The sequence below is a fragment of the Eschrichtius robustus genome, chromosome X (assembly GCF_028021215.1).
Source record: "Eschrichtius robustus isolate mEscRob2 chromosome X, mEscRob2.pri, whole genome shotgun sequence".
NCBI lineage: Eukaryota > Metazoa > Chordata > Mammalia > Artiodactyla > Eschrichtiidae > Eschrichtius > Eschrichtius robustus.
The window spans coordinates 23,276,797-23,348,885 of NC_090845.1; the positions used below are offsets into that span (position 1 = coordinate 23,276,797).

The following is a 72,089-nucleotide window of genomic DNA, read 5'->3' on the forward strand; positions in this document are numbered from 1 at the left end:
AGTACGCTTCACTGCCCATTTTTAAAGTGTTGGGTTGCCTACATATTTTTTTTTTTTTAATGGTAAATGTTATGTGTTTTTAATCACGATGGAAAAAATGAATGAAATAATGATCAATGTTACAATGTGGATAAACACTGAAAACATCCTAAGTGAAAGAAGCCATACAGAAAAACCACCCAGATCATGCTCATCTTGTACACTTTAAATCCAGCAAGGTTTTTAAAGTGAGGAAAAGCCCCAGTGATGGTTCCAGGAAAAGAAAACTGTATTCAAATGGGAAAATACATTTCCACAAAGCTGGGGCAGCTGGTGAAAGTTGAAGCAGGTCTGTGGATAGGATTATAATGTGGAAACCATAATTATTCCTCACTTTGGGGTTATGTGCTGGTTCCCTGGGAGAGTGGCCCTCCCACTCTCACAGGGTAAAACAAACTGGAGTATTCTGTGAATGTGGAAAACTTGATACTGCTATTTAAAAGTTTTTTATACACTGGAAATTTACTAGAAAATAAAGTACTTATCAAACAACCATGTCGTACCACGCCAGAAATACAGACATCAAACTCTGTTATAGAGGCCAAGCCCTACCCAGATCCAGCTCACCCGCAGTGGGGACGCCAATCACCCTCGTAGGAGTCCACATACTATGAGAGGCACCGTGGGAAGATTACATTGGGAGCCACTATGTCTTGGGTGCTGTGGGTGACGTGGATGTAGCTGAAACAGTGGGATTTCTGAATTCTAGTTTTCCACATTCAACCACCAAAAAACTGTTACAACCAAAAAATGAATTCAGTAAAGCTGCAGGATACAAAAAAAGAAAAATCAATGCACAAAAATCATTTGTGATTCCACACACCGATAATGAACCATCAGAAAAAGAATTTAAAAAAAAAAATCCCACTTACAATTGCATCCAAAAAGATAACCAGGAGTAAATTTAACCAAGGACGTGAAGGACCTGCACACTGAAAACTGGAAGACACTGATAAAGGAAACTGAACAGACAAAAATAAATGGAAAGATACCCCGTGCTCATGGGTAAAAAGAATAGTGTGAAAATATGCATTCTAAGGTGGTGCCTACATATTTTTTATTTCACTCTGTACGCTCTTCCTTGCCAATCTCATTCATGTTCATTGCTTCCATTTTCAAATACCTGCTCATGATTTCAGATGTGCATCTTAAGCCCAGGCCTCTCCTCTAATATTCAGCTTCATATATATTTCTGCTTACCTGATATCTTCACCTGCATATTTATTAAAAGTGCTTCAAACACAACCCTCTTTAAATTGAACTCACAACCATACCTCCAAATTACATCCATTCTTATCAATCCTACTCTTGGTAAATTGTACACCTGCAGAATTCCCAATCTCAGTAGGTGATGCAACTGTGAATGCAGTTGCACAGGCCATGGATATAAGCAGGCATTTTTGACACTATGTTCTCCTACACCATCCATGTGCAAACTAGCACATGAGTCTTGCAAATTCTATCTATACACAACTTTCTAATCTGTCCAAATTTCTCCATCTCTGATGTCACAATCCTGGAATACTGTACAAGTATCTGGAATTCTTTTTCCTATGTGTTGTTTGTTTTGCTTTGTTTCCCTTTTTTTTTTTTACACTGCAGCCACAGTGATCTTTACAAAATGCATATCTGAGCAGGTCATTCGCCTGCTTTAAAACTTTTAGTTGTTTCATTTTGCATCTAAGAAGACACCCAAACTCTTTTACTACACTCTACCCATTGACTTTCACACTCAAGCTAAAGTGGTCTTCCTTCCAGTCCACTGAGTGGTCTTCTTCCAGTCCGCCAACTTTATTATTCAATCAGACCTCTGTACAGGCGGTTCCCATAAGGAACACTTTCCAAACCTCACCCCACCCTTGTTAACCTAACTCACATTCATCCTTTTTTCTAGGTTAAGATACTAATTCTTCAGGACAGCCTTCCCAAACTTATTGAATCAGATAGTATCCCACTATTTTATCTCTCTGTCCTTTTCCTTTGTAATGTTTAACAGTTTGTAATAAATGTATATACGTATCTATTGGATTTACATCTGTCATTCCCACTAGACGATAAGTTCTAGGAAGGCAGGGTCTGCTCACATTTTGCTCACCATTTTCTCCTCAGCTCCCAGCACAGTGCATGGTTGAATTACTTATCAATAACTTACTGCTGCATTAAGGATGATAATGTTTTACATTCAGAAAAATATTAAAGTGGGAACAAAATATATGAGGTCAACTTGGTATTCAAAGTGCATAGAATCAGAACACGTTCACCTGCTTGGTTAAGAATCTGCCTGCCAATGCAGGGGACATGACACGGGTTCCATCCCTGATCTGGGAGGATCCTACATGCTGTGAAGCAACTAAGCCCGTGTGCCACAACTACTGAGCCTGCATTCTAGAGCCTGCGAGCCACAACTACTGAGCCCATGTGCCGCAACTACTGAGCCCACGCACTGCAACTACTGAAGCCTGCACGCTCTAGGGTCTGCATGCCACAACTACTGAAGCCCGTGCGCTCTAGGGCCCACATGGCACAACTACTGAAACCCGCACGCCTCGAGCCTGTGCTCCGCAACGAGAGAAGCCACCGCAATGAGAAGCCTGCACTCTAGAGCCCGCGAGACACAACTACTGAAGCCCGTGCGCCACAACTACTGAAGCCCACTCTCCTAGAGCTTGTGCTCCACAACAAGAGAAGCCACTGCAATGAGAAGCCTGTGCACCACAATGAAGAGTAGCCCCCGCTTGCTGCAACTAGAGAAAGCCCACGTGCAGCAACAAAGACCCAACGCAGCCAAAAATAAATAAACAAACAAATAAATAAATAAATTTTAAAACAACATAGTTTCTCTTAAATAAAAGAGCTAAACTAAGAGCATATTTCCTTAAAGCTCTTTTCAACTGAATGCTTAAGATGATTCTATAGTGAACAATGTCCTTATAATAAATACGATGTTAATTTTTTCCTTATAATGACTTTAATACTCGTTTATAGTTGAGACCAATTTTTAACCATCATTTTGCTTATCAAAATTATGAGTAATATTACAAAGAAAAAAACAAAGAAAAGGCTAAGACAGAAAGTAATGAACAGGGTTGAATGCAACACATAAAACTAAATAAAGTTGCTTATCTACTGTCAAGGAATCTTTGCCACTTCTGACCAGGAAAAAAAAAAAAAACTTCGCTGACACCCCTTTTCTCTATCTCTTGTTTAGTCTAAGCCTTTGGTATCTTCATGACTGTGGTCAAGTTCCTGGTTTAGTAAATAAAAACTAAATGGATGAATGAAAGCTTCTTAATCTTAAAAGCCTCAGTTCCTTTGCCTGTATAATCCAATAAATAAAACCTACACCACAGGTGAAGTACTATAATGGACATAGCACACTTCCTTGAACATAATGGGTCCTCAACAAATAAGTAGTTATTATTATTTTTACTTTAAAATATTTGTCCTCCCTCCTTACTATTTCCCCTCATATCTCTGTGGCTCAATAACAGATGTTTTAGAGAATGGGGTGGGGGAATCCATGTGCCCCATTCCATAATTCAGTCACACTTTAGATTTAAAACAGTGTAGGACACTAGGCTAATTAAAGTTTTCCAGTCACAACCACTTCTTTCTTAGGGTACTTCTCACTTATCTTGTAGTAGTTGATAACTTGTCTTCCCATGCCTTCTTGCCTGCCCCATGAGTGCACATACATTGATATATACTGAGAGGGTTAGTTCTAACATTCCACTAAGAGTGAAAATAATAAGAAAACAAATGAACAAAAAACCAAAACCTCTTAAATGATCAGATTTTAAATGTTCCAAATACCCCAGTATTTGGTATTTGCTAACGCCATCAGGAACAAGTGTTTAAAAAAAAAAAAAAAAGCAAAAACACAACCCATAGCATTAGAGACTTTAAAACCCTTCATTCTAAATTTAGTATAGCATATGCAACTTGGGAGTTCCAGCTACCACTGTGGTCAGAAATTCTGCAATCATTTATTTTTTTCTAGTTGTGACAGGCAGAATTTTAAGCTTACCCTACATGGCTCAAACTCCTGTTTAATCCCCTCCCACTGAGTGCAGGAGGGACCTGTGAATATGATGGAATATTGCTTCCATGATTAGGTTATGTTACATGGCACAGCTGACTTTAAGAAAGGGAGATTATCCTTGGTGGACCTGACCTAATCAAGTGAGCCCTTAAAAGGGGCAAGACTCCGTCTTCCTGGTGAAATGGATTCAAAGTTCTGGGGATTCTACATGAAGGAGATTCTTCACTGTGGGCTTTGAAAATGGAGAGGGCCATGCGGCAAGGAATGCAATCAACTTCTAGGAGCTAAGAATGGCCCCTGTCTGACAGCAAGCAAGGAAATGGAGACCTCAGTTCCACAATCACAAGGAACTTCATTCTGCCAACAACCTGAATCCTTGAAGTGGATCCTTGCCCAGAGCCTCCTGATAAGAACACAGCTCAGCCAATAAGATACCTTGAGAGTGAGGACCTGAGCAGAGAACACAAATGAACTGCATCTAGACTACTCACCAACAGAACTGGGAGATAATAAGTGGGTGTTATCTTAAGCCACTGAGTCTGTGATAACTTGCTATGCAGCAATGGAAAATTAATCCACTGGGTATCTCAAAGGATGGATCAAGACTGATTTTTAGGACTTTCTCAAAGTTTCAACCCAATAAATATTTCTAAACAACTAATAATTTGTAAAGTTTACAAAGTATTTTCTCATATATACTTTTATTTAATCATCCCACCAACTCAGTAAAAAGAATATCTTTATTATCTACTCTAAACCTTTTTTTTTTTTAATGGAGTCTCATATAGGGTAGTTTTACTGCTCAAGATCACAAAAGCAGACAGTGAAATGATGCCTAAAATTTAAAACAAGGCAAGGTATAATTAAGTAATGATGCTTTTAAAAGTGTGAGGCCAGGATTAATATTAAACACTAAAGACCTACCAGGACTGGGGCTAGGGTGAGACAAGTCAGGCCTTCACCTTGAGTTCAAAATTTAAGGTAGGGCTTCCCTGGTGGTGCAGTGGTTGAGAGTCCGCCTGCCAATGCAGGGGACACGGGTTCGAGGCCGGGTCTGGGAGGATCCCACATACCGCAGAGCAACTGGGCCCGTGAGCCACAGCTACTGAGCCTGGGCGTCGGGAGCCTGTGCTCCGCAACAAGAGAGGCCGCGATAGTGAGAGGCCCGCGCACCGCGATGAAGAGTGGTCCCCGCTTGCCACAACTAGAGAAAGCTCTCGCACAGAAACGAAGACCCAACACAGCCAAAAATAAAATAAATAAATAAATAAATAAATTTATTAAAAAAAAAAAATTTTAAGGTAAGGCGGGAACCAAAAAAATCTCAGTAATCAAAATAAATTATGTCTCAATTCAATATTTTAAAAAGTCAAAATAAATGCCAAAATCCATGATAAGAAAATATCACACTTTTAAATAAAAACACCATCCACTGGCTAAAAATAGGGTTAAACAAGTGAGGCACTCACTCTCAGCATCATACAAGTGCAGCGTCAGATCCTGTCTTTATTTAAAACTTTGTATTTATTTGCATTTATTTATTTCATTATTTAAAATAAAGAAAATTTATTTATTTTATCACTCACCTCACCTTAGTCCTGGCCCTAACTCAGTAACATGTACCCTTGGACACTTCCTTATCTTCCATTTAGTAGGCCATATTAACATTTTCTATTTCTTAAATAAACTCTCTACTCAGTTATTTTGGTTGCCTGGCAAGGGGCGAAGTTATGTATTCAAAAGCAGAGTTCTCTTAAGCTGACAAAGTGACTCCTGGCTATGTCAGTCTAAGCATGGTGTCACAGGTATTGGGCTCATTGAAGACAGTGCACCCATTCCTCTAAAATGGCCTTGATCACTAACATGTCTTGTTCCTCTTTAATATCATTATCCTGGCTGGAGCTGATGTTTTAGAGAATGAGGCGTGGGGATGAGGAAGCCTTCAGAAATTCAGTCCTTCATTGGCAGTGTGGCCACTGAAAGGGTTGAAATGGTACTGGACACAGCAGATTTAAGTGTGGACAATTTGTTCAAGTCGAACTGAAACAGAAAGTAAAGGGGAACAAAGTCTTCAGCCATTGAAAGGCTCAAGTTATTATTAGGGGCTGAATCACTCTAAATGACTTCTGCTTGAGAAGGCATTATTATACCATTCAGGGGGAAGCAGGATGGGCGGAAGCACAGGGCGAGAAGGAGGTTATAATAGATAAAGAACTCAAATAGTTGTAACAGTTAGTTTATAACCTAAGACTCCTTACCCACAGTTTGAGTGTCTTTGCTCTATAACATTCTATATTTCCAGGCTTATTAACTTAGAAACAACCAACAATGTTACCTACTCAAGAAGTAAATATTCATTCAAAAATCTAAACATTTAATTTACTAACAAGTGAAATGAGAAGTTGGAAAAATTATTTTAATAAACTGAGGCAACATATTAGCATATTTATTCAAACAAATCAGATATTTTTGCATTGACCACATTAATGGAGTCCTTATATGAAGTCCATTAGGACAGCCCTATATTATATAAATTTGTGAACCCAGAGGACAGAGTGCCACAATTTGTTTTTATGTGTACATGTGCATAAACTAAAATAGTAATAACACTTACACTACTTGCCATATCCACATTGGAATTTATAAAGAAAAAAGTAAAACTCAACTAGCATAACGACTGGATAGCTATATAGAAAGAAGAGAGAAACTATATCCCTTCAAAGAAAGCTGGCTTTGAATAAATCATAGGAAAATTTTCTATGTCTTCCAAAATTATAACCATCTGTAGGCACAAATAATATGTCATGTGATAAATTCTAGGGCCTGAACATTGATTATTCCAATGCTGCTCATTAATAGTAATTAATGACAGATGAATTATTCAACCAGTTATTAACTGGTTTTGTTCTCAAGCAAGATTTTTTTGTTATTTAAAATTATAAAAAATATGAAACAATTTTGGGCTAAAGACTGTTCTGATATTGATTAGACAAAGAGAGACTTAGCTTTCTTTATCTATCTATCTATCTTTCTAGGCAGTAAAATAGGGCCTTGTAAGGCTCACCTCAAGAAAACAAAAGGGAGGATAACAGAAGGTTCTACCTATAGATATATTTCAGCTAATAATCTTGAGAAGGAATGATAGAATTAGAGAATTACAACTCAGCAGCCCTAATGGATTAATGGATGACAGTGATGATCCTCGATGACTGACAACATCACCACAAAGGAAACTACAGACATTATGTATCTCCTAATAGAATTGCAGCGTCACCTCTGGAATGGTTTTGCTAACAAAGAGTAGTATTGGAATTCACTATGTTAACAGACAGACAGAGAAGAGAAAGCATTTGATCATGTGTGGGAGTAAAGAAATTGATAAAAACTCAACACCTGTTCATGGTAATAACTTTTAGAAAACTTACATTAGAATGGAATTTCCATATTGTTAAATCAACAGCAAACATATATAAGTGTGAAATATTAGAAACATTCCCAATAAAGTCCAGAAGAGGACACGGAGGTATGGTACCAACTTTGCTGTTCAAACCTGGACTGGATTGCATAGCCAGTATACAGCCATACACAGCAATACCAAAATAAATGTCATGAATAATGAAAAGAGGTAATACAATACTCTAATTAAAAACTCCAAAGAAATTGGCTGCCAAATATTCAAATGTATAAGGAACTTCAGAAAGCAGGTGTAGAAGATCACTATACCAAAAGGAGGACTCTTATCACACAAAATAAGTAACTAATTAGAATATGTAATGGAAAATACACCATTCAAAACAGCAGCGATATCCAAAATATACCTAAAAAGAGAACTAACAAAAATGCACATGATCTTTATGGAAGCAAATATAAAAAATTACTGATCGATTTAGGTAAAAGAAGTCTCAAATACAGCAACATATTATGTTTATTCATGGTGAGTAGAATATTGTACAGATGTCAATTCTCCTTAAACTATTTACAGATGTATGCCTTACCTGATGGGTTTGGTGCCGTGTCAGCAGAAAAGTAGCCCAGCACCTACAAGGCATCAAGGTAAGACACTGAAGGGTGACAGAGGGGAGAACCCACTCCAAAATAAGAGGCCACAAAGAGCCCCCCTACTGTCAGTCTTGGGAGACCCCAGACACGGCTGCTAGGCTCAGGTTCCCCCTTACTTCCAACTGGGGGTTCTGAGGGAAATGAGAACTTGGTCTGAGGCCAGCTGACTCATCTCAGCAGAGGAAGAAGCCCCGGGCCCTGTCAGGACTCAGGTAAGACCCCAGTGTGAGTTCTGCATGACTCCTCCGCCTCCCAGAAGAGAGAGGGAGGCCCCCAGAACACCACCTCTGCTATAACGCTGGGAAGCCCAGGTGGGCGTGGCCGGAAGCGCTCTCCCTAACTTCTGTCACACCAGCTATAGAGCCTGAGGCTTCGGTCTGAGAGGTGTGGCCTCGTATCAGCAGACGGAGGAGTCCCAGGATTGAAGAGGTGTCGAGGTGAGTAATCTTTGTTAGAACTGAAGGGATACACTCCTCCCAGAAGTGAAGCGGCCCCACAGAGCCCCGCCCTGTACCGACATGACCCAACCCCACTGTCGGCCCCGAGGGGCTCAAGCGTGGCTGTTATGCCCAACCCCTCCTCCACTTCCGCCTGCAGAATTTGTGGGATGGGAGTCCTTGGTCTGAAGGGGTAGCCTCAAATCAGCAGAGGGAGGAGTCAAAGGACTGGTCAGGAGTCAAGTTTAGTATCCTGGGTTAGAACTGAGGTGACAAGCTCCCGCAGAATAGAGGCGCTCCACAGAGTCCTGCCGGCCGCTGTCTCGTGGGTTCCTAAAACAGTACCCTTAAGGGGAAAAGCAGAGGCAGCTTTTCTTGGAGCCAAGGTAGAAGAATCTCCCTATCGAGGCTATACACACCATCTCTTCCTCTGTCTTCTTCGGTGACCTCTCATCAACCTTGGAAGATTGAACAACTGCCTGCAGTCCCTGACCAGAGTCATCATGCCTCGAGGTCAGAAGAGTAAGCTCCGTGCCCGTGAGAAACGCCGCCAGGCCCGTGCTGAGACCCAGGGTCTGGAGGATGCTCAGGCCACTGGGGCAGCAGCAGCAGCAGCAGGAGAGTCCCCTTCCTCTGTCTATCCTCTCTTTGAGGACAGGCCTCAGAATATGCCTGCTGCTGGGACATCTAGCACTCCTGAGGAACCTCAGGGAACCACCAATGCTAGTGCAGCTGTTTCATGCACCAATTCAGATGAAGGTACCAACAGCCAAAAGAAGGAAAGCTCAAAATCCTCCAAGGGCACTGAGGACTCACGCAGAGATCCTTTACACAAGAAGGTGGTTTTGTTGGTGCAGTTCCTGCTGCAGAAGTATCAAAAAAAAGAGCCAATTACTAAGGCAGACATGCTGAAGTTTGTTATCAAAAAGTACAAGTGTCATTTCAATGAGATCCTCAAGAGAGCCTCTAAGCACATGGAGCTGGCCTTTGGTCTTGATTTGAAGGAAGTGGATCCTACCAGGCACTGCTATGCCCTTGTCAGCAAACTAGACCTCACCTTCAATGGAACGATGAATGAAGAAGAGAACATGCCCAAGACTGGGCTCCTGATGATTGTGCTGGGTGTGATCTTCATGAAGGGCAACTGTGCCCCTGAAGAGGAGATCTGGGGAGTGCTGAATATGATGGGTGTACATGCTGAAAGGAAGCACTTCATCTATGGGGATCCCAAGAAGGTCATCACTGAAGATTTGGTGCAGCTAAAGTACCTGGAGTACCGCCAGGTGGCCAACAGCGATCCTCCACGCTATGAGTTCCTATGGGGTCCAAGAGCCCACGCTGAAACCAGCAAGATGAAAATCCTGGAGTTTTTAGCCAAGGTTTATGATACAGTGCCCAGTGCCTTCCCATCCTGGTATGAAGAAGCTTTGAGAGACGAGGAAGAGAGAGCCCAAGCAAGAATGGCAGCCAGGGCTCGTACTGCTGCCATGGCCAGTGCACGCTCCAGGGCCACGGCCAGCAACTTCTCCCAGGCTAAGTGAAGTTCAAGGCTGGTTCTTCACTTTTTGGTTGAAAAGGTGTGTCAGTGTTCTAATAGTGGAGGGCCAGGGTGGGACTGGAGAAGGGTATATCCCTGAGTTCCTGTTGTGTGTTGCTAACTTGGAATTTTACCTTTTTTTCTTTTTTATTTAGGTTATAGTTCAAATGATGAAGTCTGAGAAGATTGTTTTCCTTGTGGAAAAAGAGCAGTAACATTCTAAGTTGTGGATGGCCAGGGTGGGTCTATAGGGAACACAGTGTAATATCCTCTTTGTGTTCCTATTCTATATGGTAAACTTAGAGTTTAATCTTTTCTCTTCCTTTTCTTTTCTTTTCCTTTTTCTTCTCTTTTCTTTTCTTTCCCCCTTCCCTCCCTCCCTTCCTTTCTTTCTTTCCTTTCGTTATATTTTAAATGTTGTTTCTTTAATAGAAGGTATAATAATTTCAGAATCTAAATTTATTAGTGACCTCCGTTACATATTTATTAGATTTAACTTAATAGAGTTAAGATTAAGAGTTTTATTATTTTGTAACACAAATTGGGAGACCTTTCGTATTTATAGAACTAGAACAATAAAACATGGCATGGTAATTGGCATTTCTTTGGAAATGTGAAAAATTTTATCAGTAAAATTACTGGGATCAAAAAAATACAGGACACTTCCAATAAAAATGTTAAAAAAAAATACAGGAGAAAAAAAGTTTAAAAAATGTGCAGTTCTTGGTTTCCCTTATCCATTTTAGTCTGTTATTATGTAAAAATAAAAGATACATACCTGGATTTGCTTAGCTTATTAAAGAATGTAGGAGAAATAAAATATTTATAAACTAGAACTCATGCTCACTGGCTCATTCATTCTCCAAATATTGAGCATCTGCTCTTTGAACATTATTGTGTTATAAATGGTGAAACTAGGATACAAAACACCCTGCCTTTAGAATTGTACAGTCAAGGAGCAGTAATTATACAGAGAAGATGGTGAAATACCCTCTAAGACCTAAAGGACAAGTAAGAAGGAGTAAGGAGGTAATGGGACAGGGATGGGGTTGGGAGAAGTGGGAGGGGGAGGGTGAAAACAATAAGGTACAAATTCCCTGGGCAACAGAAGTTTGGGGTTTGGGGAAAATACAAGTCTCTCAGTGGGATATCCTGTTAATTTAAGCTGGGTGGTAGACTAGATGAGGCTGTGGGACTGGTGAGCAGAGGCCAGGTATACAAACGGTGTTTCTCAGAGTTGGAGGACAAAACCCTGGAATGCAAACCTGTTCATAAGAGTTACTTTAGTATCATAGGCTTCCCTGGTGGCACAGTGGTTGAGAGTCTGCCTGCCGATGCAGGGGACACGGGTTCGAGCCCTGGTCTGGGAAGATCCCACATGCCGCGGAGCAACTAAGCCCGTGCACCACAACTACTGAGCCTGCGCGTCTGGAGCTGTGCTCCGCAACGAGAGGCCGCGACAGTGAGAGGCCCGCACACTGCGATGAGGAGTGGCCCCTCCTCGCCACAACTGGAGAAAGCCCTCGCACAGAAACGAAGACCCAACACAGCCATAAATAAATAAATAAATAAAAATTAAAAAAAAAAAAAAAAAAAAAAGAGTTACTTTAGTATCATCAATAAACCAGAGGAAAAGCTCCTCCTCCGGCAGAAACGGAAGGTATCCTGTGCTCTTGTTCAAGTGCAGCTGAACACAGAGCACAATCTAGTTGTTTTATGCATAGCATCTCCAAGGAATTTATGAGAAGTAAAGGTGATACTCCCTTGAGGTGGAATTCTGAGAACCATATCTCAGGCATTAAAAAGGCATTTTAATTAGGTTATCTTGAGTATAATTTTGCAAACTCTAAGGGAGGGTTCCATATTAGGTGGTGAAGAAATGAATAAAAATACAGGTGATTTGGATAGAAAGGCACCCAGGGGGGACATTGTTGGTCCCTGACACAAATTCTACGACCTCTGAGTTGCATCCATCTGGGGTGGACAACCCCACATACAAATTAAGTAACATCCTCAAATGGGGGAATTTATTTTGTTTTACCTGCTAAGCAGCTTTATGCGATCACTTGGTGGAAACCGCATATCCTGTGATATCTCTTGGATTAATGTAACATAAATCTTCCCAGAGTGGAGGGTGGTATCATCTGCAGTAAAAAAAAAAAAAAAAAAAAAAATCATATGATAACTGCCATTCATTAAAGACCTTACTCTGTCAAGTGCTTCATATCCATTACATATATCCCAACAGTCCTACAAGATAGGGCTTATTAGACATACTTTGCAGATGAAGAACTTGTAATTTTCTCGAGTTCACATGGCTGATAAGTGAAAGAGCTGGGACTAGACCCCTGGCCCAAATTTTTCTAGAGCCCACACTATTCCGCTCCTCCAACCTGAGGCAGACCTTCTGTCTTTTCATTCTCTATTATTCTCACTACTCCAAATGTATCACATACAATTAAAAAACAAGACACTCTAGTCAAAGTACAAAAAGCGATCCTGATGAAGGAAGGTGAATATGAGAATAAAGCACAATTTGGGGATTGTCTGTGGGTTTCATATGCGGAGGATCCCCCTGTCACTAGCCCCAGGGTTCCCTGACAGGTGACTCTGCTCACATACTGGCACAGTCCTGTACCAGCACTTTCCTGAATTACAGCATGTTTCCTCTGTGTCTTCCCCAGTGTGCCCTCCTGCCCAGATCTGAACCTCATGCACTGACCAGCTCTTCACTGTGACCTCTGGAGCTGCACCCTGTTTCCTGTGATACAGGCAGTCCAGAGTCATATGCCCTCCCCTTGATTAGAGCATTCCAACTCTCTGCACGTGTACAGTGAAGGTCCCATCCCTCCCAGTGGAACCACTGACAGTGAAGTCTAGATACCTGGTCACCACAGCCCCATCCCCAGCCCACAAGTCTCAGAGTATATTCCAAATGAGCTGGTGATCACAGTCTTATTTCTTACAGAAGATACTGGTTCTTGGGATATAACTGAAGTTAGATGGGGGGTTTTGTAAATGACCCAGATATTGTCAGTAGGATTTTGAAGGAATGTGTTATTTGAGACTGGCCACTGAACACATACACCAATGACTGAGCTTACAAAAGCCTCCCTCATAAGTTGAAGATGAGAAAAGACCATGGAAATCACTGTCTAACAAACATCGACTGAGGCTGAATTCCTCAGAACCCACAGTCGTTCTAGGAGGAAAAAAAATGTCAGGGGTTTCCTGACAGATACCCTGTCTTTGAACAACAAAGATCAAAATAATTCACCATCCTTCATACGCCTCTTATCTCAGTTCTTGCCCCAGAGGAAAATCCTGGTTTTCCCTTGTGCCTAATGTCACCTGTAAACGTGTCCTACACGTTCAGTCCAATCCGCTTGTACTTAGGAAGGCTCATGTGACTACGTAGACACTGAAATATGAACAATGTTTGTCACCTCCAGGCCAAGGAATTTGAAAGCCAGTATGCCACTTCCATGCTTTCTGTTCCATTCAGCAGCAAACATGGAGATCGCTTGTTGAGAAGCGGAACTGCCAATGGGAGCAGACTGGATCACTGGGTCATCTGACAGTGGAGGCCCCTGCCTACCCACATTGGACGTTATGTGTATAAGAAATAAATTTCTGTTGCTTTAAGCCATTGTGGGTCTGCAGGTTTTATCTGTTGCATCAGTTACTTTATCTGATTAATGCATACCTACTATTTAAAAAAAATTTTTTTTTTAATTTATTTTTTGGTTGCATTGGGTCTTCGTTGCTGCGTGTGGGCTTTCCCTAGTTGTGGTGAGCGGGGACTACTCTTCGTTGTGGTGCGCGGGCTTCTCATTGCGGTGGCTTCTCTTGTTGCGGAGCATGGGCTCTAGGCTGGCAGGCTTCAGTAGTTGCGGGGCGTGGGCTCAGTAGCTGTGGCTCGCGGGCTCTAGAGCGCAGGCTCAGCAGTTGTGGCACACGAGCTTAGTTGCTCCGCGGCATGTGGGATCTTCCCGGACCAGAGCTCGAACCCGTGTCCCCTGCGTTGGCAGGCAGATTCTTAACCACTGCGCCACCAGGGAAGTCCCACATACCTACTATTTTTGTGGTTAGATGTATTTAAATATTGTAATTACAAAGGTAACAGTACATATATTCTTGCTGCAAAAAATTCTTACAGATAGATTACAATCTCCCCCTTTCCTCAAAATCCAGCCCCCTCCTCAGAGGCAACCACAATTAACAAACTGATGTGTGTCATTTTAAAGCTGACCTGAGGCTTTTTCATATGTAGATGTGCTATAAAAATATATTGAACTTAACATGTATGATTAACAACGTACATATTGTTCTGCCTCTTCCCCCTGTCACTTAACAAAATGAATGCAGAATATTTCCATGATAGCACACATAGATCCACCACACTCATTTAACAACTAAGATCCTTTTTCTTTAAAAAAAAAAACATGTTTATTGAGATACATTTGATATAAAAAACTGCACATATTTAATATGTACAATTTGATGAGTTTGGACATATGTATACACCTGAGAAATCATCACCACAGTCAACGTAACAGACATATCCATCACCTCCAAAAGTTTCCTCGTGTCCCTTTGGTTTTTTCTTTCATGGTGAAAACACTTAACATGAGATCTATGCTCTTTCAAAAATTTTCAGTATTGTTAACTATAGGCACCGTGTTGTACAGCAGATCTTGAGAACTAATTCATCTTGCATATCTGAACCTTTATACCAATTGAACAACTCCTCATTTCCCCCTCACCCCAGCCCCTGGTAACTCAGTTGATTCTCTCCTTCTATGAGTTTGATGATTTTAGGTACCTCACTTAAGCAGAACCATACAGTATTTGTCCTTCTGTGACTGGCTTATTTCACTTAGCATAATGTCCTTCAAGTCCATCATATTGTTGCAAATGGCAGGATTTCCTCTTTTAAGGCTGAATAATATTCCACTGTGTGTGTGCGTCCGTGTGTGTGTGTGTTTGTGTATGAATCACATTTTCTTTCTTCACTTATCTTTGATGGACATTTGAGTTGTTTCCATATCTTGGCTGTTGTGAGTAGTGCTGCAAGAAACATGAGAATGCAGACATCTCTTAGAGATCCTGATTTCCATTCTTTTGAATACATAAGAATGTATTCATTTTGAATACAGGTCATGGAAGCAACCTAAATGCCCATCAACAGATGAATGGATAAAGAAGTTGTGGTACATATATACAATGGAATATTACTCAGCCATAAGAAGGAACGAAATTGAGTCATTTGTTGAGACGTGGATGGATCTAGAGACTGTCATACAGAGTGAAGTAAGTCAGAAAGAGAAAAACAAATATCGTATATTAACGCATGTATGTGGAACCTAGAAAAATGGTACAGATGAACCAGGTTGCAGGGCAGAAGCTGAGACACAGATGTAGAGAACAAACGTATGGACACCAAGGGGGAAAAACTGCGGTGGGGGGGGGATGGTGGTGTGCTGAATTGGGCGATTGGGATTGACATGTATAAAGTGATGTGTATAAAATTGATGACTGATTAAAAAAAAAAAAAGGTGCTGGGAAAACTGGATAACTACATGCAGAGGAATGAGGGTGGACCCCTATTTTATACCACTCACAAAAATGAACTCAAAATGGAATAAAAACTTAAATTTAAAACCTGAAACTGTAAAACTCCTGGAGGAAAACAGGGCTCCTTGACATTGATCTAGGCAGTGATTTCCTGGATATGACAGCAAAGCACAAGCAACAAAAGCAAAAATGAATGAGTCTGCCATGTTTGAAGAGCAAATTTTACAGCTCTATCAGCAAAATTATTACCTTTAGAAACTTCATCCTTCTGCCCTGTGTGAGTTCTACCATGAATTACTGATATCTGAGCAGGCAGTTGTAAAGCCTTTAACCAATCAGTTATAACTTTTCCATGAGAAAACTTAGTTCTTATCAAAGTAATAAATCCCCTATTTTTCCAAATTTACCCTGTGGCATGGCAGAACCAAACATTTATTAGTAGCATATGTACCCATTTTAAGTCTAGGACCAAGAATTGTAGCTCTAGGAACTGTTATTATCTCGTCTGCTTGTGCAGACCTAACTCTGGACAAAACATGGGCTTCCAAGATTTCATTTCACCACCCCACAGGAAGCCTTAAGTCAGCCACTTTTATCTCAAGTACATGACCCAGCAGTAAACATTATCAAATCTGCATTTTAAACAGAAATGTCAAATAAATCATGCCAGGTTTTTCAAAATTTAGACTCCAAAGCTGTGGGGAGAGAGAGGCTGTAGCCAATTTCAATTATTCAAAAGCCTCTTCAGACTCCAGGGACAAAAACCAGAGGATCTAGAGAACAACGTGCAATTGCTCTGCCAGAAGTTATGACTGCCCTGTAAAAACCTAGAATCCACTGTCTACAATATCCTACTAGTTCCCTAATTATCTAAGATAATTTTTTATTTGCAAAATTGGCTGGCTCCTCGATTGTAACACTTTGCCACTTTCAGCTGACAACAGATGCTGTATTTTCCCTCAGTTTGGTAATACTGCACTTTGCCTAGGGCAGCCTTATGGCCCTGTGAAGAGAGGAATTGTAACAAAGTTTCAGCTTTGCATTGCTCTTTAGTTTCTGAATCTACCAGCAAATCATCTACATACTGCATGACTGTCCCTCTGTTAGTGGCACAAATTTCTCTACATTTTCCTGTAAATGACTAGAGAAAACAGTAGGAGAGTCCCCAGAGCTCTGAGGAATCCTTTGCCATAAATACTGTACTCTTTTGAAAGCAAACGCAAACAAGAATATAGATTTGTGTGCTAGAGGAACAGAGAGGGAGGAAAAAAAAATCAGAAGGCAGATCAACTACAGAGAAAAAAACACTGCAGATACTGGTACTTAAGTCACAAGTGAGACTAGTTGGAGGCTTAGGGACTATAGGGGTTAATGGAACAACAGATTTACTTACTTCTCTAAGATCTTGTACAAAATGATGTAGTGGTCAAAGATCTTCATAAAATATACCTTCCTTCTTTACTGTAAGTATGGGGGTATAACAGGGCAAGTACTGTTTTCATTTTTTATTATCTCCCTTTTTCTCTAATTCTTTTATAACCAGTTTTATTCCTTACAAGTGAGCTCTCAACAAAGGATATTGTTTTATGCGTAGCCATGACATCCCTTTGGTGAGCTATTTTTATTGGTTCTATATCTCAAATTAAACCAGTATCATTATTCCCTAGGGCCCAAAGTGATGCATAGATTTGTTTTAGCTTGGGGTGCTTTTCCAGCATGGTATGACACTGCCACTTTCTGCCATACCCCATTTCATTCAGAAGGCACAATGAACCCAATCAGGTGCTTTTCTCCCCCTAGGGTACTCCACAGACACTCTGTCCAGTGTATAGAATGTGGTAACCTTTCATTTCCAAGGCATGTCTCTCTCCAGTGGGTTTACAGGAGGATCAAGAGAAAGTAAGAAAGGATTCTCCTTAGTCATAGGCCCTATCTGTATGGGAACCATGGATGAAAAGGGACAAGAAGAAGGCTGACCCAAAATACCAGAAACCTGTATTGATCTATCACCAAATGAAAAGCGAAAAAATCCCTGAGGAAATTTCAGAATAAGTAGCACCAGTATCACCAATTCCCACCCCCAAGATTCCAATATCTGTCCATTTTTAGCCATTTTGCCAATTATTCCCTAGTCTTCCTGCGCTTTCCTGATTCCCTGCTTCCTGCAACTTCTGCATTTGGAGTTTCTTTACAGTTCCTTTTCCAATGTCCCAGCTTCTTGTAAGAATGACATAGAGTCTCCCTTCTTTACTCCCTTCACAAGTTGTCCAGAGTAGGGGTTATTCCTCTACTAAATAGTTTTAACTAAGCAGCTAACACAACAATTTTTAATTTCTTCTTTCCTCTTTGTCTTTCTTTCGATTGTCAGAAAACAACATAGCTGCTGCTAAGATTTGAGTAACAATCTGTCCTTGTCATCCTACCTCCTTCTGCCTAACTTGAATGTGGATAGTCATCAAGAGAGCCCAGACAAGTGTGCTTAGGGCCAGAGAGTGATTTTGATCTGCCTTTGGCCCTGAGCCAATAAATTTTGAGACCGCCTTAGCAAACAGCCAACTGAAATCAGTTGGGGGGACTCACTGGTTTTCTGGTTACACCTCTGCAACTTCTCTCAGCTCACCTTTAGCAGAAAGGCTTCAAGCATGGCTATCAGCAACCCTTCTTGCAGGTCTTTAAAGCCCTTGGTTCTTCCATACTTGTGGTGGTGGGGGGCAGTGGCTTCCTTTGGCCACCATACACCTTGATGCGGTAATTTTCTGGACCCTGACATGCTTGTTCCATCAAACTCGCCAAGCCAGCTAGTTGCAAAATTCCACACAGCAGGCAGTGCACATCCCCATGTGTGGGGCTGTAAACTGAAAACACACTGCAAAGTATTTCTAGGGTACAGTGAAAAAAGCCTTTAAATGAGTCACATCAGCTCATTGGAAAGGCAAGTGAATTACCTTGGAGGCCTGGGCAGCTCCTGAATGCTGTCATCGGCATTGCTGGTGATCCGAATAGGAAGAGCTTGTTGTTCTCATACTGAAACAAGAAAAATGTAATTTATATGGTCTTTTGGCTAATCTTCCCATGTTGACCTTTATCAGCTTAACATCTTTTTTTGTTTGCTTTGTTTCAAGTGCCTAGTGGAATTACTCTCCATCCTGTTGCCTTCATACGGGGACAGAATCTTTTATCCACATTCTCAATTATTCCATGATCATGTTGCTTTATCATTTCTGCTTTCCTTCCTACGTACCTGGTGTGGGGATGATATGGGAATCTTGTAGGTGAACCTGGGCATGAAGACATGAAGTGGACTCAGGCTAGGGCATGAGGTACACAAACCTGTGTCCTCAAACAGGGCAGGTAATTCATTAGCAGTTAACAAACTTATGCCTTAGTCCCTCTGTGCAGGGAAATCACTAATGAAGGGAGCCACACATCCAAAAGATCACTGCCTCCTCCTCTCCAGAAACTGATTTGAGTTAGGGAAAGATAAAGGAGAAGCAGGGGAGGGACTTCCCTGGTGGTCCGGTGGTTAAGAATCCACCTGCCAATGCAGGGGACACAGGTTAAATCCCTGATCGGAGAACTAAGATCCCACATGCCACTAAGATCCCATGCGCTGCAACTACTGAGCCCGCGTGCTCTGGAGCCTGTGCGCCACAACTAGAGAAAAGCCCGCAGGCTGCAACTAGAGAAGCCCACGCACCACAACGAAGATCCTGTGAACTGCAACGAAAGATCCTGCGTGCTGCAACTAAGACCTGACGCAGCCAAATAATAAAAAAAAAAAAAAGAGAGAGAGAGAAGCAGGGGAGCAGAGAGAGTTGGGACATCAGGGAAAGGAGGAGGGTTCTGTGACAGAGACAGTGCCTATAATTCTCTAATTTCCTCTTCCATTTTTCTCAGGTTTTCCTCCTGGCTATCCAACTTATATTTAATTTTTATTAAAAAAAATTATATTATATTTTATTTTTTTGATATTAATCCCATAAATACTAATAATTCATTTGGTTGAGATGAGGCCCTTCTGAGAACCTCTGAAAATATGTTACTTTATCCAAATTAAAGGAAGCATCCTCAGGCCACTGCAAGACTAGATTCTTACAGGTATATCATGTCTAATGTGACGGAGCTAGTACCTAGTAAATACTGAGAAAGAAGTGGCTTCCCGTATTTTTCCATCATCAAAGCTGATGGTGATCCTGATGGGATTTTAGAGCCCATATTACCATGCATATTTTATAGTAAAATCTTGAATTTGACGGGGTTGGTTCTTCTGACAAATAATCCAAAAGGGCACAGAGCTAGAAGGAAGACTTTATAATTTAAATCTCTTACCTGACTGTTGTGTGTCCACAGAACTTCTGCTGATTCACTTGATTCAGGAACTTACAGAAGTCTTGTCCTCATTGCCAGATTTCTTGGGGTAATTTATTAGAAACAAACTCTCCTGCCAACTAACAAATGCCTTTCTGCAAAATATAGGAAAGAGAGAAAACAGTTTTATTATTTAATAAGAATTAAACCAGAATGTGACACTCATCACAGGCAATCTGCTAAAAAGATTGCGAAGACAGAAAGAGAGCTCACCCTTTTATACCACCAAACAAATACAACCCATTACACCCATGTTCTCAAGATAAGGATAACTGTTCCTCAAGTAAGAGGACGTGACAGCTCCATGTATTACACATACTTCATCCTAAATTCATCTGGTAATTGGGGCTGCCCTCTTTGTTAGATAATTGCCTTTATCCAAAGGAAAAATAAACTTGTCATAACTTTGTGAAAGGAGGCAGTTTTTTACAACTTGGAGACAGGTCAAAGTTAAACTCTTATGGAGTCTAGGAGATGGGGTGCTAACTTCCTTGATATTTATATTTCAAAGAGGTGGCTCCCAGTTACTTGAGAAAAACATTCCTGGGTTGTAAAACTGGTGAGAGGCTTATTTAGCTTTTAAAAGATTTACATAGATCTCAATGAGGCAGAGAAAGAATTTACAAGTTTTTTAAAGTAAATGCTCTAAAAAACGGGGGAGGGGGAGGGGAGTTTCGTTTCTTTTTTGCCCTGGGAAAAATAAAATTTTCTTATTTTATTTTATTTTTATTGAGGTATAATTGACATATAACATTTTATTAGTTTCAGGTGTACAACATAATGATTTAATATTTCTACTTCTTCCTTATTTTAAATTTGTACTTGCTCTCATGTATGTCAAAGGGGAGACGGTACTTTCCTGATTATGGACATTATATAAGACTCCATTTTGCTAGCAGAAATGCTCTTGCTATGCTGGTGACCTTGAAGAAAAGATCTGTCATGTTGGACAGGTCTTTGGAGACCTATGGAAATGGCCAGTATGGAATGAGCCATGTGTCATGGAATTGCAAGCTGTGTTTAGGAACTGAGGCTGGCCTCTAACCAACAGCCAGCAACAACAACAACAAACCCCAAATTTCTTAGCACCATTGCCAACAAAGTGAGTCAACTGGGATTTTTCTCTAGTTGAGCCTTTAGATAAGAACATAGTTCAACTGACATGTTGATTGCAGCTAGGTGAGACTCTAAAGCAGAGACCACAGTTGAGTTCTACCTGGACTTCTTACACATAGAAACTGAGATATTAAATTTGTGTTCATTTATCCTGTTAATTTGGCACTAATTTGCTATGTAGCAGCAGTAGAAAATGGATACAAGAAGAATACTCTACTATACTGACCTAGCTATTAACCCTTTCTTTTGGCCTTTCTTCATTCCTTACATACCAAGTTTCCCTGCCTAAAGTGGTTACCTGGTAACAGTTAGAAAAAGGTTCATGAAACATTTGAGTGAGTAGGAGTTGTTCACTCCTGTCAGAGTTGAGGGTAGCTGGAAGGAAGTATGTGGAGCTGAAGTGAAGGCAGGCCTTGTTCTGGGCTGAGATGTACCTATGAGATAACCAAGTTAGTCCCCATCCTCCTCCAGTTCCCCTCAGCTTATGACCCTGTGGATTTATTTCTGGGTGACTTATTCCACATTTCGGGATAGACTGTCAACCTAAAGTCTTTCCCACTGGAGCTCCAAATACCAGTCAGATAATGGAAAGTCCTCATTTACACATTTCCAGGGCACAACCTGCCCTGAGTGGTGTTAGTTCACTTGCTAGAGGAGCAGGCTCTCACAATGAGATTGTGCAAAGCTGCCTGCCCATTGTGGAATCAGGGTCACTCCCTGCTTCCCGACCTCTCTCCACTCAGAGTAGCCCTGACAACAACAAGGGAAAGAAATGTCTCCCTTGTACCATTAAGTACTCTAAACCCCAGTGTAAGCCTCTACAAAAGAGTCTCCCTGATAAAGAGCAGAATCTGCAGGATACCTCCACATGGGCAAAAGAAAAAAAAAAAAAGGGAGCGGTGGAGAGGCCCTGGCTCCCAATTTCCTCACCCCACAGCAGGAGCACTCATTCTGGTGGAGAAGAAGGTGAGACACTGCCCCCATCACAGGTGGACAAGCTGGGACTGCCTCTAAGTCACTAATGTCTTCTTGGTTCTCTTCAGTGTGTCTATAATCAGCACTATATCCCCTGGTCACTATGTCTATAACACTATTGTCCAGGTTATGCTTCCTCAAAGTCTAGCGATTGACAGGTCAGTGGAGAGACTGGTGTAGAGGTAGATGGAATGAACAGATCATTGGCCCAGGTAGCTTTCTCCCAAGCCTGTGCGAAATCCCCATGCACTTTTCTTTGAAAGTGAAAGCCCGAGATGGTATCCAGGCCAACTAAGCTGGGGACAAGGGGACTGAAGGAGCTGCCATTTCTCAGAAGGAGCTGACATTTCTTCTTCCTCTTCAGCTCACATCATTCCCAGTCCTTCTGTTACTCAGTTGACTGATGTCCCCTTTTCCTTTCAGCCCTTTCCTTCCAGATGCCCTACTTGAACAATGCTGGTATCTCTCTAGTTCATAGAAAATACAAAGTTTTTTTGCTCTCCTCAACTGGATGTAACTTTGAAAATTACCATAATATATATAAAAGAAGGTTTTTAGTAGCCCCCAAAATTGAATTTTGTGTCTAGTGTGAGGGAGTGTTCCAGTTGCATTATTTTTCAATTTGGATATACAGTTGTTCCATTATCACACCTTAATAAAAAGAGTGTTCTTTCTCCGCTTCTCTGCAATGGCAGTTTTAATAATCAAAGGTCCACGTATAAGTGGGTGTTTTAGGACATTCTATTCAGTTCTATTGGTCTATTTGCTTATATCGGCACTTATAACACAAATTTTTAATTACTGTAGTGTTTTATAAAAAAGTAATTCTTAACATCTAGTAGAGTAAGTCCACATATTTGTTTTCTTTATCAAGAGCATATTGACTCTTCTTGGCCATTTGCAAATAAATTTAAAGTTTAGAATAAGCTATCAAGTTTCACATACAAAACCTCTTGAGTTTCTCTTGGGAGGACTGGGTATTACCATACACGACAGATTAAAATTGGGGAGAATTAACATGTTTACAATATTGAATGCTCCTCTCCATGAATACATGATAATTCCCTATTTAAGTTTTTGTTAATTTCTCTATTAATAGCTGTATATTTTAAATTTTTATTATATATATTTTTATATGAGGCATGGGTATTTTATTTAGTAATTTACAAGTTATATTTTGTTTAATTTCATGGTCACATGTTTGTTGCTGCAGAAACAAAACGCATGTTTACATATTGACTTTATACCCACCAACTTTTAAAAATAACTGTATTGATTTCACAGGTTGTTTTTATTTATTGTTCTTGTTTTCATAGATATCCTTTACTTTCAAAGATATCCTTTGCCTGGTAGCATAATTTCCTTTATCATGAATGAATAAGTTTTATAAAACACTATTCTGTATCAATTTAAATATGATTTTTCTCTCATTTAATCTGTCCACAAGGTATGCCAGCTGTGGATTTATTCTCCCTCAGATCGATTCCTCACTCTTCTGCTCTGCTCTTTAGTATAAAATCTCTGACTCTCATTTCTCATGCTCTGTGCTCTCCAACACCTGGATGCCAGCTCAGTTAAACCAAGGAGTGACAGCTGCAGAGTAGAGCCCAGGAGGATCCAAGTGCCCAGAATCCTTCACCTTCTTCCCCTCTGAAGCAGGTGGTTTCCCTTCAATGGCCACATTATCTCCATGGCTCCAACTTACCTCAGTAACAATACTTTTTCTCTTTGTTCCTCTAGCCTAGAGGCGGGAATGCCTTTTTAAGTTGCGAAGTATTGTTTTGCTCAATTCTCCCCAGTTGGCTTCTCAAGTAACCAATCTCCTACACTAAATTCTCCAAATTGTATAGAGTGATTTCTGTTTCCTGGATAACAGTTGACCAATTACAGATAACCAATTTTATTGATTTATTTTTTCATTTGAAAGCCTCCTTTCAGTCCTAAGAAAAACTTAACTCTGTCACGTATGTGTGTATACACAAACACACACATATATATTCAAAAACTCTAACAGTATAATGGAGAGATTTATTCAACTTTTAAAAATTTCAAGCACTACACATAAAGCTCTACAGTATAACCTGTGAGAAATAGTCCAAGTGGTACTCGAATATTATAGCCTTAAATACATTTACCAGAAAAAAAATTTAAAACATTCAAATGATTCAAGAGCTATAGAAACAATAGCACATTACATTCAAATAATTAGAAGGTAGGAAATAATGAAGATAAATGCAGAAATGATGAATTAGAAGGTAGTAGAGCCAACTAATGAAAGCCAGCTCTTTGAAAATATTTCTATAATGCTTTCTGTAGGTATTATCAATTACAAAAGAAAGAAGCATAAATAAGTGATATTAGTTCAATAAAATTCTGTAAGATATACCTACAGAAGAGATTTAAAGGCTATAATAGAACACTATAAATACTTTTACCCTTACAACAGGATAACAAATGGTGGATAAGGAAAAAATTCTACCTAGAGAATTTTTTAGCTAGTAATCACAAAGGAATGCTAGAGTTACCATTCTGCAGCCCCTAATGGATTAATGGCTGAGGGTGATGAACCTCAATGACTGGCAACATCACCACAAAGGAGATAACAGACATCATGTATCTCCTAATGGAAATGCACAGTGTCATCTTTGGAGTAATGTTACCAATAAATAAACCTTCATCTTCAAGGGTCTTTCTATTATTATTGGGGACTGTTGATGTTGAGTATCAGGTATATTGGGTTCATTATTCTATTCTCTGTGCCACTGTATGTTTGAGAATTTCAATAACATGATTTTATTATAAATAGTATGCCTCTAAATTTAAAAATCCAACTGACATGGAAGATTTTTTAGCAAAATATAAATGACTAAATAGGTCCATAAAGAAACAAAAAACTTAATCTAACAATAAAAACTAAAACTGTAGTTAAAACCCATGGAACCCTCAAAATGTTCCTGGAAGCTTCTTATACCAAATGAAGGAGGAATTAATCAAAATTTTATATAAACTCTTCCAAACCATACAAAAGATAGGAAATGACTCATCCACTCTAATGGGGTAGCGCTCCTTGATACAAAGACGAGGTAAGGATACCCTGAAAAAAGAACATGAGTCAAGCTCACTCATATAGAGACAAGTCTTAAATAACTTCATAGCACATGCAATGTAGTGGTGAATTAATAAGAAAAAATAGGCTGTGTCAGAGGAATGCAAAGAAGAAATCACATTAGAAAACATGAATCAGAATTCACTATACTAACAGATAAGGGAGAAAAAGCACTTGATCATGTGCAGGGGTAAAGAAAAAGCTTTGATAAAAATTCAACATAAATTAATGGTAATAACTTTTAGCAAACTTATAAGAATGGAATTCCCATATCATAGTCATCAGCAAATATACATAAATGTGAAATATTAGAAGCATTCCCAATAAAGTCTGGAAAAACACACAGATGTATGATACCACAAACCTGTATGTGAATGTATAGCAGGACACAGCCAAGAGCAAGAATAATAAAATAAATATATGAACAATGAAAAAAACAATAATAGTACCAATATGATTTTATAATTAAAATACCTAAAGTAATAGGCAAACACAATATTCAAATGTATAAGGAACATCAAAAACCTAGTATATTGAAAATCACTACAGCAAAATCAGAAACCTGGTCACACAAAATCGATAACTAATTAGAACACGTAAAGGACAATCCCATTCACAACAGCAACAATATCTAAAACGTACCTAAAATGAAACCTTACAAAACTGTACAAGATCTTTATGAAGACAACTATAAAAATTTACTGATAGAGTTAGAAAAAAAATGTCCCAAATAGAGCAGTATAATATGTTTATTCAGGGGAACAGAATATTGTAAAGAAGTCAATTCTCCTTAACTTATTTAGTTTTAGTGCTGTACCTGTAACTTCCAAGATGACAACCAAACTCCAGGTGCTGTCTCCTGTGCCCCAGATCAACCCTGGAAAAACTAAAGAAGGAATAAACAAAATGATATCAACATTAACAGTATAGCAATAATAAGAAAACCCTGAGGGTACTAAGTCTGTACTGAACAAGTGCTTGTGTGAGGGCAGTTGAGATAGGTCTAGGGAAGACAGGATCATTTGAAGCAAAGGTTTTAAAGTTTAGCCCTTATTTCTCCCAGTGTGCCCTGGGTGGATGAATTTCCACTGCCTCACTGAACTTGAGGGAACTTGAGGCAGCTCCTCAGAGCCCACACGCCAGGACTATTGGGTTATGCCAGGACTATGGGATAATATCAGAACAGCACCAAAATTTGGTTGGTTGAGGTAATATGAGTCCAGAGATTGTCCTAATAACCACCTGAAACTTCTTCTGCTGGTGAAGACAGGGCTTTTTTTAATGGTCATCTTAACAGACTATAAGGCATGAATGGAAATAAAATAGTGAGAACACTTGAGATCTCTTCTTTCAGCAAATTTCAAGTATATAACACATTATAATTAACAGGAGTCATCATGCTGTACAGTAAGTTTCCAGAACTTATTCATCTTATAACTGAAAGTTGTACCCTTTGATCAGTATCTCTGCTTCTCTCTAACCCCCCAGGCTCTGGTAATCACGATTCTGCTCTCTGTTACTAGGAGTTCAACTTTTGTTTTTTTAGATACCACATATAAGTTAGATCACGTGATAACCACATATAAGTTAGATCACGTGATATTTGTCTTCCGGTGTCTGGCTTATTTCACTTAGCATAATGTCCTCCTAGGTTCATCCATGTTGTTCAAAATGATGGGATTTCTCACCACACACACAAAAACGGTAACTATGGGAGGAGATACGATAAATAGTTTCGCTCTGGCAATCATTTCACAATGTACCCATATATCCAAACATCACATTTGATAAAGTATACATAAAAAGCAACTTTTATTTGTCAAAATATAAAGAAAATATTGAAATAGAAATAGCAAGTATCACAGTAATTTCACATAAGAAAAAAATTCATTCCAGAAAATTAGATTAATAACACTGATATCACGCAAGAGAGGTCCCAGGGCTAAAGTTAGGAAAGGGAAGAAACCAGTTAGAATGGGCATCATCAGAAAATCTACAAACAACAAAAGCTAGAGAGGGTGTGGAGAAAAGGGAACCCTCTTGCACTTGTTGGTGGGAAGGTAAACTGATACAGCCACTATGGAGAACAGTATGGAGGTTCCTTAAAAAACTAAAAATAGAATTACCATAGGACCCAGGAAACCCACTACTGGGCATATACCCAGAGAAAACCATAATTCTAAAAGACACATGCACCCCAATGTTCACTGCAACACTATTTACAATAGCCAGGTAATGGAAGCAACCTAAATGCCCATTGACAGACGAATGGATAAAGAAGATGTGGTACATACATACAATGGAATATTACTCAGCCATAAAGAGGAACGAAATTGGATCATTTGTAAAGACATGGATGGATCTAGACACTGTCCTACAGAGTGCAGTAAGTCAGAAAAAGAAAAACAAATACTGTATAATAACGCATATATATGGAACCTAGAAAAATGGTACAGATGAACCCGTTTGCAGGGCACAAATAAGGACACAGATGTAGAGAACAAACGTATGGACACCAAGGGGGGAAATGGTGAGGGGTGGTGTGGTGGTCGTATGAATTGGGAGATTTTGATTGACATATATACACCAATATATACAAAATGGATAACTAATAAGAACCTGCTGTAAAAAAAATAAATTAAATAAAATTCCAAAAAAAAAGAGGAATTCCAAGACTCAGAACTCAATGCAACTTCCCTAACCCAAGACATTGAAACCCACAGGATTCTCACCTCCTACAGCCATTTCCAGGAAGCCTGAGGCAGAACTGTCCATATGAGACGAGCCTGCACTTCACACCAGCAGTCTCAGGGAGCTGATGTCTTTGATGCGAGGCCTTGGCCTCAGGTCAGCAGACGGGAGGTAGCCCAGCACCTACAGGGAGTCAAGAGAAGACACTGAGAGGGGATTGAGAGCAGCATCCACCATAGAACAGGGGGCCCCAAAGAGGCCTCACTGTCAGTCTCGGGGGACCCAGGCATGGCTGTGAGGCTCAGGCCCCCAGATACTTCCAGCTGGGGGCGCCGACAGAAATGAGAGCCAAGGTGTGACGCCTGCTGACTCAGCTCAGCGGAGGGAAAAGTCCCAGGACCTGCCAAGAGTCAATGAAAGGCCCACGTGCCAGTCCTGCGGGAAGCTCCGCCTGCACCACCCCACACCTCCCATCCCGTCCCGCCTCACCTTGCCGCGCCTCGCCGCGCCACACCGCGCCGCGCCGCGCCGCGCCGCGCCCCGCCCCGCCCCGCCCCGCCCCGCCCCACCCCACCCCACCCCACCCCACCCCACGCCACCCCGGCCGGGGTCCGCCCCGCCCCGGCCGGCCCGGACCCGCTCCGCCCCTGCTGTCCTCCTGGAGCCCAGATGCGCATGACCGGAAGTGACGTCCTCCTAACCACGCTGTGGGGGCGAGGCCATTTTTGAGAGCTGCCGCCGTCCCGGGAGGGTGAGCCGCGGAAGGAGTCCCACGTCTCGTCAGGTGTTAAAGTGTGAGGTAACCCCAGTTAGAAGTGCGGGGACGCCCCCGACACCCCCAATCCCCTTTCCCTCCCCAAAGAGGCGGCCACGCAGGCCCCGCTCACCCCGCCCCTGCTCTCGGCCCGAGAGGCTCGGGCCTGGCTGTTAGGCCCCAAGTCCATCCGCTTCCCCCGCGGGGTCTCGGGCAAGTAAGGCCTCGCTCTGAGGCTGGTGGACCCTGGCGCAGCTCAGTAGAGGGAGCGCCCCAGGCCCTGTGCAGTGAAGGACGGGACCCTCGTGGGGACCGAGGGGCTCCACACCCCAGAATGGCGGCCACGCGGACCCCGCCCCTGACGTCAGCCTGGGAGCTTCCGGGCAGGTCTCAAGATGGAGGGGCTCCCTCAGTGCGAACGCGGGCGGGCGGACGGACGCGGGAGACTCAGGGAGGAGGGGGCCTTGTTCTGAGGGGCTGGCCGCAGGTCAGCAGAGGGAGGATTTCCAGGGCACGGGAGGAGTCAGGGTGAGGACCGTCCTCCCCGTCGCAAGGGCACCTCAGAACCCCTCCCCTGTTGTCAGCCGCTTCCTTCCGGCCACACACGGAGAAGGGAGGGCTGCTGTCTGAGAGGGGAGGTGCAGGCCAGCAGAAGGCGCGTCCCTGAGCACTCCCCAAGAGTCAGCCCAAGCCCTTGAGTGAGGACCAGTGGGGCCGCCAACCACAGGGCCTCGACCTGTCTGCCGCACGCCGCAGGCTTGGTAAAACTCTGCCACGTGCGGCCGCGTGGTCACCCTCACTGCCTCCTAATGAGACTCAAGGAGGTGCCGGCACTGGTGCGAGCAGATGGCCTTCGGGGCAAGAGGGGAGCTCCAGGCTGCACCGGCCGCCCAGGGAGGACCCCGAGTGAGGACTAAGGGAGCCACCCACCCCGAAGAGAAGGGACGAGAGAGAATATGGCCTGTCCCCTCCTGCCAACCCGTAAACTCCCAAGGAAGGACTGTCAGGCTGAGACTGCCCGTACTTTCCTCTGCCAGGTCCAAGGGAGGTTAGAGCTTTGTTCTGAAGGGGCCATCACCAGGCAGCAGAAGGGAGGGTCCCAGGACCCTTCGGTGGTGGGCTGAACGCTCCCTCCTTTCCTCCTCCTGGGTGTCATGGAAGATGGTGGTGTCAACTTCAGAGCAGCAGACGGGATGGGATGGGATGGGGTGGGGGTGGGGGGGGTGGGGGAGTCTTGCCAGCAACTGTCATCCTGACTCTGAATGGGAACCGCGAGGACCTACCTCCCCTGCCAGCCCCCACTGTCACCCCCGTACCGCCCAGGCAGGGCTGGCTGGCTGTGCCCCAAGGCTCACTCTGCCGTCCTCCACAGGGGTCTCAGGGGACAGGCGGAGCAGGAGAACGGGAGCCCTGTGGGTCCTCGAGCAGTGCCCTCAAGGACCCTGCAGAGGCGGCCTTGGTTAAAGCCAGGGAGGAATCTCCCCGCTGAAGGTGCTCACAGCATCTCCTTGTCCCTCCCCCAGGTGCCCTCATTGCCTGCCTTCCTGCCCACACTCCCGCCTGCTGGCCCTGACCTGTGTCATCATGCCTCGAGGCCAGAAGAGCAAGCGCCGTGCCCGCGAGAGACGCCACCAGGCCCGGGCGGAGACTCAGAGTCTCAAGGGTGCCCAGGCCACTGAGGCGGCGGCAGCGGCAGCAGAGATAGAAGAGTTGCCCTCCTCCCCTGCTTCTGTTTCTCGGGGTACTCCCCCAAGCTCCCGTGCTGCTGGCGCTCGCCGGGAGCATCGGGGAGCCCCAGCCACTAGCTGTCGTGATGCAGGGGTTTCCTGCCCAGGATATGAAGAGGGTGCCCGGGCGAGCCAAGATGAGGAAAGTGCAAGTACCTTCCAGGCAGCACCTTCCACTCACAGCACTTGCATAGATCCTGTGACCAGGAATTCCGGCATGTTGGTGCAGTTCCTGCTGGAGAAGTACAAGTTGAAGGAGCCCATCCGGCAGGCAGAAATGCTGAAGAGTGTCGACAGGCAGTACAAGAAGCACTTCCCTGAGATCCTCAGGAGAGCCTCTGAGAGCATGGAGCTGGTCTTTGGCCTCGAGCTGAAGGAAGTCGACCCCACCCGTCACTACTACGCCCTCATCAGCAAGCTGGCCCTCCCCAGCGAGGAAAGTCTGAGTGATGAGTCGGCGCTGCCCACGTCCGGTCTCCTGATGATTCTCCTGGGCATGATCTTAATGAAGGGCAACCGTGCCACCGAGGAGGAGATCTGGGAATTCCTCAATGCGGTGGGTTTGTATGCTGGGAGGAGGCACTCGATCTTTGGGGAGCCCAGGAGGCTCATCAGCGAAGAGTTCGTGCAGCAGAAGTACCTGACGTACCGCCAGGTGCCCAACAGCGATCCTCCGTGCTATGAGTTCCTGTGGGGCCCGAGAGCCCTGGCTGAAACCAGCAAGATGAAAGTGCTGGAGTTTGTGGCGAAGGTCAATGCTGACGTCCCCAGTGCCTTCCCAGATCTCTATGAGGAGGCTCTGAAAGATGAGGAAGAGAGAGCAGGAGCGAGAGCCGCGGCCAGGGCCGCAGCTCTCGCTCAGCGCAGTGCACGTTCCAGGGCCAAGGCCCGCAGCTCCTCCCACATCTAGGGAGGGAGGCCACGGGCAGTTTGTTCACTTTGTTTTAGAAGAGAGCAGTCAAGCTCCTAAATAGTGCAGAATAGTATTGGTAGAGGGAAGAAAACATGTATGTTCTTACAGTTTTAAGTAGTATGGTAGTTTAGGTGCAGTTAGTTTTAATAAAATATGTATCTTTTTTTCTTTTTTCCATATGAAGAATACCTAGTTAAAGATAGACAGATGATAGGTAGGTAAGTAGGTAGAGAGATGCTAGATAGATAGATAGATTTATGATAGAGATGTTTAGTATCTTTTCAAGTGTTATTACTTCATTGAAGGTTTATTTTGCTTCAGAATCTAAGTGTATTAATGTCATGGATGTCATGTTTATTGCTGTTCAGTTTTAAGATTAAGAGTTTGCTATTTGTAAAAAAAACTGAAAAGCCTTCAATATTTTCCTTTTGCTACAGAACAGGGTAACATGGCATTGGAATAGGATTTTTCGTGGAAGTGAGAAAGAATCCCACAGGAAAATATTTGGGATCTCAAAATGGTGATACAAAAGTAAAGGCTGGTTAATTCTTAGTTTGTCTTCTTCTCTGTCTCTTTGCCTGTAAAATTAAATAATATATACCTAGATTTGCTTAGGTTATTCAAACTGTTTGAAAATTAAATGATAAATAAGACTTCTTGGTCATTCCTTCTTTTTTCTCTCAAATTAATTGACCATCTTCTCTTTGGAAGCCTCTCCAATACTACTATGGTTGGTAAGAAAATGAAGACCAAGCCACTGCCCATAGAATTTTTAGAGTCTAGCATCAGCTATCATGTAAGGAAGATGGTGAGATACACTCTAAGAAATAAACAAATGAAAATTTTTTTTAAAAGGGTGTGGAAGAGGAGGTTCCAAATGAGAGCAAGGAAGTGTAAGTTACCTGATGAAGGCAGCGTTGGGTCTTGGGCAACTTCTAGTCCCTCGGCGGGAAGTAATTATCAGTCAGGATGCATGGTGGGCTAGATGAAGCTGTGGGAGTGATGGAAAGGGCCACTCAGATGGTGTTTCTCAGAGTTGAGAGACTAAACCTGGAATGGAAAACATATCTTCACAGTTAACTTTGGGATGTGGAAAAACCAGAGAGAATCCCCACCTAGGGAATGGAAGGGGTCCTATGCACTTGCCCCAGGGCAAGTGAACATTCAAACTAGGTGTTTTAGGCATGAGCTGTCCAGAGAGTTTCTGAGAAAGGTGATACTCATTGAAGTGAGATGCCAAGAAGCCACTGGACTATCTCTCTTTTTGTGGGATGGGATTGCCAGAGCTTGCTCCGTTAAAAGGGCATTTTAATTAGGTTATTTTGAGTGTAATTTGGCAAACTCTAAGGGAGGGCTCAAATTTTAGTGGCAATGGTATGAATGAAATTAGGGGTGGTTTGGATGAAAAGGCACCTGGGAGGGAAGTTGTTGGTCCTTGAAACAAATGAACTCCTAGTTGCATCCATCTGCAGAAGATGACCCCATACCAATATTAAAACAAATGCTCTAATAGGGAAATACTACTTAGTTTTACTTGCTTGGCATTTTGGCTGATGTGGATTTCTATATTGTTTGGAGTTGCATATTCTCTAATGTAGGCTGGAAATAAAATTCTGTGAAGGAAGTTTGTTATCATTTGGGGTCAAAATCATCTTAGTAATAACTGCCATTCATTGAAAGTACCAAACTTTGTCTCAAACTGCCGGGTGGTTTACATACATCATGCATGCCTGTGGTCCTGCACTATAGACCTTTTCAGACTCATTTTGCAGATAAAGAAGTTGGAATATTCTCAAATTCAAGGCTGGTAACTGACAGGAGCTGGACTGAACCCTGGCTCTGAATCCCTCTAGAGCCCACACTGTGCCACTCCTCCCAGGCTGAGGCCGACCTTGGGTCACTTCATTTTTCTGCTCACTAGTCCAAAATGTATTTCAGGTGTTAAAAAGCAGGACTTCATACCCCAAACATGGTTTTGGAATAAAAAGCTCCAGGAATAAGTAATAAAAATATGAAAATAAAAGTGAGGTACAAATAAAGAAAGAGATAGCATTTGGTGACAATATAACTATCTATGAAGGAAATGTCAGTAAACCTCAGAAGATCAGGGGCTCACAAAGTCATTTAATTCAGCCCTTTCCCTGTAGAAAGTAAATCTATTAGAATTGAGGTTATATAAGGCTATATCTGGCCAGTGAAGAGAAGGAAGAGATCAGCGTGTTTTCTCTGATAGCACAACACCTGTACTGGGGCCCTTGCTTGGCTGCAGCTTCCCATCTCACATCACTCCTAGGGCTCAACCTATTCTCTGCAAGATTTGTTGTAGGGAGATCAATTAAGAGTTTTCAAGGATGTGTCATTTCCCAAGAAGCCTTTCATAGAAGAGATAGGAGTCAAGGTGAATACTGATGAATGAGGACTGAGGAGACAAAAGCCACATAATAACTTAAGTCACAGAGAGACTGGCCTGTGTCTGCTCTCAGACTGAGAAGGCCAAGGCAGGGCTGCCAGGCTGAGCATCCCCTCACTTATTTTCAGGGTTTAGAGGAACATAAGAGCTTTGGTCTACATGGGTGACTTTAAGTTGAAAGAAAGAGGAAACTTAGGGCCCTTCAGAAGTCAAGGTGAGGAACCTGAATGAGGACTGAGGGCACACCCCTACCCTGAACAGAGAGAGCCCCAAGGAGCCTGAATCCTGATGTCAACCCTGGAAGGGCACAGGTAGGAGTAGCCTTATGTGGCATTCCCAGACTTTGCCTCTCTGGCACCTCAGGGAGTGAGGACCTTAGTCTGAGGAGAGGGTCCTTAGGTAAACAAAGGAAGGAGTCCCAAGCCCTGCCAGGAGTCGAGGTGAGAACCCCGAGTGAGGACTTAAGGAAACCTCTGCCTTTAGACTGTGAGAGAACCCCACGGAACTATGCCCTTCCTGGTATCCCTGGGATACCTGGGCTTTGTTGACATGATGTGACATATTCCTATGGTGTCACACAGGGGTGAGGGACATGGTCTAAGGGGTATGGCCTAGGGCCAGCAGTGGGAAGATTTCCAGGTTTTTCCAGAGACCAGGTGAATACCCTGAGGACTAAGGGAACCACATACCCCATAACCATAGAATTCATTCCTTACTCTCAGCCTCAGAAGACCAAGGACAGGTATGGTCAGATGAGGAGAATCTCACTTTCTCCTAGGGGTTTCAGGGTGATGCTGGCCTTAGTATAAGGGGCAGGCCTAAGGGCAAGGGAGGGTGGAATTCCAGGCCATGACAGAGGTCAAAGCAAGGACTGGGGGATCATCTACCACTAAATAGAAGTGATAAGGAATCCAGCCCTGCTCCTTGTTACAGCCCTTGAGGATCCAGGGCAGGGCTATCAAGCTGAAGCTCCACCAACACTTATTTATATCAGGTCTATGGGAGGTGAAATCCTTAGTTTGAAGGTGTAGCCACCATTCAATGAAACGGGTGGGGATATCAGGCCCTATGTGTAGCCAAATTAAGGACCCTTAATGAGGACTGAGGACTCCAGAGGCCAGGACAGAAAACTCCCCACTGAGCAGTCAGTACTGGGGGCACCTGGACAGGGGTGATAAGCTGAGGACCCCCTTCATTTCTTTCTCATAGATCCCAGGGAGGTTTGTGATGTCAACCTCAGAACAGCAGAGGGAATGGGTCCCATGACCTGCCACCAGTTAAATGATGGTCTTGGATGTGACATAAGAGACTCCTCAATGTAGAAGACCACCAGCTCCTGCTGTCGCCCCAGCATGCCTGAGGCAGGGGTGGCAGGATGCAGCCTAAAGATCACTCTAATTTCCTTCAACAGGTTTCCCAAGGGACAGGCTGATTAGGAGAACAGGAGCCCTGTGGGTTTTTAGAGCAGTGCCCTCAAGGAAAACTACAAATGTAGCCTTCCTTATAACCAAGGTGGTATTTCCCTGCTGAAGCTGCACACTCTCTCAACCTTCCTCATCCAGTGGACCCTTATCCCCTGCTCTTCTACTCACACTCCTGACCATTGTGCCTGAGCACAGTCATCATGCCTCGGAGTCAGAAGAGTAAGCTCCGCACCCGTGAGAAACGGGCCGCCAGGCCCAAGATGACTCCCAGAGTCACAGGAGAGTTCAGGCCACTGCAGTAATAGAAGAACCCCCCTCCTCCTCTTCTCCTGTTTTGGAAGATAATCCCCAGAGTTCATCAGCTACTGGGTCAAACAGCACTTCTCAGGGGTCTTCAAAAGCCCCATCTACTACCATCACTTCTTCAAGTACTTCTGACACAAGGTCTGATGAAAATGATAACAGTCAAGATGAGGAACATCCATGTTCCTCTGATGTCTCACCTTCTACTGAGAGCACATACAGTGATACTCTAACTAGTCAGATGGATTTGTTGGAGCAGTTCCTTCTGCACAAATATAAAATGAAGCAGCCCATTATGAAGGAAGACATGCTGAAGATTGTCAACCAAAAGTACCAAAACCGATTTGCTGAGATTCTCAAGAAAGTCTCTGAACGCATTGAGGCTGTCTTTGCCGTTGACTTGAAGGTCGACTCAACCATCCACTCATATGACCTTGTCAGCAAACTGAAACTCCCCAACAATGGGAGGGTGTGTCCTGGTAGGGGGTTACCTAAGACCGGTCTCTTGATGACAGTCTTGGGTGTAATCTTCATGAACGGCAACTGTGCCACTGAGGAAGACATCTGGAAATTCCTGAATGTGATGCGAGTATATGCTGGGAGGAAGCACTCCACCTATAGGGAGCCCAGGAAGCTCATCACCAAAGATTTCGTGAGGCTGAAGTACCTGGAGTACCACCAGGTGCCTAACAGTGATCCTCCACGCTATGAGTTCCTGTGGGGCCCAAGAGCCCATGCTGAAACCAGCAAAATGAAAATCTTGGAATTTTTGGCGAAGTTCAGCAATACGGTTCCCAGTGCCTTCTCATCACAATATGAAGAAGCTTTGCAAGATGAGGAAGAGAGAGATCGAGCCAAAATTGCAGCCAGGCCTGGAAATACTGTCACTTCCAGGCATGTTCCATGGCCACGTCCAGCAGCTTCTCCCACCCTTACTGAAGTCTGAGACTTTTTAAAAATCATCCAGATAAGAAAATTTGACATCACAATAGGGATTTTTGTTGAAATGGGGAAGAATACCACAATAAAATTGTTGGGATAATGGAATGAAAAAATAAAAAATAATTAAAAAGAAAACATGATAAACCTTGATTTTTCTTAATCCTTTCAGTCTTCTGTTTTGTAAAATTAAATGATTTATACCTCAATATGCTTAACTTATTAAAGAATGTAGGAGGTATTAAATCTTAACAAGTTAGACCTCTTACTCACTTTCTTTTTTATTTCCCAAACGTCAGTTGAGCATCTGCTCTTTAAAAGGTTCTGTGCTAGTACCGGCAATGCTAAGATGAAGACCCAGCCTATGCCCATACAACTTTAGAAGCAAGGAGCTGCAGTCATACAAGATGTTGAGATGCCCTCTATGACTTACGGGAAAGTAAAAGGATAATCCAGAAAGAAATCTCTACCTGGGGCAGTGTATTGATTTGTTAGGGCTTCCACAACAAAATACCACAGAATGGGTGGCTTAAACAACCAAAATTTATTTTCTCACAGTTCTGGAGGCTGGAAGTCCAAGATGAGGGTTGGTTTCTTCTGAGGCCTCTCTCCTCAGCTGGCAGATGGCCACCCTCTTCACTTGGCTGTCCCTTTGTGTGCATATATCCCTGGTCTCTCCTTTTGTGTCCTAACCTCTTCTTATAAAGACACCAGTCAGATTGGGTTATGGCCCACCCTAATGGCCTCATTTTAACTTAACCAGCTCTTTAAAGACCTTATCTCCAACTACAGTCGCATTCTGAGGTACTGGGGTTTATGCCTTCAACATGAATTTTTGGGGGGACACAATTCAGCCCCTAACAGACAGAAATCTAAGGTGTCTTTGCTCTTATCTCAATGCAGGAGAATACAGTGCACAGACAGGTATTCTTTGCACATTGTCTCCAGGGAGTTTCTGAGACATAAGGGTTAACTGCCTTGAGGTATGTCAGGGAGGAGGAGATTCCCCCACTACCCCTTTGAGTTCTTGTGGTTAGACTAATAAAGTTGACACAAGACAAATTAACAGGAGAAAAAGAAAGAAACTGTAATTCATGTGCACGGAGGTGTCATAGAAATGGGACCTAAGAAGTAGCCAAAGCAGGCAGCTTTTATACTTTTTAGACAAAGAAACAATAAACTTGTGAGGAATGGACGGGACAAATAAACTTACATTTTGGGTAATTCCTTCAATTAGTAAGGAATCTAAACAGAATTTGGGCTTGGGGTAGTAAGTTAAAGAAGTAACAAGGTTTGTTTATACAGGCTTCTCTGCCTGAATTCCCTATTTCTGGCTATAAGGGTATCCTTCTACCTCCAGATGCAGGGAATGCATCTTTCACATGAGAGATTTATTTCCTGCTTTCAGGGAGACCGAAAGGAGGGTCGGAGTGCCCCTCCTGCACTGGCTGTTTCTTAAATAACTTTAATTCAAAATAATCAATATGCCATTGTGGTATATTTGGGGGCAGCCTGCCCTAAGCCTTAACAGTTCCCTCCTCTGAAACTTCCCTGGAAGTTTCACATATTAAGAGCTGAACTGGTCACTGTGGAGACAGAGAATGGGTTAGTAGAGTCCTCCATTTCATTGAACCAGTTTCTTAGTTCTGAGAACAGTTCAGTTCAGTTAAATTGTTGTATCTCATTTCAGGAGGCAGTGATGCAGATGGGCTCCCAAAGCTAGGTCTATGGTGCAAGCAATATCAGGTATTTAATAAGAGGCATTTCTATGGAAACAAAAGAAAAACAAAGGTTAATGATTGGAGCTGGTTATAAACCAGTTTCTGAGCCCAGGGGGCGGTCAGTCAAGAAGATTTCTAGGTGTCAGGTTCGAAGCATCTATTGCAGTTTGAAATGTCTCTGATGATGTCACTGAGTGTTCAGGTTAACTTTCTGAGTGGCTCATACAGCAACTGGCTGTAGATTGTTTAAATATGAGCTGTTGTGGCAATTTCTCTGACGTTTATATCAAGTCGTCTAGCTTCAGTGTGCAGGGCTTCAGGAAAAGAACAGTTTTAGTTCTCAATGATTCAAGTCAAAAGGATGGGAGAGGGGAGCAGGTCAAGTTGGCAGAGGAGTAGGACATAGAGCTCACCTTCTCCCCACAGATACATCAAAAGAATGAGAGAAAATTGGAAATGTTAGTTTAGAGAGTTGCAGCCAGATACTGGAGGAAACTAGAAAAATTCAGGATCCAGTCCAGTTTACAGGTAAATGACAAAACTTCAAGGAAAAGTAATAGCACTAGAATCTAATACCCACAAGTGTGTAGTATAGTTTCTATTGAAACAATTTTTCTCTCTAAAATCTCCCTCATCTCTACCAAAGAAAGCAAAATTAAGACTAATTTGTTTGCAAAATAAGTCTAGATTCAATAAACTTGGCCTGATTATTTATGTTAAGTCCAGCAAGAATAGCAATTGGCCATATAGGCTCTTTTAAATCTGCTTTGCTGGAAGTTTTCATAAGGAGTCTCCAGAGTGAAATTTTAATAGCTTCTCAAGGCCAGGAAGCCACACCAAAGATTTGTCATCAGAGTTCCTTTTATACCTAGAGATTTGGGTGAATTCCTCTCTTCTTGAAGTCCCCCAAATATCCTGAGGCTCCTGTGCCTGCCAGGAAGTGGCCTTCCTTACTCACCTGGTAAGGCTGCTGGGAAGCTGCTGGGAACGCTGTCAGCAAGGTCCTAGGCTGTTTTTTCAAGGGGCTTTATGGTTCCATAAAGTCGACCTTAGTTCCTTCAAGCTATCTGGTCATATCTGAGTCTACATGTATCTCTGTCAAATATGACATTCCAATCAAAGTCTTGGTAATATAACCAATGTTTCCAATTGTGTCCTGCTATAAGAACAGATTCTTATTCAATTATGCAAATAACTATTTTGCCAAGAAAATAAGAATACTCACTGAGACTTTCTGAATTCTGGAGTGATCAGGTAGGGACAAAAAGATAAATGTTTAAATTCTATTTACAAAGGTATAATTTATCAAATTGCTGTAAGTTAAAAAATTCCCTTATATCTGGAAAATGAAAGATTTTTAAAAATCAGTAATATTTCAGACAAAAAAAATCATGAAAATTATAATCATATTCATCAATTCATTCGGTCCCATGTTAATTCTTGTTCTGCTTGAATCCAGTTTTTCCATTAGTTCTATCGATCTTCCCTGAAGATTGTGGGTGATAGGGACAGTGATAATTTCAAGAAGTTTGCAAGGTTTTTGTTAAGGCTTGTATGATTTGCCCAGGGAAATCTGTGCCTTGATCACTGGATATTATAAAAGGTATACCCCAAGTGGAGAACACATTTTCTAAACAGTTTATTTGCCACTGTGAGGGAATCAGCTTTGCAGCAAGGGAAGGCTTCAACCCATCCAGAAAATATACATACAATAACAAGAGTATTTTGATGACTCATACTAAGTGGCAAATAAATGAAGTCCAGTTGCAGGTGTTCAAAGGGTCCAGCGAAAGGAGGTCTTGAGGCCTCTGGGGACAAAAATCTTTTTTTTTTTTTTTTCTTCCCAGGGTTATGGACCTGCCAGGTCAGACATTGCTGGTAAACTTTTTGCACAGTTTTATAGAAATCTTCCTACCAATGTCTATTTATAATTTGAGTTATCTTAAATGGGGGGGGGGGGTTGCCAGAAAGCTGGGAGGAACCAAGGGACCATCTTGGGTTTCTCATAGCCCCAGCTATTTATTTTATAGCTATTGTTTACCCATTTAATTTCTCCAATTCAGAGGCAGACTGGTGCTATGTTAAACGGACATCAGGATGGCAAGTCTGGCGATTAAGGGTCAATTTTTTGGCAGAAGCAAAATGGACTTTATCCACACGTGCCACAATCTTTACAGATTCTTTTTTTGTTGCTGCCTGTGCATAAAAGTCAGCTTCAGTGTTTCCCTGATACTTGGGTTTAGTCCTTTTAGTGTGAGCTTCAATTTTGGTGACAGACAACATTTTATGCCAGGACATATAAGACTTCCAGTAATTTCAAATAATTTCTGGAACACTTATAATACATACCTATACAGACACAACATAAAAAAGGCTTAACGTTACTTCTTATTTGACAATGCTTCCCATGTAATTTAACATAACAAATACTCCTAATTAGTTTAATATCTCTCTTTTTATAAGGAGAGAGAACAAATCTTTGAGATATTTCAGGGGCCCTCTGAAATAACTCATATCTCAAAGTTAGTTCTAAGTCAAAAAGACTTCATATAGAATTTGATTTGGGGGAAGCTTGTCAAAAATATCAAAGAGGCTTTAAAACACTTAGTCAAATAGGTCACTGTGAAACAATGCTTATTTATCCATTTAACCAAAGTAACAATTAAAGACTTCATAGGCAAATATAGAAGGTTATATGGTTCTGAGCAAAATTTCACTCTTTTAACACCCGGAGGACTATGTTTACTTAAGCAATCAAAGACCTGATAAAGATAAGACAAGACACTATATATATTTTTTGGTCAGACTCCTTCAAGGTAAAGAAAACCTTTCATAATCTCTTCTTATCAAGAGCAGACCAATAGAAAAAAAAAAAAAAAAAACCTCTGTCCTTTTAACAGAGATAAAACCAAATTCCAATTCTGTACCAGTTTACTTTTGATACTTAAGCTCATTTACTTAATTAAATTGATTCTAATTTTATTTAATCCTGACCACACATAAAATTCCTTTCCAAAGATTCCTTTTTTCACAAAACTTACAATTTTCTATGTCCATTTTAATTTGTGCCTTGTTTTCTTTCCCATTTAGAAATAACCAGCCTTAGGGAAAATCACTTTCTTTTTCCTTAACAAAAACATCTCCATACCCTATAACTTTTCTTACCCCAAAACACATCCTATTTCTATTGCTATATCTGGTAGCTTTAACCAATATATTAATTAGAATTCTTAATCCTTTGAAATCTTAATTTTTTAGTGAAAATAAAGAAGTAAACAGTTCTGAACTGTATTAACATTTTGTGGCTTGGCAAACTTAAAAATACATTTTATAATTTCTAGAAATATATGTTATGTTATAGAATAATCTTTCAATAAAGCATAAGGTATATTTATTAATAAACCCAAACATACTTAGTCTCTGTAGTAAGAGGTAAAAAATATGCAACCTTAGACTTGTTCAGCAGTTAATGTTTTAGTATTTTATCTTATTTGGAAATGACTAGACATTCAATGAATTCTCATCATTTAATTTAACTTAGCAAAACTCTAAGAGTGTAAATTACCAAAGAGATTTAGGAAACTATTTAGGTAGACATACCACAAAACAATTATTGTTAAAAAGTTCACCTAAACACTCTTATCTCACTTACACCTATTTAATTCTTTTGTTCTTGAATAATCATACTTAGATTACTCATGAAAATTTCATGAGTCATTAAAGCATTTAGTCATTATCCTAAGGTCTTTTGTCTGTTTTGTTTGTTTGTTTTCTGACAAACTGTTGCAACAGAGACATTAGCTAGTAAACCCAGTAGAACAAAAGTTGTTTTTCTGCATTATATTTTATGCTAACTCTGAAGATATACCTGTATTAATTAAATCAACAAGCTTAAAATTAGCTTTTACAATATTTACTAAAGATTATTCTAGATCATGTGAACTTGAAAAACATTTGGGTTAGTTTTTGTTATATTTTTAACAATTTTTATATAAGTACTAGTTTGTTTAAGCCAATTAAATAGAGCTCTTTTACAAATAATGATTTTGGCAACATAATCTGGAGGTAGAAAGATACCATATTTATAAAGTAGACATATAGACATATAGACAGACAAAACCAGAGATCTCATAGTTTTCATTTTAAAACTTTAGTCATGAATCAGGTACAATACAAAACTCACTAGTTTATAAATAACAGAATTAATTAAGTGTACTCATTCAGATGGCTAAAGTCTTTTTTTATTTGTGGAGAAGAATTTTAAGATCTGTATTTGCCCTTGACAAGCAATTTTGAGGAGACTGTTCAGGCAAGAGAGTCTTTTAGCAGTTTGTGTTTGAAGAGGTCCCTTTCCTTTTTTTTTTCTTCTTCTTTTTTTTCTTTTTAAGTTCTACAGACTGAGCTAATCCAGACTCATAACTTTAAGGGGCAGGGAAGGAAATGTTAAGTTTTGTCCTAGGGAGTTTTGGAGTATATTTGTCTATTATCATAAGTCTTTGAGTAATCACTATTAATTTTTTTCTTAAGGACAATTTTACTCTAATATCCTGATCATTTATAAAATCTACAAGCATTTTAAGAGGGATGGGTGAGGGCTTGGGACGGGTAAGGTTAGGTGCGCTTTGACTTGCTTCTAGAATTGTATTTCTGATTTTATACAGATTTACAAGACAAAGACAGTTGTTCCTATTAGCCGTTGAATATTGGACTCCAGCTGATCTGTTCCCGGATTATCTGTAGGAGGTCCTGGAAAACTACTGAGGAAACAGGGCGATTTTTAAGAGCAGAATTTATGTTGGATTTTTGTTTTAATTTCTTTCATCATAATAAGAAATTTCTTAATATTCATTATAATTTTTTTCCTTTCAATTTGATCCTCCCATAAGTACCAATATGAGAGATGTTTATGATGAGAGCTCTCACAAAATTTTTTCCTTTTAAATACAGCCAATTTATTTATTTATTTATTTTTCTTGTTTTTTATTGGGGTATAGTTGTTTTACAATGTTGTGCTAGTTTCTACTGTACAGCGAAGTGGAGTTCCCTGTGCTATACAGCAGGCTCTCATTAGTTATCTATTTTATACATAGTAGTGTATATATGTCAATCCCAATCTCCCAATTCATTCCACCCCAATTTCCCCCCTTGGTGTCCATACGTTTGTTCTCTATGTCTATGTCTCTATTTTTGCCTTGCAAACCGGTTCATATGTGAATACAGCCAATTTAAAGGATCCATCATCTGGCCATTGGCAAGTAGGATCTTATATTAATTTCAAACAGCAACTCAAACCAATAAGCATTTTTTTTTTTTACTGCTTAACCAAAAATGCAAGAGACATATCACGAGAGATTATTTAGCCCTCACAAGATCCAGAAAGTTCATTCCCAGAGTTAGTCTAAAAAAGTAAAAGCCCTTTGTTGCTACAGGTGGTACGAATGGTATAGTGAAAACAATCTCTCTAGTGTCCCACGAAACTGTGGGGCACTCCAGCCATAAACCCATTAATTTATGGCACCAGGCAGGCAGGCACTACTGGAATGGGGCTTTTCCAGTACTAACAAGCAATAAAAGTTGAGATGACAAATGCCCCTTATGGGCCAGGACCCCTTATGACAAACTCCCCTGAGAGCTGGCACAACCAGACAATGAGAGTGCTGGTAACTTCATGTCTTGGAACCCCAGTCTATTCAACTAGCCACCAGATACACCCCAGTAAATGCACCTTCTGGATGACAGACCAGAGAGAATATTCTCACTGGACAAAATGCCAGGCTCTCAAGACATAGAAGAAGACGGAAGGTAAAACCTCATCTCGTTTTTACGTAGAGGAACCACAGCAAAGTTTGTCTAAATAGACACGGGTCTGGTGACAGCTGTTAACAATCTGTGAGGTTGGCTTGAACAGCAGGCTTATAGGGCCTATGCCTACTGTATTGCCCTATGGTTCTTTCTCCTTATGACAAATGACACAACAGACAGAGACAAAGTAAAACAGTGACCATGTTTGAGAAGAATAGAATCCTAAAGTTTCCCTAAGTCTAAGGAACTAGCTACACAAATATTTTCTCCTGCTAACCTAAATTTAGAGAGAAAAAAAAGGGACTCTCATTACTTTCCCTTCCATCAGACCTTGAAGGCAGCAATCTGGGAGGCTGACATGGTAAGAAATCTTACCTTCTGCGGCCTTTGTCACATGTCCCAGGATCTCTCAGCTGCAGCAGCCTCAGGATGGAAAGCCTCCTGCCTGGCTTGCCAACTGTCAGGGAGGGGGAAATTTACCCCCTACACCTCTTGAGTTCTTGTGGTTGGACTAATAACAAAATTGACACAAGACAGATTAACAGGAGAAAAAGAAACAAATTGTAATTCATGCACATGGAGGTTTCTTAGAAATGGGACCTAAGAAGTGGCCCAAAAAAGGCAGCTTTTATATTTTTAGATGAAGAAACAATAAAGTTTTGAGGAATGGACAGGACAAAAAAACTTGCATTTTGAGTGCTCCATTAGTGAAGAATCTAAACAGAATTTGGGCTTGGGGTAGTAAATTAAAGAAGTAACAAGGTTTGTTTATATAGGCTTCTCTGCCTGAATTTCCTATTTCTGGCTATAAGGGTGTCCTTCTACCTCCAGATGCAGGGAGTACCTCTTTCACATGAGAGATTTAATTCCTGCTTTCAGGGAGACATAAAGGAGGGTCAGACTGTCCCTCCTGCGTTGGCCATTTCTTCAGTAACCGTAATACAAGGTAATCAATATGCCTTTGTGGCACATTTTGGGGCAGCCTGCCTTGAGCCCCAATGGGTGAGATGCACAGGAGCCACTCCGTTGACACTTTCTGCCTTGAACTGGTAGAGCCAGATCCCAATGCACTAAAAGAGCATTTTAGTTAGGTTATCTTGAGTATAATTTGGCAAATTCTAAGAGAGGGCTAGATTTTGGTGGGGAAGAAACAAAAATAAAAATGGACATGGTTTAGATAGAAGGGCAGCTGGAAAGGACTGAAAGAGTCGGTGCATAACAAAATTCTAGGAACTTTGAGTTGCATCCAGGTGGGGGAAAAAAAACACCTCCACACTAAAATTAAATAATAAATGCTCCCAGTGTGGACAAGATACTTAATTTTACTTGCTAAAGCAAATTTTTGACTGATTTGGTAGTGTTTTATCTGAGAGCATTGCATTTTCTCTGACATATGCTGGATTTAAGAAAACATTCCTACATAGGAGGGTGATATTGTCTAGGTAAAAATAGTAACTGCCATTCATGAAACACCCAATATTTGCTAGTCATTTTGATGGGTGCTTTATACACAATACATACATTCCCACAGTCATACAAGATAGGGTTTATCAAACTCAGTTGGCAAATGAAGAACTTGCAATATTCTCATGTTCACAAGGTTTTAAGTGACACAGCTAGACTAGACTCCTAGTCTAAATTTCTGTAGGGCACACACTGTTCCACCACTCCCACCCTGAAGCTGACCTTGCGTATCGTTATTCACTTTTCTTCTCACTACTCCATAGTATATCTCAGGTGACTGAAGAAAAAAAAAAAACAGTTTGTGCCCAAAGTACTGGATTGGAATACATAGCCAGGGCGATAAGAAAACCAAAATAAATGAATGATATGAATAATGAAAGGAAGGATATACTATCTGGTAACAATATGATCATCTATATATGCAGTGTCAGTTAACCTCGAAAGATGGGGTCTCACAAAATTATCAGGCTCAGCCCATTTCCTGTAGTATGTAAGTCTTGTAGAACAGAAGTTCCATTAGAAGCTAAGTTTGGGTGGTAGAGGAGAAATAATCAGCGTGTTTTTTGTTTTCTCTCTGAAAGCTCACCTCCTATGTGAGTCCTCTACCTTGCTCTTCAGCTTCCCCATCTCACATCTTTCCTGAGACACAGACCCACTGTCGTAAGATTTACAGTGGAGAGAGTACTCAAGCGTTTGCAGGGATGTGGCACTTCCCAGGAAACCATTCATTAAAGAGACAGGAGCTGAGATGAGGACCTAGGTGAATGATGACTGAGGAGAACACCACTTCTCTGTAGTGTAGGGAGTCTTGCAGAGACTTTCCCTAGCCTGATCTTAGACCTATGCCATCAGGCAGCCTCCTGCAAGGAAGGTCTCAAGGAGGTGAGGACCTTGTTGTAAGGGCAGTGGCAGAGGGAAGTTCCCAAGGGTCTGAAAGGAGTATAACTGAGAATCCTGTGTGCAGCTGAGGGTGCCCTCCACCCCAGAACAGAGGGGGCACCAGAGATCGAGGCCCTGTCGGTGGTGAGGTGAGGGGTAGCGCTCACTTCCTCCTAGGGAGCCTGAGGAAGGTGAGAGACTTTGCCTCCTGCGACGAGCAGCCTCAGGGGTGAGGAGTTCCAGGTTCTAGCAGGAACCGAGTCGAGGTGAGGAGCCTGAATGACGAATGGGAGACATCCCCCAACCCCTGCCTCCCCTCCAAAACCCCGCCCCTCTTCTAAGTCCTGGGATGCCTTGTGCAGTGCAGTCAGGCTGAGGGAGATTTAGGCCCAGAGGCTCTCAGGGCGCTGAGGGCCTTGGTTTATGTGGGCAGCCCCAGTTCAGCACACGGAGGAGAAGACGCTAGCAAGAGTCTGGGTGAGGAAACTTAGGTGGAAAGTCCCAACGAGGCCCTGCTTGCCACTCTCAGAGGACCCAAGCATGGCAGTCAGGTAGAGGGAAGCCTTCCTTTCCTATTTGATAGATCAGGAAGCTGAGGGCCTTGCCCTGAAGGAGTTCAAAGACGGAACTCTGAGTGGGGTCTGAGGGGACCTCAACCCCAGAACAGTGAAGTGGCACAGAACTTGCTTGCTTCCGTCAAGCCTGGGAAGCCCCGCGCAGGGCTATCAGGCTTACTTCTGAGAGGAGGGTCTCAGGGATGTGAGGGCGTTGGTTTGAGGGGAGGGGCCTCAAGTTAGCAGAGAAAAGCATCCCAAGTGTGGCCAGGAGTCAGGATAAGGACCCTATGTGAGGACTGAGGGAATTCCCACCCTGCTGGCAGCCTGGGGTGTCTGTGCAACTGGTGATGTGATGACTGACACTCATTTTCTCCTATGGTATCACGGGGAGGGGAGGGTGGGGGGATGGAGGGAGGCGGGGAAGTGGGGGATGGGGGAGGCCGGGGGTGGGAGGTGGGAGGCAGGAAGGCTGAGGGTGGTGGGGAGGCGGGAGGTGGGGGGGTGAGAGATTTTGTTTATAAGGGATAGTTTATCCCCCACAGTAGGAGGATTTCCAGATCTTTCCAGGAGTTTAGTTGTCTGGGGGGAACACCCACAAATAGGGTACAAGAGAATCCATCCCCTATTCTCAGCCTTGGAGACCACTGGCAGCTGGGGGAACCCTCATATCCTCCTGGGGTGGGGTGTGTCTCAGGAGACGCTGGCAGGAAGAGAGAAGGCCCAGACTATGCCAAGGGTCAAAGGAAGGGAAAGACTGAAGGGACCACCAATCATTGAATAGATAACAAAAAATCTAGGCCCCACCTTTGCATTCAGAACTTGAAGGTTCAGGGCAGGGCTGTCAGGCTGAGGATCACCCTCACTTATTTACATCAAATGTAAGAGAGAAGAGTATAAGGTTAGTATCAAGTTGCAGCCACCAGTCAGCAGAGGGGAGGTGTACCAGGTACTACCTGGAGAACAGGTGAGTATCCTGAATGACAACTGATCACCCAAGCAGCCCATGACAGAGAGGGCTCCACATAGCTCTCAGTTGGGTGCCCCCTGACAGAGAGAGGGGCTAAGGGACCCCTTTACTTCCTCCTCTGGGGTCTCAGGGAAGTGTTGGATTTGGTTTGAGGTGTCAACTTCAAAGCACCAGAATAGAGGGGGCCCTTGACCTGCCAACAGTTGACATGATGATCCTGACTGTAAACTGAGAAGACTGTCACACCCCACAACAGAGGCTTCCTACTGGCAGCCCCTGCTGTTATCCCAGTATACCCCAGGCAGGGCTGGCAGGCCGCAGTCTAAGGTTCTAACATCCTCCACAGGGTTCTCAGGGGACAGGCTGACCAAAACAGAAGCCTTGAGGGGGCCTAGAGCAGTGCCCTCAAAGACCCTGCAGAGGTGGCCTTGGTTAAAGCCAGGGAGGAATCTCCCCGCTGAAGGTGCTCATAGCATCTTATTCTCCTTCCTCCAGGTGTCCACATCTTCTGACCTCCTGTATATACTCCTTCCTGCTGTCCTTGACCATGCCTCAGAGTCAGAAGAGTAAGGTCCATGCTGGTGATAAACGCCACCAGGCCGGAGGTGAGACCGAGTTGTGGGGGTGCCCAGGCCATAGCAGCAGCAGAAGAGGAGTCCACTACCACCTCCTCTCCTCAGTGTGGAGGCATTACCCAAAGTCTGCCTGCTGCTGGGTCATGTAGCACTGCCCAGGAGCCTCAAAGAGCACCAACTACCACCACTACTTCTGCAGGCATTTCTTACACGAGATCTGATGAAGCTTCCAATGGCCAACATGAGGATAGGGCAAGCGCCTATGAGGTCGCACCCTTCACTGAGAGCTCAGGAACTGACTTTTTAACCAGGAAGGCTGGGTTGTTGAAGCAGTGCCTTCTGTACAAGTATAAAATGAAACAGCCCATTATGAAGGAAGATATGCTGAAGATTGTCCACCAAAGCTACCACGGCCAATTTGCTGAGATTCTCAAGAGAGCCTCTGAGCGCATTGAGATAGTCTTTGCAGTAGATGTGAAGGAAGTCGACTCAACCAGTCACTGCTACAATCTTGTCAGCAAATTGAAACTTCCCAACAATGGGAGGGTGCGTGGTGGAAGGGGGTTACCCAAGACCAGTCTCCTGATGAATCTCCTGGGTATGATCTTCATGAAGGGCAACTGTGCCACTGAGGAAGACATCTGGAAATTCCTGAGTATGATGCGAGTGTATGCTGGAAGGAAACATTTCATCTATGGGGAGCCCAGGTAGCTCATCACCAAAGATTTAGTGAGCCTTATAAGATAGGGTTTACCAAACTTGGCACATGAGGAACTCACAGTTTTTTCAAGTTCACAAGACTGGTTATTAGCAGAGCTGGGAATAGACCCCTGGTCTGAATTTGTCTAGAGGCCATACTGTTCCACTCCTCCCAGCCTGAGGCAGACCTGTCTCTTAATTCACTTTTCTTTGCACTATTCCAAAATGTATCTCAAGCAATAAAAAGGCACTTGTAGCCAAAGTGCTAAAAGCAGGCCTACTGAAGGGAAGAGTAAACATGAGAATAAATTAATATTTGGGGATTGTCCCTGAGTTTCATTTTCCTAGGATCTTACTGAGAGCTAACTGTCTAGAAGCTGGTATCTTGTCCAGCTCCAGTTCTTTCTACCATTACAGCACCCTTCTCCCGGGACTTCCCCAGTGTGTCCTTCTTCCAACTCTGGAACCTGACCTGCTGACCAGCTCTTCTCTGCGGCCTCCTCTAAGGGCTACACTCTGCTCTCAGTGCAGCAGACAGCCCCTATCCCCTGCTGTCCCCCTGACTTAGAGCATCCCAACTCCCTGGAGATCACTTCCTTCACCATGGATGTGTATCATCTTTATTTTCCTGTTTATGTGGTAATTTGGAGATTTTCATTTCTCTTTCTCATTGTCTCTCTGTATCTCTGTCTCTTTGTCTCTCTTTTCATTATTTTTCAAATGTCGTCTCTATTAATAGATGGTTTAAATAGCTTCTGAGTATAAGTTTATGAATCACTTGTTTATACATTTACTGCTGTGTATCAAGTTTGCAAGTAGGAGTTTTTATAGTTTGTGAATCAAATTGGGAAACATTCACTCTTATCTTTCATCTAGAATAGGGTAACATGGCATTGGAATAGGTGTTACTTTAGAAAAGTGAAATAAGTCAGTAGTAAAATTGTTGGCATCAAGAAATAGAGCAAAATAAAGTAAAAGATTATCAATTCATCTCTTCCTTATCTTCTTTAGTCTGTTATTCAGTAAAAATTAAATGACACATACCTGGATTTGTTTAGCTTACTTAAGAATTTAAGAGAAATTAAATCTTAATAAATTAGATAATATGCTCCCTGGCTCATTTATTCCCTTAACATTAATTGGGCATCTGCTCTTTGGAATACATTGTGTTATTTCTGGGGATGCTAGGATCTTTGTGTCTAGCAGCAGTAATCTTATAAGGAAGGTGGTAAGATATATGGTAAACCAGAGGGACAATTAAAAAGAGTGAGGGAGTTGAGGTCCAGGTAAACACAGTGAAGTGGGAGTTAAGTTTAAATGCTCCAAGGTACATCCATTTGGGAAACTGCAAGTTCTTCAGATTAAAGTTTAAGTTTAGCTATGTCATGTGGAGTTAAGTGGGAGTGAGGAACAAGGGCCAGCTCTTCACATGGTGTGTCTCAGAGTTGAGAGACTTAAGCTTGGAGCGCAATATGACTTTTTTTTTTTTTTTTATGGATTTCTTTTTTTTTTTTTAACTTTTTGGGTTTATTTATTTATTTATTTATTTATTTTTTGGCTGTGTTGGGTCTTCGTTTCTGTGCGAGGGCTTTCTCCAGCTGCGGCGAGCGGGGGCCACTCTTCATCGCGATGCGCGGGCCTCTCACTAACGCGGCCTCTCTTGTTGCGGAGCACAGGCTCCAGACGCGCAGGCTCAGTAATTGTGGCTCACGGGCCTAGTTGCTCCGCGGCATGTGGGATCTTCCCAGACCAGGGCTCGAACCCGTGTCCCCTGCATTGGCAGGCAGATTCTCAACCACTGCGCCACCAGGGAAGCCCAAAATGACTTTTGAATCCTGGATCAACTAGAAAGAAACTCTCCATTGGCAGAGGTAAGGTAGGTGTTCTGGGCCCTGTTCCATTACATTTGAACACAGTTTGCAAAGTAATTGTTACACCTGTATCTCATGTCCACACAAAAACCTGCACAATTTTTGATAAGCTGTACTTTCATTTCATTTAGTTCAAAATATTTTTTTCAAATTTCTCTTGAGATTTCTTCTTATACTCATGTGTTGTTTAGAAGTGTTTTGTTTAATCTCCATGGTTTGGGGATTTTCCAATTATCTTTCTGTTATTCATTTCTAGTTTAATTCCATTACTGTCTGAGACAGAAACTGTGTGATTTCTATTCTTTTAAATTTGTGAAGATATATTTTATGGCCCAGAATGTGGTCTATACTGGTGAATGCTCCATGTGAGCTTAAGAAGTATGTGTCTTCTGCAGTTGGATGAAGTAGTCTATAGATGTCAGTTATGTCCAGTTCATAAGTGATGTTGATGAGTTCAACTATGTCCTTACTGATTTTCTGCCTGCTGGTTCTGTCCATTTCTGATAGAGGGGCACAGAAGTCTCCAACTATAATATTGGATTCATCTATTTCTCCTTACAGTTCTATCAATTTTTGCCTCACACATTTTGATGCTCTCTTGTTAGGCAAATACACATTAAGGACTGTTATGCCTTCTTAGAGATTTGACACCTTTATCATTATGTAATTCCCTTCTTAATCCCTGATAACTTTCTGTGCCCTGAACTCTGCTCTGTCTGAAATCGATATAACCACTCCCACTTTATTTTGATTAACGTTAGCAGGGTATATCCCTCTTCATTCCTTTACTTTTAATCTATGTGTATCTTTGTATTTAAAACGGGTTTCTTTCTCTAAACAACATATAGTTGGGATTTGTTTTTTGATCCACGCTGACAATCTCTGCCTTTTAATTGGTGTTTTTAGACTGTTGATATTCAAAGTAATTACTGATGCGAATGGGTTAATATCTACCATATTTGTTACTGTTTTCTATTTGCTGCCCTTTTTTCTCTTATTTTTGTTTTATACTCTTTTTCCGCCTTTTGTGATTTTTACGTTAATTAACTTTATTGGGGGACTCATTTCACAATGTACATGTATGTCAAAACATGACATTTCACACCTTAAATGTATATAATGTTTGTCATTCATACCTCAATAAAACTGGAAAAAATTAGTTGAGCATTTTATGTGATTCCATTTTCTATCCTTTATTGTATCAATTATTTTTTAAAATTTCTTTTCAGTGGTTGCCCTAGTGTTTGCAGTATACATTTACACCAAATGCAAGTGCACTTTGCAATAACACTACATCACTTTACAGATAGTGCAAGTAGCTTATAATCACAAAGTATTCCTAATTTTTCCCTGCTGTCCCTTGTATTATTTCTATTATTTATTTCACTTATACATAGGCCATAATCATCAAATACATGGTTGTAATTATTGTTTTGAACAAACTGATATCTGTTAGATCAATTATGAATACGAAAAATATAAGTTTTCTTTCACTCTCATTTATTCTTTCTCTAATTCTCTTCTCTTTATATGGATTCTACATCATTTTCCTTCTTTGTGAAGGACCTCTTTTATTTTTTTCAAGGTCGATCTACTAGCAACAAATTCCCTCAATTTTTGTTTGTCTGAGAAAGTCTTAATTTGTTCTTCACTTTTGAAGGATCATTTTGCAGGACAGAGAAATCCTCTATTTTTCCTCTCAACACTTTAAATATTTCACTCCACTCTTTTCTTGTTTGTGTGGTTTCTGAGGAATAGTCAGATGTAACTCTTTGCTCTTCTAAAGATAGGTTGTTTTTCCTCTGGCTTCTTTTAAAATTTCTCTTTATCTTTGATTTTCTCCAGTTTGATGTGTGGATTTTTCCAACACTACCAAGCAGTTCTCCAATTCTCAGCAGACAGTGACTGGCTGTCCTACAAATTTAACTCAATTCTGACACTATCTACCTGGAGAATGCATCACATCCCCCAGGTTAAAGATTCAGTCCCACATGACTGAATCTACTTCAAATGCCAATCACAAGTCCCAGTTTGCTACCTGTACTTCTGACCTACTAGCTACAAAGTTCACAAGTGATTCTCAGTCCCACGCCCCTCTTAAACTGGACAGGATGGCTATATGGAACTGGAATTGTTTATTTCCCTTGTCCCACATCGAAGGATAGAGAAGGCTAGAGTTGGGTATTTTATTTCTCCCAGACCAGTTGGGCTTTGATAAAACTCCAATAGATTAGGCTCTGATAATATAGTTTCTTCTGAGGGCAGGCATTGTTACGAACAGAAGGCTCTGGCATATGTCAAATGATTACTTTTCCCTCCCTTTGCAGGAAGCCCAAAGGGCTTTCTTTTCTAGTCTTCACTGTGACAATCTGGTAGAGCTCCTGGAGGTAAAATTCACAAAAATGTAGAGAGTTTTTTTTTTTTTTTTAAAGATTTAATTTTATTTATTTTTGGCTGCGTTGGGTCTTCATTGCTGCATGCGGGCTTTCTCTAGTTGCGGCAAGTGGGAGCTACTCTTCGTTGCAGTGCATGGGCTTCTCCTTGCAGTGGCTTCTTCTGTCGCGGAGCACGGGCTTTAGGCACACGGGCTTCAGTAGTTGCAGCACTCGGGCTCAGTAGTTCTGGCATGCAGGCTCTAGAGCACAGGCTCAGTAGTTGTGCCCACAGGCTTAGTTGCTCCACGGCATGTGGGATCTTCCCGGATCAGGGCTCAAACCCGTGTCCCCTGCATTGGCAGGTGGATTCTTATCCACTGCACCACCAGGGAAGTCCCTGTAGAGAGTTTTTAACTCTCAGACTTTTCCACAATGAGCCGCCAAGAAATTTCTCAATTACAGTTCAGGTTTTCCTACCCTGGCACGGTTCCCATGGAGGTTTCTGCTCTGGTAAGTTCTGATTCTCTGTATTGAACTATCTGCCTTTCCAATTAGAGGGGCAGCAGTTTGCTCTGTGGTCTCACCTCTCTGGCAGATCTAACAAAATTTATTGATTTTTTAGCTTTTTATTTGTTGTTAGGATGGAATGACGACTTCTAAGCTCCTCACATGTCAGACAGGAAACTGTAACTTTATTATTTCTTCAGTTACTCTTTCTGCCCCTTTCTCTCCTCTGAGACTCCTATTATATGTATGCTTTCATAACTGATGATGTTCCACAGGTCTCTTAGGCACTGTTCATTTTTCTTATTTTGTTATTTCTGTTCCTGAGATTATATAATCTCAATTGACCTATCTTCAGGTTTATTGAGTCTTTCTTTGGCCTGCTCAGATCCTCTACTGAATCCCTCTAGTGTATTTTTTACTTCTGTTATTGTACTTTTCAACTCCAGAATTTCTATTTTGTTCATTTTAATAATTTCTAAATCTTGGTTTATAGTCTTTATTTGGGGAGACATTAATTCTCACAGTTTCCTTTAGTTCCTTGTTCCTGGTTTCCCTTACCTCTTTGATAATATTTAAATAGTTGATTTAAGTTCTTTGTCTAGTAAGTCCAATGCATGGGTTTCCTCCTGTACAGTTTCTATTAATTTCCTTTTTTCCATACATTTTTTCATTGCATACCTCATGATTTTTTTTTGAAAATTAGACATTTTGAATATTATAATATGTCAACTTTGAGATCAGATTCTTCCCCCATTCATGGCTTATTTTTGCTTCTCGCTGTGGTTTCTGTTTGTTTGCTTCATTAACTTTCTGAACTAACTTTTTAAGATATGTGTTCTTTGTAATGAGTGGTCACTGACATCTCTGTTCAATTAGGTTATTGGTCAGCTAGTGATTTGACAGAGGTTTCCTTAATGCCTGGAATAAAAAATATAAATCACCTCCATTCTTTGCAGATGGGCTCTATATGTTTGTGTTGGAGCATGCCTTCTACAATCAGTTGGGCAATTTACAACTTTGCCTATACTCCTCCTGCTTGCATGGAGCCTAACTGTGAGCCTGAGGTGAGAGATTAGGGCCTTTCAGGTATATTTTTTAGCATTAACTAGTCCTGGGCATTCATATGATCTTCTAGATTCCCAGGAATATGTGGTAGCTTTTCAAAGCTCCTTTCCCCCAAAGCATCTCACTCTTTAACCTTTCTTCCCATGCTTTTTGGTTTGCCTAAGATTTGTTCCAACTGTTATTCTTCAGGCATCAGTGGCTTATCTTTAAATGTTTTTGACAAACAGTGCACAGAAAAATGCCTTCTCCCTGGGAGAGTTTAGAGTTTGGAGAAATAAAAGGAGTCCTTTGAACTCATCCTTCAGGGAGCCATTAGATAGGCCAAAACAACCACAATTTCCTGAGAACAGGTCCGTTTTGCTCTCTCTAGCATGAGGAACCCATATCTGGAAAGCTGGCTCCCTTCCTTAAGGCCAGTACTCATTGGAGGAGCCAGGTAAGAGGTAAGTGAAAATTCCACGAAGTTCTCTTATCAAGATTCAGCTCCCTTGCCTTTTTTTTTTTCTGGTCAATTTTTTAAATTGAAGTATAGTTGATTTACAATGTTGTACAATGTTGTACTTCCTGGTGTACAGCAAAATGATGCTGTTATACATATATATACATATTCTTTTTCATATTCTTTTCCATTATGGTTTATTACAGGATACTGAATATAGTTCTCTGTGCTATACAGTAGGACCTTGTTGTTTACCTATTTTATATATAGTAGTTTGTATCTGCTAATCCCAAACTCCTAATTTATCCCTCCCTCACCCCCCTGTCCCCTTTGGTAACCATAAGTTTGTTTTCTATGTCTGTGGGTCTGTTTTGTAAATAAGTTCATTTGGGTTATATTTTAGATTCTACATATAAGTGATATCATATGGTATTTGTCTTTCTCTTTCTGACTTATTTCACTTAGTATGATAATCTCTAGTTGCATCCATGTTGCTGCAAATGGCATTATTTCATTTTTTTTATGGCTGAATAGTATTCCATTGTAAATATGTACCACATATTCTTTATCCAGTCACCTGTCAATGGACATTTAGGTTGTTTCCATGTCTTGGCTATTGTGAATAGTGCTGCTATAACCATCGGGGTGCATGTATCTTTTTGAATTAGAGTTTTCCCTGGATATATGCCCAGGAGTGGGATTGCTAGATCATATGGCAACTCTATTTTTAGATTTTAAGGAACCTCCATACTGTTTTCCATGTGGCTGCACCAATTTACATTCCCACCAACAATGTAGGAGAGTTCCCTTTTCTCCACACCCTCTCCAGCATCTGTTATTTGTAGACTCTTTAATGATGGCCATTCTGACCGCTGTGAGGTGGTACCTCATTGTAGTTTTGATTTGCATTTCTCTAATAATTAGCAATGTTGAGCATCTTTTCATGTGCCTATTGGTCATCTGTATGTCTTCTTTGGAGAAACGTCTATTTAGGTCTTCTGCCCATTTTCTGATTGGGTTGTTTGGTTTTATGTTATTGAATTGTATGAGCTGTTTGTATATTTTGGAAATTAAGCCCTTGTTGGTTGCATTGTTTGCAAATATTTTCTCCAAGTCCGTATGTTGTCTTTTTGTTTTGTTTATAGTTTCCTTTGCTGTGCAAAAGCATCTAAGCTTGATTAGGTTCCATTTGTTTAGTTTTGCTTTTATTTCTATTGCCTTGGGAGATTGACCTAAGAAAACATTGGTACGATTTATGTCACAGAATGTTTTGCCTATGTTCTCTTCTAGGAGTTTTATGGTGTCATGTCTTATCTTTAAGTCATTTAGCCATTTTGAATTTATTTTTGTGTATGGTATGGGGGTGTGTTCTAATTTCATTGATTTACATGCAGCTGTCCAGCTTTCCCAAAACCACTCACTGAAGAGACTGTCTTTTCTCCGTAGTATATTCTTGCCTCATTTGTTGAAGATTAATTGACATAGGTGTGTGGGTTCATTTCTGGGCTCTCTGTTCTGTTCCATTGATCCATATATCTGTTTTTGTGCCAATACCACAGTTTTGATTACTGTAGCTTTGCAGTACTGTCTGAAGCCTGGGAGGTTATGCGTCCTGCTTTATTCTCTTTCATAAGGATTGCTTTGGCAATTCTGGGTCTTTTATGGTTCCATATAAATTTTAGGATTATTTGTTCTAGTTCTGTGAAAAATGTCAAAGGTAATTTGACAGAGATCACATTAAATCTGTAGATTGCTTTAGGTAGTATGGCCATTAAAACAATATTAATTCTTCCAGTCTAAGTCAGCTCCCTTTTTAAATTAAGTAGTCTCCTCAGTTGTTGTAAAACTATGATTAATTTTTAGAGTTTTAATAAAGTTTATTCTGACAGTTTTTGCCAGTTTCTTAGATGTTTTTGTTTCAGAATAGTGTTCTGGAATTCTCTACTCCACCATTTTCACTGAATTTACTCCATTCCCCTATTTTTAAGGTGAAACAATCTTAAGTTCTATGATTGTGAAGTGTTTTATAATATAAACATTTTCTTCTGCATGTTTGAAGCGAGAATGGTGAAAGGCTTATATACTACTGGCTCAAGAAAAAAAAAGTTGCTGAATATCATTGGGTATATATAATAGGATGTTAAACAACTTAATAGTAAAGACTTTAATGACTGATTTTTAGTTTTCTCAGCATTCTTTCTGGTCTCAATGAATTAACCCTTTAAAAGCTAAAAATTGTTTAAAAACAAGTACTTTCTTCAACAATACTGTTTAAATCATATAGTACTTTTAAGTACATTTTTTCCTAAGATCATAAATTGTTTTCTGTGAGTTAGTTTTTCCATCACTTTTAACATTTCTGAATTAGTGAGGCAAATTTTTTTTCATACAGACACAATTTAAATGCATAGCTAAGTGGTTTGTGAAATATCACACAGAATTGGTAATGACATTAATATTATAAATTGGATCTACAATTGCATAGCCTAAAGAATGATGAAATCATTAATTTGCCTTGGAAAGCTATAGATACACCTACAATGTGACCAAAGACAGGTTATGTAAATAAAGTAACCTATCCCCAATGTCACACATGTAATTGTTAGAATATAAATATTTTAAAATAATGATTTCAAAAAACGGAAATATATAAACTATTTCAGCATGTTGGGCTCCATGTCAGATAATAAAATAGTAATACCCATTCTTACAAAGAATGCATATAGTGAATACTGACAGAAGGCCCATGAGAATTAATATGTACAATTGCTTCTCTCACTGCATGAAAAGTTTGTGGAAATTGAAATTTAAACCATAGTGCTAAAGTACGGCACGGGTCCAAGGCACCTGCTATCCATGAATACAATACTGATCTTAAGGCAATATTTGGAAATTTAAAAGTTTGGCATGTAAGTATTATAGGGATAGTGCACATTATAGCAAGATTTTTTAAAACAATTAAATGTGACTATTTCATGATATGGTCCAATGGTGTATAAAATTTCTTCTAGAGAAACAAAGAATGTTTTTGGACCAATGCATAAAACAGAAACTAAAATTTCCTCCTTTGCCTGCCAGTCATGTGATCATACTTATTAAATAGTCTTTCAGACTCTCAAAATACTCTTTCTTTTTTAGTTTTTACAAATGGGGAGTTATTCATTTTGCAAATAAGATATATTCATTTTTTGATTTGCTGTTGGTCCAGCATAAATTCTTATATATAGTGAGGGGAGGGGGATTCTTAAATTGCAGGAAACTAAGTAAATTTCTTAACTCAATGAAATCTTTAAAATAATATGCCACACTATTCTTTACAAAATGAAAGTATCACATTATATAACATTATTTTGTCAAGCCATACCAAACATAGAGCACAAATTATATTTATGTAGATTAAAATGATTATACTTACCTGTAACTGAGTTAAAATTGTAATCTGAGTACCACTTCACACCAGTCAGAATGACCAGCATTAAAAAGTCTACAGGGCGGCTTCCCTGTTGGCGCAGTGGTTAAGAATCCACCTGCCAATGCAGGGGACACGGGTTCGAGTCTTGGTCCAGGAAGATCCCACATGCCGTGGAGCAACTAAGCCCGCGAGCCACAAGTACAGAGCCCATGTGTCACAACTACTGAAGCCCACGTGCCTAGAGCCTGTGCTCCACAACAAGAGAAGCCACTGCAATGAGAAGCCCATGCACTGCAACAAAGGGTAGCGCCTGCTCGCCGCAACTAGAGAAAGCTTGTGAGCAGCAACGAAGACCCAACACAGCCAAAAATAAATAAATAAAATAAATAAATTTATATTAAAAAAAAAGTCTACAGGGACTTCCCTGGTGGTCCAGTGGTTAAGACTCTGAACTCCCAATGCAGGGGAGGCCTGGGTTCAATCCCTGGTCAGGGAACTAAATCCCACATGCATGCCGCAACTAAGAGTTTGCATGCCGCGACTAAGGATCCTACATGCAGCAACTAAAAGAGTCATGTACCAAAATGTTCATTGCAGCTCTATTTACAATAGCCAGGACATGGAAGCAACCTAAGTGTCCATCAACAGATGAATGGATAAAGAAGATATGGCACATATATACAATGGAATATTACTCAGCCATAAAAAGGAACGAAACTGAGGTATTTGTAGCGAGGTGGATGGACCTAGTGATTGTCATACAGAGTGAAGTAAGTCAGAAAGAGAAAAACAAATACCATATGCTAACATATATATATGGAATCTAAAAAAAAAAAAATGGTCATGAAGAACCTAGGGGCAAGATGGGAATAAAGATGCAGACCTACTAGGGAATGGACTTGAGGATACGGGGAGGGGTAAGGGTAAGCTGGGACAAAGTGAGAGAGTGGCATGGACATATATACACTACCAAACGTAAAACAGATAGCTAGTGGGAAGCAGCCGCATAGCACAGGGAGATCAGCTTGGTGCTTTGTGACCACCTAGAGGGGTGGGATAGGGAGGGTGGGAGGGAGGGAGATGCAAGAGGGAAGAGATATGGGGACATAAGTATATGTACAACTGATTCACTTTGTTATAAAGCAGAAACTAACACACCATTGTAAAGCAATTATACTCCAATAAAGATGTTAAAAAAAAAAAAAAAGATCCCACATGCCTCAACGAAGATCCCGCATGCGGCAATGAAGATCCCACGTGCTGCAGCTAAGAGCCAGCGCAGCCAAATAAATAAATAAATAAATATTTAAAAAAGAGTAAATCCTAAGAGTTCTCATCACAAGGAGGAAAGTAAAAAAGAAAAAAGAAACAAAACAGAACAAAAAAGTCTACAATTAGCAAATGCTGGAGAGGGTGTGGAGAAAAGGGAAGCCTCCTACACTGTTGGTGGGAATGTAAGTTGGTACAGCCACTATGGAAAACAGTATGGAGGTTCCTCAGAAAGCTAAAAATACAATTACCATATGATCCAGCAATCCCACTCCTGGGAACATACCTGGACAAAACTAAAATTCAAAAAGATACATGCACCCCTATGTTCATAGCAGCATTATTAACAATAGCCAAAACATGGAAACAACCTAAATGTTCATCAACAGAGGAATGGATAAAGAAGATGTGGCACATATATACAAAGGAATACTACTCAGCCATAAAAAGAATGAAATAATGCCATTTGCAGCAACATGGATGCAACTGGAGATTATCATACTAAGTGAAGTAAGTCAGAAAAAGACAAATCACTTATATGTGGAATCTAAAATATGACAAAAATGAGCCTATCTACAAAACAAACAGACTCATAAACATAGAGAACAGACTTGTGGTTGCCAAGTGGGGGGAGGGAGAGGGATAGACTGGGAGTTTGGGGTTGATGGATGCAAACTACTACATTTAGAATGGATAAATAACAAGGTCCTACTGTATAGCACAGGGAACTATATTCAATATCTTGTGATAAACCATAAAGGAAAAGAATATATATGTGTGTATAACTGAGTCACTTTCCTGTACAGAAGAGATTGGCATAACAGTGTAAATCAACTATACTTCAATAAAAATAAATTTTAAGCTGATTATCTAGTCTGAAAGTAAAAAGCATTAAATGGCTAAAATAGTAAAGGAAAGGATGATTTATGTTCTTTCATTTTGTACTGACTTTACTAGGATATTGTGAAAATAACAAAAATTAGAATTCCATTATTTTGAACAATAATTGACAATGGTCCTAGTGGACCTTAATATGCTGATACTTTATTTGAACAATCAAAGGATATTGAATGATATAAATTCCCTTTTGAAAGATACCTTTGAGTATTCTGCTCAGCATCAAGCACATTACCAATAATAAGTGCTCGAAAATAAGCAAATCAATTGATTAATAGCATTACACATTCAATTATAGTTGGCATTATTGTATTGAATCACATCCTCTTGGAAATGAGTTATTCCTGTATGAGGGTTATGTTAATTCTTTCAACCAGAATATCAAGTTAATCATCACATCACAAGCCAGATAATAGGAAAAATACTGTGTAGAGCAAATGAATACCTTTAAATTTTCACAATAGAGATCCATAGAATGTGAGAAGTGAAAAGGACCATAAAGGTACTAAAAAGTGGATACATTTCAAATCCCCTCTTTGACTTGTATTCTACAAAATAAGGCTGTATGGATAATGACAAAAACTCATTCAAGAAGTTAAGAGAAAAAAATCATTTGAAATTATAGCTCTGGACTGTGAGGTCTGTGTCGACGTTACAAAACTGAAGTTAAATAATCTCTCAGTGTGAGATAAAAGTAATGGCTATTTATATCAATTCCAATTCTTGGTTTAGAGAATCTAGTTCTGAAATGCCAAAGAGGTTTCTGCTGATGGATGTTACTTTATTTTACTCTTAAAATGAAAGGTAGCAGAATTTACCACTCCAAAATATATCTCTTTGGCATAAGGATTATTTTGAGCTGATTATTTTTAAGAACTGCAGACACAGAAGAAGCTCTGAAAACCAAGAAGTTACTCTTTAGAAGTTTAAGAAACATTTACATTTATAAGGGAAATCTCCATTTGTAAGGGTGTCTCCCTCTCTATACCAGAAGAAGAGGATGATTCTAAATCTCCAGAAACTTTTAATGATGGAGAAGACAACAACTTATATCTGCATGACAACCTTACCCTTGTACACTGTGTTTTGCCTAGTAACCTCCCATAACTGGCCTCCCCTGTAACATCTTCTTTTGTCTTTAGCTGGAAATGATATTTAAGGTGGTGGCTCAGGCCATAACTGGGAGTTACTCAGTTTTCCGGAGTATCTCCCATGTATAGAGGAGGCATACATATTGTTAAACTCCTGTGCTTTTTTCCTGTTAACCTGTCTTTTTATTCTAGGGGGGTGGTCTCAGCCAAGAACCTAGAAGAATAGAGGAAAAATTATTTTTCCTCCCCTATAAAAGTGTATTTATTTAAAACACATTTCTTCAGATAGCTCATTTTGATCATTTTGTTTTACTGTTTTGCAAACTTTATTACTGTTATTGAAAATAGTATTTAATACTAATTACTCTCTAAATTGTCCAGGTGGTTAAATAGACATCTGTGACATCTAAAATACTAAATACTAAATAGTAAATTAAGACATTAAAATCCAAAAAGTGCAAAAAATAGGCATGTAAACTACTTTGTCCAAACTTGGCAATTGAAAAACTGAACTAAGGGACTTTCCTGGTGGTCCAGTGGTTAAGACTCTGCGCTTCCACTGCACTGGGCACAGGTTTGATCCCTGGTGGAGGAACTAAGATCCCGCATGTGCCACGGCACGGCCAAAAAAAAAAAAAAAAGACTGAACTAAGATGAAGGCTATCAAAATTTCAATACTTTTTTCTGACTACCCAAACAAAAAGGACAAGTAAGACTAACTAAAAGTATGAATCTTCTTATTATTGCCGATTTCTGGGATAACAATGTTAATGAGAGATTATTTTAAAAGCAAACTAATACAGCAGTTTTATAAAAACACTATTAAAATATGAGATCAAGAGTATCACCATTAATAAAAATGTAAAAAAAAAAAAAAAAGAGTATCACCATTAATTAACACATGAAGCACACCTACTAGAAACATGTTGCCACAGAGCAGAAACAAAGTGTGGCCAAATATTTTGTAATGAATGTTTAAGAAAATATAACCAAACATTCAACTCTCTGACTGAAGACTCAAGACAGAAATACAATAAAGCAAGGGAGAGGTGATAAAACAACATGATAAGATGAAAATTAAGATGGCAGAACTGAGGAAAGAATCATTAGGATAAATCAAACCATCACAGAAAGGGAGATGTACATATTTTAGAATGAACATAAAGGACAGTTTAAGAGGCACAATAAGGAATACTGAAGATATGAATGTTAAAATAAAACATTATAAAACAGAAACCTGGACTTCCCTGGTGGTGCAGTAGTTAAGAATACACCTGCCTATGCAGGGGGAACGGTTGGAGCCCAGGTCCGGGAAGATCCCACATGCCACGGAGGAACTAAGCCCGTGCACCACAACTACTGAGCCTGCGCTCTAGAGCCCGTGAGCCACAACTACTGAGCCTGCATGCCTCAACTACTGAAGCCCGCACGTCTAGAGCCCATGCTCTGCAACAAGAAGCCACTGCAACGAGAAGCCTGCACACCACAACAAAGAGTAGCCCCCGCTCGCCGCAACTAGAGAAAGTCCGCGTGCAGCAGTGAAGACCCAACACAGCCCAAAATAAATAAATAAATAAATAAGTAAATTTATTTATTTAAAAAAACAAAACAAAAAACAGAAACCTATGCCAACCTAAACCATGTTCAAAAGAGACTCTTAGATAGCTGAGTGACTAATCCATTTTTGGCAGTGAGTGGTTTTAAACAACCAAAAAATGCAATACAATATTGAAATATCTAAGTTGATAGTTTGAAGGTTATAATATACTTAAGAATAAAATGGAATCTGCTTATAAGAATTGATTTTCTAGTGTTACTGATATTCGAATATCTTTGCACTTTTGTATTTTTAATTTTATTAAATATATGGAGATAGATACATAATTTAAAATATATGCTTAAAATGGATATAGATGCTTTATTTTTAGTGCAGCCTTTTTTTACATGTCTTCTTTTGCTTGGCTCTCCTCTTCTCCCTCCTCTCAAATCAGTATATGTCCCCTTCTCTGCCTTTAAGATGACCAATATAACATGGTCGGCATCCTTACATGTCCTGTATAAATACATACACATATCTCTCTATATAAGTATAATCTTTATTTTTGTCACTGTTGATTTTATAAGAATGGCATTACACTGGACACACATGTTTGCATCTTGTTTTTCTCACTCAATAATACATGTGAAAAACATCCAACTCAACTGATAAAGTTCTAATTCATTATTTTAAATAACAATATAATAACTAATGGTATGGATGTGCCACAACAACTTATCCTGACATTTTCCTAATGACAGAGATTCACTTTTTTTACTAAAACAAATATTGCAGCAATGAACTTTTGCATGCATATGTCCTTATGTGCTTTTATTTCTATGGGATAGATTCCCAGGAGTGGGTTTATGTATTTTTAATTTTATTATATGTTGCCAAGTTGTTTTAAAAAAGTCTCTAATACATCAGAATTTCACTAGCAGTTATGAAAGTACCTCTTTCCTCAAGTCACCATCAACAATAGAGATTAGAGCACTTTTTAATTTTAGCCATTCTAATAGGTACAATGGTATTTCATTGTTACTCTAATTGGCATTTCTCTGACTGCTGGTGAATTTGAACCTCTTTTCACATGTCTGTCAACTCTTTGGATTTGTATGTCTATTTACATGTTTTTCTATTGGATTACAAGCCTTTTTCTTGTCAATTTGTAAGAGTATTTGCTATTTTATAGAAATTAACTAGTTGTTAATTGCATTACTTTTTCTCTTTAGATCTACCACCCATTGATCAATTTGGTTTATATTTTGTTGTACTTAAAAAATACTTTTATATTTTCTTTTATAGCTTTTTTGGCTTTCAGTTGTGATTAAAATCTTCTCTGCCCTTGCTTTTTTTTTCTTTTTTTTTTTTTTGGCTGCATTGGGTCTTCATTGCTGCGTACGGGCTTTCTCTAGCTGCGCGAGCGGGGGCTACTCTTTGTTGTGGTGCACTGGCTTCTCATTGTGGTGGCTTCTCTTGTTGCAGAGCATGAGCTCTAGGCACGCGGGCTCCAGTAGTTGCGGCACGCAGGCTCAGTAGTTGCGGCACGCGGGCCCTAGAGCACACAGGCTTCAGTAGTTGCAGCACATGGGCTCAGTAGTTGTGGCATGCGGGCTCTAGGGCACATGAGCTTCAGTAGTTGTGGCATGCGGGCTCAGTAGTTGTGGCTCACGGGCTTAGTTGCTCCACAGCATGTGGGATCTTCCTGGACCAGGGCTCGAACCCGTGTCGCCTGCATTGGCAGGCGGATTCTTAACCACTGCACCACCAGGGAAGTCCCTGCCCTGGCTTTTTATAAGAAGTTTTCAAGATTTCCTTATTTTTTTTCCTTTATGCTTAGTTTAGTTTCACTTGCTCATATGGTACTGCATGCAGAGGTCTTGCATCCGGCACTTCAGACCAGAGTTCCTAGTGTAAAATGGCTCAGCCTGACACTTTAGCTTAGTGTACCATGTGCAGAAATGCTGCACCTGGCACTTTGATCTGGAGTGCTGTGAGCAGCATGGCTGCATCTGACCGGCAAGAACTGTCCCCTCCCTGCTGACAAGAACCCTATAAAGCAGCCCCACCAATGGCCTTTTGGGGAGAGCATGTGTTCTAGAAAGCAAGTTTGCTCTTCTCCATTCTTTGATCAAAAAATAAAGCTTTCATTTTCTCTGAACTGAATTCAGTTTCATTCTATTGATGCAAGCTACACCAGGCAGGAGGACCCTTGTGGGGGCCCGGGCAGTAACAAATTTTGAGGACCATGAAGAGACCGACTGTGGTCTTTTTGCCTGCACTTATCCACTAGGCTCTGGGCTCACCCTGGCTCCAACAGGAGGACAGCGGAGGCTTTGGGAGGTTCACGTGAGGATGGCTGACTCTGGTCTTTGAGGACACTCTAACGGGTTGCTTTGATTTGGCAGCCAAATCAAAGCAACTCTGCCCAGCAACCTGATACCTGGGTGGGGTGCACACACAGCGTAGCCCCCAGAGTAATCTGGACTGCACGCCCTTGAGGGGATCATACTCTGGCATCCTTGGGGATCAGAGCCTGAAACTCAATAATGAGTATCTGCCCGCTGCCTCTGGCTGGCCTTCCCTCGGTACCGCACGCCTGGGGACGATGAGGATCCGTGGACTAGAGGGGACCACGGCAGTCTTGTCCACGGTCTCACCAGTAGTGCTGACCTCTTGACCCCTGTACAAGGCAGTAGCAGTTACACCAGGGCTTTTTGCCCTCCTCGCCCACCTCCAGGGGTCAACAGTAGCATTCTCCATAGTCACATTCAGTGTGGTAAAGGAAAGTGGGCAGCCCCGTGAGCCAGGAGGTGAGACCAGAACAAGGCCCAGGTAATAAGGACCACCTGACAAAACAGAATGAGGATGCTCGATCTGAGTTCAGGAAAAGGCACCGAGAACGCCCAAATGCGAAAGGGTCCCAAGGTAGGTATGCGACCGGGGACTTGACCTCTTCTGGTCAGTGCTAGTTTCTCTGAACTGGGCTGGGGAGCCCTGTGAGCCACTCACAAGACCATTACTGGGAAGCCCTGTGAGCTGCTGGCAAGAACAGGAAACACCCACTGCCCGACCTCTCCTCCCCACTCTGCTTGGGAGGCGAACCTTGGGTGATTCTTTACCAACTGAGGTTCCACAGGCTCTCTTCCCAGTATCAGCACAGAATACCAGCTACTCCAGTGATCTGGTGAGTACCCTGTGGGAATCCCTCATACTTTTAGATCTCACCTAGTGGGAAGTCAGAAAACTCCTTTCGGCTGAAAGGAGGAAAGAGAAGAGCCCTGCCTCAGATAGCTGTGCCACTCCCTAAGGGACCAAGGTGGTCAGGAAGTGACATGGCTAAGCTGCTCTGGCCCAGAGGCAGACCTGTCCAACCCCCCTGTGGGACATTCTGACTGAGGAGAGACTAACTATCCCAAGCACAGCCCATTACACATTCAAGGAGGACCCCCAGTTATATCAGAGTCCATGCTATTTGGATGCCTCCTAGTTTTTTTCTCTTGAGGAATCCATCAACAGTTTGGGGCTGGTTCCAAATTTCCCAAGCCAGAAATCTTATTTGGGTCAAATCTTGTGGCATTTGTGTGCCAACAAATCATTCCAACCACCCCCCTCAGTAGTTGGCAACAAATCCAAAACAGAACATCTAAGGTATGGGGAACCAAACATCCACCATACCTAAGGATAGCCCATTAGGGTGCATCCTGCAGATGGGAATTTTTCAGGTATCACCCCCTGACCAAAAACATTTAATCTTCCTATGTAATACAGCCTGCCTCCAATACCGGCTGGAAGATGGGGAAATTTGGCCCATCAATGGGTCTTTTAATTAGAACACCATTTTACAATTGGACCTGCTATGCCAGAGACAAAAGAAATGGGACGAAATTCTCTATGTCCACTTTTTTATGGCCTTATATCAGAACAAAAGCCTTCAAAAGGGACGTGGGCTCTCTTCCACTGACGTAATACCAGTCCTTCACTCTCCCCTTGAGGACCTCCCTGATCCCCTCCCTAGCCCTTTTACTGCTCCTTCCCTACTCCCCCTTCCTTCATATGTCCTGATTTGGGCCACAGGCCCGGGGGGCCCCCTCCATACCAGCCCCAGCCCCATCCCCCCAGAACCCAGTTCAGCAAGTACACGAAGCAGAACTAATTACCAGCCAGGGTCCAACAACCCACTAGGAAAAGTACTCCCTTTGAGGCAGGTCCCCAGTGGAGAAGGATTCATCCAGGTATATGCATCCCATTTACCACTTCTGATCTGTATAACTGGAAAACTCACAGTAAAGCGGTTGAGGGAAGATCCAGAAGGGTTCCTGAATCTAATTAGGGGAAGCTTTCAGATCCATGACCCCACCTGGCTAACATCTAGAGCCTCCTCAATGTACTCCTAACGGGAAGAAAAGGCCAGGGTCTTTTCAAAAGCCTGCAGACAAAGAGAAGAGAATCAATGCAGGTCATGCTATTTGCAGACCGGGGAGTCGAGGGGTCCCAGATAACAAACCTAACTGGGACCACCGAGACAAAGGAGAGGGGGTGTAAGACAGAGGCTGACCCATTATAAAAATATGATCCTAAAAGGAATCCAGGCAGCAGGAAAGGAGCCTGTCAAGTGGAATAAGATAAGGGAAATCAATCAGGAGCCAACAGAAAACACTTCTGCATTCCTAGAGCCTCAGGGGATGCCTCTGAATCTATACTATCACCGACCGTGAGTTAGTGGAAGGGAAGGCAATCCTGAGGTCCTATTTCATTTCCCAAAGTGCCCCCGACATTAGGCATAAACTTCAGAAACTGGAAATAGAACCAGATACCCCTACCTTTCACCTGGTTAAGGCTGGGTGTTTAATAACTGAAATATAGAGGAGGAAAAGTCAGAGGATAAAAAGGCTCAGAGACCCACCTACTGGTTGTTGCCCTCCAATGTCAACTGGTCAGCACAAGAATCTGGACTAACTGCCCATGGAGACTCTTGACTCTGGTGAGTCCTCAGGCCCTCACTGAGAGATGGCAAGCAAGCCAAGGAAACTAGGACCCAATCAGTGCACCATATGTAAACAAGAGGGACGATGGAAGAGAGAATGCCCAAAGGGGGATGGAAATGGCAGATCCTGGCCACTACTGTCGAAGGCAGATGGTCCAAATAGATAAAGAATGACGGGGGCCAGGGGGCTCCTAACCTGGCACTTCAATTGACCCCTGAGGAGCCCGACTGACACTGGACATAGGGGGAAAGGCTGTTGAATTCTTAGTCAACACCAGTGCCACTTACTCAGTTCTGAATACCAGATCTGGCAAACTCAGTCCAAGAGTTGTAAAATTATGAGAGTGTCAGGGAAGGCCCAAGAATGGGCATTCATAGAGCCATTCGAATGTAAATTGGGTGAACACATGCTTACCCATTCCTTCCTGTATGTCCCTGAATGCCCTATACCCCAACTAGGAAGAGATCTCTTACATAAATTGGGGGCTACTACCCACCTAATGGGAGACAAATTGGAGTCTGGTGTCCCCTTAGACAAAGGGCATAAGATGATAATGTTAATGGCTGAGGACACACCTCCCCAGACAGAGCAAGTGGATCTCTCCAGAGTAAACCCTGAGGTCTGGGCCCAGGGATGGGTGGAACAAACTGTAGGAGCCAGTCCCATGATAGTCCATCTAAAACCTGGACATACATGGCCCAGTAGTAAACAGTATTCTCCTTCGGGAGGCCTTGTTGCACATAGCCCCTGTTATACAGGGCCTAATTGACCAGGGCCTTATTAGACCATGACAATCAGCCTGTAATACCTCCATTCTCCCTGTAAAGAAACCCAATAAGTAATACTGGATGGTACAGGACCTCAGGGCAGTCAATGAAGCCACTGAGGATATACATCCAGGAGTCCATAATCCCTATACCCTTGTGTCTGCTCTACTGTCCACCAGGAGCTGTTATTCTGTATTAGATTTAAAAGATGACTTCTTCTGTATTCCACTAGCTCTGGAGTCACAAGAAATTTTTCTCTTGAGTGGCAGGACCCAAACACACAACAAAAACAACAATCCTAGAGACTGGATCAAGGTGGTAGACTAGGAGAATGTGGAGCTCACCTTTCCCCACAAACACATCAAAAATACATTTACACATGGAACAATTCTCACATAAAACTAACTGGAAACTGGCAGAAGAACTCTTATATAACCAAAGATTATATGCAAGAAAGATTTCCACATAACCAGGTAGGACAGAAAAAAGGCATAGTGTCAGGACTTCCACTCTTGGAAGGGATCTGAAAGGAAAAGATCTTCACAGGTGGACCCTCACCCTGGGGAGCCAGTAGGTTGAGCCACAGACTGGGCATCCTATGCAGAGGAGACAAGCCCCCTTGACTACTGGGAAATCCACTGAAATAGATAGAAGCTCTGGAGAAGCCTAGACTCTACTCACAAGGAATGCACACGTGCTAGCTTGCTAACAATCAGGGCAGAGAGAACTCTGCACTGGCTGCTGCTGCCTTGCTGTAGCCTCTAATCCATGCAAGGCAAACACCCCAGTCCCACTTATTCCACACCACAGCTCGGCATGGGATCTGGGCCAGCCGAGCCCTGGGAAAAGACTCAGTCTAGCTATGGAGAGACAGCCTGGGGGCCTAGGGTGTGGTCTGGGTGGGGCGGCAGTGGACATTATCAGTGCTCACACAAGTGGTGCCAGGAACCAGCATGCCTCAGTCCCCACTCAATGGGGTAGCGGCTGCCATTGTTGGCACTTACTTTGGCAGTGCCACAGCAGACACTGAAACTGGCAGGCCACAGTCCATATCCCAGCCAGCAAGTACTCCAGCCCTGCCCACTCCACACCACAGCTTCGTGCTGGATCTGGGGCAGACAGGTCCAGCAAGAAGAATGCCACAGGGACACCTCAGATCTCTGGCAGCAGCATGACTGCCTCAATTCCTGTAGCCACAGTGCCCAGACCCCCAGCCCCAGCCTAGCGAGCACTCTGGTCCCACTCATTCCATACCACAGCCTTGCATTAGATCTGGGATGACCACAATAGGGGAAGGGATGTGACCCTGGGCTGTGGCTGAGCATAGCCACAGACATGTACACAGGCAGGGCATCAGACCTCTATGACCCCTTCACTTGTTTCAGCACTCCCCTCCTTTGGGGCATAGCACTTGCATTCAAGGGGAATGGAGCCTGATTGAGCCTGACCCTCAGGGATTCTACTCCAACAACTGGGGAGCAGACCTCACCCCTGATAGGGTGGTGACAGCCACAGAGCAGAGAGGAAGTCCCACCTCACACAATGCACAGGCTTTAAATCCTTCAACACCAACCACACCCCTTATCAAGGTGATAAAGGCCAGCACACCCTGGGGAAAGATGTGGCTGGAGTCCATATCAAAGCCAGCCATCACAGCAAAGACATTGGACATACACAGTCTACACAGGGACACTCCACATAAAAACACCCTTTCTAGACCACAATAGATAACTTTCTCTGTCTCTATGAATTTGGAAGAAACAGTTAAGTAAAATGAAAAGGCAGAGGAATTACTCCCAATTAAAAGAGCAAGAGAAATTCCCTGAAAGACTAAATAATGAAACAGAGATTACCAGTCTACCAAACCCCGAGTTCAAAAACATGGTAATAAAAAATGCCAATTGAATTAAGAAAGATTATCAGTATAAACGCAGATCACTGTAACAAGGAACTAGAAATTATAGCGATGAACCAATCAAAAATAGATAATTCAATTTCTGAGATAAAAAGCAATTTAAAAGCAATGAATAGCTGACTAAATGACACAGAAGAGCAAATAAGTGATCTGGAAGATAGAATAATGGAAATCACCCAATCAGAACAGCAGACAGAAAAACAAATGAAAAACAATGAAAGCAACATACGACGTCTATGGGATAATATAAAACTTGCCAACCTATGCATAATAGGGGTTCCAGAAGGAGAAGAGAGAGAGAAAGGGGTTGAAAATGTGTTTGAAGAAATTATGGCTGGAAACTTCCCAAACCTAATTAAGGAGAGAGATATCCAGGTACAGGAAGCAGAGAGCATCCTAAATAAATTGAACCCAAACAGACCCATACCAAGACACATCATAATTAAAATGGCAAAAGTTAAAGAGAGGATTCTAAAGGTAGCAAGAGAAAAACAAACAGTCAGTTACAAGGGAACCCCCATAAGGCTATCAGCTGAATTCTCTGCAGAAACTTTGCAGGCCAAAAGGGAGTGGCATGATAAATTCAAAGTCCTGAAAGGGAAAAACCTGCAACCTGGGATACTCTACCCAGCAAGATTATCACTTAGAATGGAAACAGAGATAAATAATTTCTCAGACAAACAAAAACTAAGAGAGTTCAGCAATACTAAACCTACCCTAAAAGAAATATTGATGGGTCTTCTCTAAATAGAAAAAAAAGCAAGAATCTATAGGAAAGGGAAAATCACAATAGGAAAGGCAAATATATAAAAGGATTGAAGAACATTTAAATAAGCCAGTACATAGATTTAAAAAGAATTTAAAAGTTGTAAAAG

At 41.6% G+C, this 72,089-nt stretch overlaps 2 protein-coding genes and 1 pseudogene across 2 annotated transcripts; all 3 read left to right on the forward strand.

Annotated features, from left to right (window-relative positions):
- Positions 1-9,080: 9,080 nt before the first annotated feature.
- LOC137757043 (melanoma-associated antigen B18-like) lies at positions 9,081-10,118 on the forward strand. Its single transcript, XM_068533630.1, has one exon. The coding sequence runs from the start codon at positions 9,081-9,083 to the stop codon at positions 10,116-10,118; it is 1,038 nt and encodes a 345-aa protein (XP_068389731.1).
- Positions 10,119-29,963: 19,845 nt separating this feature from the next.
- On the forward strand, positions 29,964-31,402 carry LOC137757341 (melanoma-associated antigen B2-like; annotated as a pseudogene).
- Positions 31,403-33,910: 2,508 nt separating this feature from the next.
- On the forward strand, positions 33,911-49,129 carry LOC137756248 (melanoma-associated antigen B10-like). Its single transcript, XM_068532586.1, is given in 5 exon segments — positions 33,911-33,965; positions 35,517-36,319; positions 36,322-36,372; positions 39,986-40,002; positions 48,364-49,129. Coding segments are annotated over 5 exon segments (1,692 nt in total).
- Positions 49,130-72,089: the final 22,960 nt, after the last annotated feature.

Bases quoted from the DNA above. Each gene is read 5' to 3' on its own strand.
- LOC137757043 (XM_068533630.1), top strand. From the start codon at position 9,081: ATGCCTCGAGGTCAGAAGAGTAAGCTCCGTGCCCGTGAGAAACGCCGC.